Below are 72,089 nucleotides of genomic sequence, written 5' to 3'. Positions count from 1 at the left end.
AATGCACACGGTCAGATATGGCCCTAAGAACGACCGTTGGGGCTCTTGAGGGCAGGATCCTACACTAACACTATCCCTGAATAAGCAGCAGCACTTTCCCTATACTCTCCCAGTGTGTGTCTGAGGCGAGCCGCGGGTGGGACCGCTTTAAATACTCGGCGGTCACTTGATCTCGCCAGCCACTCACTGCAGGGGGGTGGGATAGGGCTGAAACGTCACAGGAGGAAGTGGTAATCCCTTCCTTGCATGTCTATTGGCTAGAAAATGGCGCTAAACATGCAGGGAAGGAAATGGAATTGACTCAAGTACCTCGTGGTGCTCGTCTCGAGTAACGAGCATCTCGAGTACCCTAATACTCGAACGAGCATCAGGCTCGGATGAGTATGCTTCCTCATCTCTACTATCTATCTGTCTATCAATTATGTAGATAATAGATAGAGATTATATCTGAATTATAGATTCTGTGCATATAGACTAAAGATAGATTTTAGAAATATATATGTATATATACATACACATACACACACACACACACACACATATAGCTGTATTATGTATATATGTAGATTCCATAGTGTATGTTGATTATATAATAGATCTATTGATTGATAGATAATGCATAGATCTATTATAAAATCAAAATAGATTTAGGAATCTACATATATATAAATAATCTAAAATCTATCATCTAGATATAATGTATGTCTATAATCTACATTATCTATCTATCTTTCTTATAATCCATGTGTGGCAGAGAATGCTAAGGCAGCTGAATCGCAGTACTAAACTGTTGCTGATGACTTGAACGTTGTGAGTTCCCCACTTGCTGCAGTTAGCTGGCTGGAGGTTAACTCAGCAGCCTTCCATGCTTCTGAGGTCGGTAAAGTGAGCACCCAGTCTTTTGAGGTGGGGGTAATAAATGAATGACTTGAAAGCACTGTAGAATAAGTTGCCGCTATACAAATAGCAAGATTTATTTCTATATATAATCTATAGTTATGTATGTATGTATAGCGGAGAAAAAAGGCCTGCTGTACATTTTAACTTCTTCAGATGACCATGCCGATCTATTATTATTCTTACTAGGGTCTATTAATGCCAATTTTCCTCATTTTAGGGAAAAAGTTTCCGTCCGTCCCCACTCGAAATGTGGCCAGCAAAAAGGGATCCCTCAAACCGACCGATGCACCTTCAGAGGCAAACTAGTGCTTGCTTCTAGTTTCATCGCCGGCTTAACCATCCTGCGTAGGGAGGTGACGAGTCCTGCAGGTTCTGCAAGCCTAGAATGCGTGAGCAAGGTGCAAGAGGAAGGACTGAGGATGTAAGGGGGAGGGGGAGGGTGCGGTTGAGAAGGCGGACGGGGCTATGCAAAGGTCCTATAACTCCCTCTATGCATTGTGGGAGCATCCAGAGTGCTGCCTGAGCGTGTTGCCTCAAGCCTTGGAAGTTGGATTTGGCAGGCCGGGCTGCAGGCGAAACCTGTTTCGGGTTATCGCTTGTTGGCCTTTTGGCTAAGACCAAGTGTACCTAGTAGAGGAAGTCTTAGCCAGAAGGTAACTCGGGTACCCCTCTCCTCTGCCCGGCGGGATCGCCCACCTCGGTGGGCTTCGCCCGCCTGCTGCTATTGGAAAGAGGGATTAGTCCCAGGGTAAACGGGTTGCCATCCCCCTGCCTCCTTGGTCTCCGGGCCAGAGGAGGGCACTTATTTATTGTTGTATCACAAAAGAGTTTTTTGTGAATTTATCTTCTAAAAATGGGCGAGGGCCCAAATGATATACCGGCTTATGCACGTATTAAGAACACTATACATGTCTCTTTTTTGGATAGTGCGGATACACGTGACCTGAAGTATGTGGTCGAGGACGTGCTTACAGGCGTTTTCAACGTGCAGAAACGAGAAATACTAGCGATACAAGATGACCCCAAGCGTCGGATCTATGACGTGACGTTAACCGAAAATGGCATATTTAGAGACCTGGTGGCAGCTATACCGGAGAAAAAAGATCCAAGGCTTGAGGGTGTCTTGCTGGTTGAGCACGTCCTTGACATCACTAAACTCGTAATGATTAGGATGTATTCTCCCTATACTGACGTGAAAGAGGTCGAGGCTTTCCTTTTACGATATTTTAAATCAGTCAGATGTATGGGAAAGATTTTGGTATTTGGACCTTAAAATGGCGTTTCCAGGCCACGTGTGTAAGTGACCCCAGTTGGCCGGAGGGTGTGAGAGTACCGCCAGCGTGTTTTAAATTGGGAAAAGTGAATGCCGACCTGTATTTTGAGGGAATACCCGACTTCTGCAGGATTTGTTTGAAATACAGTCAACAAAAAGAGTCCTGTGCAAGTACATGTAAGAAATGTGGGGGCACGGACCATGAGACGAGTCAATACAAGAAAGAAAAAGGGTGTTACTTTTAGGGCATTGTTGGTCACCTCTACACGAATTGTCCCCACAGAGCACAGAACACGGAGCAGCAAGGGCGACCCGGACCTGAGGAGTAGCCAGGGCAGTCAGAGAACCTAAAAGCATCCCCCCTCTGGGAGAGGAACCTGAGGAGAGGGAGGTTTCGGGTGGACCCCCCCACAAGGACGGTATGGAGCAGTGGAGTATCAAGAAGAGGGTGAGTGACCAGTGGACAGGCTCTCCCTCCCCGGAAACCGGTGGAGGTGGTAGAGCCAAGAAAGCTGGTCCAGGCACTCCCAAGATGCCCGCTCAAGTGGTGCCCAAGGCGGAGGACCCAGGGGGCACGGCGGCAGCGGCAACAAAAAGGAGGAAAGGCTCAGGCGGAAGGCTATACTCGGAGGTGGTGCAGGGGGGAGCCCCGGAGATCCCAACAGGGAAGGCGAGCCCGGAAAAAGTACCCCCTGCAATGGCAGCTCAGAAAACCCCTCCCCCTCCTTGCAAGGAGGGAGCACGGGGAGTCACCTCCGATAGTAGAGAGTACTCACCCCTGCAGAGGGGAATGAGATGGATACAGGAGCTGGCCTGCTAGCCCCCTTGAGAATTCCGAAAGCATTAGAAGCGGTATGGGACCTCATGCAGATCCCTGTCGCGGGCACCGTTGGGGGTCCACTAAGTAAGGTAGGTTCCTCTCCAGCATTCCCGTTCTCGATAGATTCGAATGCAAAGGGGGGTGTAAGAGTGCCAGCGAGGTCTTTGGCTTGCCCAGAGACTTCTGAGGAGAGTCATACGTTTGTTTCTAGTCTCTAATGGCTGCTTTTATCACTTTTTATAGAGAATGCAGACGAGTAAAGGATCCCAACATTCCCACCAGCGTGTGGTGGGAGAAGATGAAGCAAAATATCAAAACATTTTTTTATCAAGGTTGGGATCACCAAAGATAAAGAAAAGCATACCTTTTATGCTAATCTAAATACTCGTCTGCAGACCCTGTATAAGTTCCGAGAACACGATACAGTGGTGGACCACGAGATCATCGAGGTGAAGAAAGAGATCACCAGGTGCCTGGAGCAGAGGGGAAAGAGATAATATTCCGTTCCAAAGTGAAACACCTAGAAGAGAACGAGACCTGCTCCAGGTACTTCTTCCAGAAGATCAACGATAAGCGGACCGTCCTCGATTATCTTGGTGGCACCAAGGACATACAGGGTATTTTAAAGAAAGTGTATAGTTTTTATGCAGATCTTTTTAATAAAAAACCTGTTGACATTGATTTTATGAACGACTCGTTGAAGGAGATCACTGACGTTTTAGATCCTGGTTGTCGTGAGATTTTATTACGGGACATCACAGAACAGGAGATTTTAGAGCCTATTAAGAGTTTTAAACCAGGTAAGATGTCTGGCCCCGATGGTATACCCATTGAGTTTTATGTCACCTTTTTTGGTATTTTTAAGGAGGACCTTTTCTCCCTTTTTACTGAAGTTTTTATGTATAAAGCCCTCCCGGGGTCCTGGAAAAAGGGTGACGTGTCCCTTTTATACAAAAAGGGAGACAAAACCGATATTAAGAACTGGAGACCGATCACCCATCTGAACAGTGACTACAAAATAATGGCAAAAACATGTGCAAATAGACTGAAGACCGTGATAAGCAAAGTTGTACACCCCAACCAAGTCTGTTTAGGTGCCCAGGAGGGCTATATGGGAGAATCTTAACCTGATTAAAGATTGCATAAGTGACACAAAGAGAAGGAAAGGAACAATGGCTGTTTTAACGATCGATTTTGAAAAAGCGTTTGACTGAGTGTCACATTTTTTATCTTTTTAAGGTTTTAGAGAGAATGGGTATACCGGAAGGTTTTCTATTGTCTTTAAAAGCGTTTTATGAGAATTGCACGAGCAAAATTTTAGTAAATAGTTTTAAGACACAGGAAGTGCTTTTAAACTCCGGGGTGAAGCAGGGGTGTCCCTTGTCCCCACTACTTTTTATATGCGCACTGGAACCTCTTTTATGTACAATTAGACGGGACAAGCTGATCCGTGGGATCCCCCTGTCCGGTGGGGGGGGGGGAGGGGATCGAGGCCACAGTAGTGGGGTACATGGACGATGTGGCAATTCGCGGAAGGGACACCCTGTCGATCCAGAAGGCTGCTAGACAGATTGAATTTTATTGCTGTGTCTCGGGTTTTAAGGTCAAGCAGTATTTTAAATATTGGGGACCTGCCTTTGTCAGATGTCCTCATTCCTGTGTCTGACTCTGTGCAAATTTTAGGTGTCTCCTTCAACGAGGCGAACAAAGGTCTTAATAGTTGGGACTCGGTGGCACAAAAAATCAGCAAGAAACTATGTATGTGGAGCATGCGGCAGCTGACCATGGAGGGGAAAGTTTTAATCACAAAGATAGTGATTTTACTTATTTTATTGTATCTTAGCTTAGTGTTCCCCCCTCTTGGCAGAGTTTTTAATAAAATTGTTAAGGCATGCTTCACATTTTTATGGAACTCCAAGATGGAAAAACTCAGCAGGGAAATCGTAATGAAGCCAAAAGACATGGGAGGAAAAGATTTCCCTGATTTTAAAGCCTTTTTATATTGGTCTTATTTTATCCGGGCTATTTTATGAGGAGGAATGGATGGTTTAAGACAGTTTTAAATTCCCCTTATTCTTTTAATTTGTCCGGTGATTATAAGATTTTAGAGAAAATAGTGATTTTATATGATTTTACAGGTAAAAGTTCGCAAGTTTTAATGAACAGTAAAATCATTTTAAAGAATATTAACCCCTTAACGACCAATGACGTACCTGGTACGTCATGGAGCGGCGGGGTATGTATGAAGAGAGGTTGCGATGCAACCTCTCTTCATACAGTGCGGGCATCAGCTGTTTATAACAGCTGACATCCGCGGGCAATAGCCGCGAGCAGCCGCGCGGCCGATCGCGGCTATTAACCATTTAAATGCCGCTGTCAATTCTGACAGCGGCATTTAAATCCCCCGAACGATGTTCAGGGGTCCCGCACGGCTCCCCCGCGGTGAGATCGGGTGAGCCGTGCATGTGTCATGGCAGCCGGGGGCCTAATGAAAGGCCCCAGGGCTGCCTTAGCAGACTGCCTATCAAGCCGTCCCCGTGGGGTGGCTTCATAGGCTGCCTGTCAAAAAGCAATATGACGTAATGCTATAGCATTACGTCATACTGCAGGAGCGATCAAAGCATCGCATCTTAAAGTCCCCCAGGGGGACTTCAAAGTAAAGTAAAAAAAAAAATCAATAAAGTTTTTTTTTTAATTGAAAAAAAAAAAAGTTGTAAAAGTTTAAATCACCCCCCTTTTGCCATATCTATTATTAAAAAATCTAAATAATAAATTAAAAATATGTATTTGGTATCACCGCGTCCGTAAAAGTCCGAACTATCAAAGTACCACATAATTTTCCCCGCACGGTGAACGTCGTTCGAAAAAAGAAATGAAGAACGCCAGAAATGCATTTTTTTAGTTACCCTGTCTCCCAGAAAAAACGCAATAAAAAGCGATCAAAAAGTCATATGTATTCCAAAATGGTACTATCAGAAACTACAGGACATCCCGCAAAAAATGAAACCTTGCTCAACTACGTCGACGGAAAAATAAAAAAGTTATTGCGCGCACAAAATGACCGCAGAAAATAATTGAAAAAAATTTTATGTCTTTAAAAAAAAAGAAAGAGGAGTATAGTAAAAAAAAAACCTATACAAGTTTGGCATCGTAGTAATCGTACCGAGCCATAGAATAAAGTTATCATGTCGTTTTTGTTGCCATTTGTGCGCCATAGAAGCAAGACGCACTAAAAGATGGCAAAATGTCGTTTTTTTTTTTTCATTTTACTCCACTTAGAATTTTTTTTAAGTTTTTCAGTACATTATATGGTACTTTAAATAGCACCATTGAAAAATACAACTCGTCCCGCAAAAAACAAGCCCTCATACAGCGACGTGGATGGATAAATAAAGGAGTTATGATTTTTTTAAAGGGGGGAGGAAAAAACGAAAATGGAAAAAGAAAAATGCCCGCGTCATTAAGGGGTTAAAGAATAGAGATGAGCGAGCACACTCGTCCGAGTTTGATGCTCGCTCGAGTATTAGGGTGTTCGAGATGCTCGTTACTCTAGACGAGCACCCCGCGGTACTCGAGTCAATTACATTTCCTTCCATGCATGCTTAGCGCCATTTTCTGGCCAATAAACATGCAGGGAAGGCATTACAACTTCCACCTGTGACGTGGCAGCCCTATCCCACCCCCCTGCAGTGAGTGGCTGGCGAGATCAAGTGACCGCCGAGGATCTAAAGCGGTCCCGCCCGTGGCTCGCCTCAGACACACGCTTGCAGAGATTAGGGAGGGTGCTGCTGGTGCTATAGTGAGAGTGTTGGCATCCTCAAGAACCCAGCAGTCCTTCTTAGGGCCACATCTGACCGTGTGCATTACTGTTGTGGCTGGCTGGGAGCAGTTTTGCACAATTTTTCTTTTTGATCTGGGGCTGTGCAGGCTTTAGCGTTCTCAGTCTGCAGTCAATTATACAGAGTATAGGGGCAGTACTGGTGAGGCAGGGACAGTGGTAGTGTAGAAACCTGTCTATAAGAACCCCAACGGTCCTTATTAGGGCCACATCTGACCGTGTGCATTACTGTTGTGGCTGCTGGGAGCAGTTTTGCACCAAAAATTGTTTTTTTTCATCTCGGGCTGTGCAGGCTATAGCGTTCTCAGTTTGCAGTCAATTATCCTTCTTAGGGCCACATCTGACCGTGTGCATTACTGTTGTGGCTGGCTGGGAGCAGTTTTGCACAATTTTTCTTTTTGATCTGGGGCTGTGCAGGCTATAGCGTTCTCAGTCTGCAGTCAATTATACAGAGTATAGGGGCAGTACTGGTGAGGCAGGGACAGTGGTAGTATAAAATCCTGTCTACAGGAACCCCCAAAAAAGCTCTTTCTTAGGGCTACCTGTGACCGTGTGCATTTTACTGCTTGGCTGCTGGGAGTTGTAGTGCTTCACTATTATCCAGCTAGGCCTGTTTGCAGCCTTGCGTATAATTTTTTTTTGACTGCAGTTTGCGTTACATAACCGCTGTCAGCCTCCAACTGGATGCCAATATTTCCATAATTTTTTACACCGCTCTGTGTGTGCCGTCAACTTCACGCACAGCGTGCGGCGACAGCCCCTGATAGAGGGAAAGTCATATACATGCTATAAAGCCTGTATTCTTTTTCAAATTTTTTTTTTTAAAAAGCTCCTTCTTAGGGCTATCTGTGACCATGTGCATTTTACTGCCTGGCTGCTGGGAGATGTAGTGCCTCACTGTTACCCAGCTAGGCCTTTCTGCAGCCTTGCGTATAATTTTTTCTGACTGCAGTTTGCGCTACATAACCGCTGTCAGCCTCCAACTAGACGCCAATATTTTTTACACCGCTCTGTGTGCGTCATCAACTTTACACACAACGTGAGGCGGCAGCCCCTGATACAGGGAAAGTCATATACACGCTATATAGCCTGCATTCTTTTTCAAAAAAATTTAAATAAAGGCTCCCTCGTTGGGCTACCTGTGACCGTGTGCATTTTACTGCCTGGCTGCTGGGAGTTGTAGTGCCTCACTGTTACCCAGCTAGGCCTTTCTGCAGCCTTGCGTATAATTTTTTCTGACTGCAGTTTGCGTTACATAACCGCTGTCAGCCTGCAACTGGACGCCAATATTTCCATAATTTTTTACACCGCTCTGTGTGTACCATCAACTTCAAACACAGCGTACGGCGACAGCCCCTGATACAGGTAAAGTCATATACACGCTATATAGCCTGTATTCTTTTTCAAAAAAATTTTAATAAAAGCTCCTTCATTGGGCTACCTGTAACTGTGTGCATTTTACTACCTGGCTGCTGGGAGTTGTAGTGAATCACTATTGCACGGCTAGGCCTGTTTGCGGCCTTCCTTATTCTTTGTTTATGCCTGGAGTTAGCGTTACATAACCGCTTTCAGCGTGAAAGTGTACGCCAATAATTCTATAATTATTCACACCGCTCTGTGTCTGCCGTCAACTTCACGCACAGTGTACGACGACAGCCACTGATAGAGGGAAAGTCATATACACGCTATATAGCCTGTATTCTTCTTCAAAAACATTTTTTTAAAAACTCCTTGTTTGGGCTACCTGTGACCGTGTGCATTTTACTGCCTGGCTGCTGGGAGTTGTAGTGAATCACTACTGCATGGCTAGGCCTGTTTGCAGCCTTCCTTATTCTTTGTTTCTGCCAGGAGTTAGCGTTACATAACCGCTGTCAGCGTGAAAGTGTACACCAATAATTCCATAATTATTCACACCGCTCAGTGTTTGCTCTATTCGTAATACACAATGCTGAGGGGTAGCGGTAGGGCTAGAGGACGTGGACGTGGACGCTAGCAAGGGCGCGGAGGTCCAAGTGAGGGTGTGGGCACAGGCCGAGTTCCTGGTCCAGGTGAATCGCAGACGGCTGCTGTGGGATTAGGAGAGAGGCAAGTTTCTGGGGTCCCTAGCTTCATATCACAATTTTTGGCTCCACGTAGTAGACCTTTATTACAAACAGAGCAGTGTGAGCAGGTCCTGTCGTGGATGGTAGAAAATGCATCCAGCAATGTATCGACCACCCAGTCTTCTACGCCATCCACTGCTGCAACTCTGAATCCTCTCGCTGCTGCTCCTCCTTCCTCCCAGCCTCCTCACTCCCTGAAAATGACACATTCCGATCAGCAGACAGACTTCCAGGAACTGTTCTCGGGCCCCTGCCTTAATTGGGAAAAAATGGTTTCTCTCTCACCTGAAAAGTTTGTCGTGACCGATGCCCAACCTTTGGAAAGTTACCGGGGTCCGGGTGATGAGGCTGGGGACCTCCGGCAACTGTCTCAAGAGCTTTCAGTGGGTGAGGAGGATGATAATGATGAGACACAGTTGTCTATCTGTGAGGTATTAGTAAGGGCAGTAAGTCCGAGGGAGGAGCACACAGATGTTTTGGAGGAAGAGCCGCTGGACGATGAGGTGAATAACCCCACCTGGTTCGTTAAGCTAACTGAGGACAGGCCTTCAGAGGGGGGAGGCAAGTGCAGCAGCAGGACAGGATGGAAGAAGCTTTGGGTGGCCAGGGGTAGAGGCAGGGCCAGAGTGAAGAATCCCCCAACTGTTTCACAAAGCACCCTATCGCGCCAAGCCACCCTGCAGAGGCCTAGGTCTTCAAAGGTGTGGATGTTTTTCAGTGAGAGCGCGGACGACCGACGAACAGTGGTGTGCAACCTGTATTGCACCAAGATCAGCCAGGGAGCCACCAGTACCAGCCTCACCACCACCAGCATGCGCAGGCATATGATGGCCAAGCACCCCACAAGGTGAGACGAAGGCCTCTCCCCCTGTGCCCCAACCTGCCATTCAGATCCAACCCCCCTCCCAGGGCACAGGCACGAGCGCCTCCCGGCCTGCAACCACACTCTCACCTCTGCTGTCCTCGGCCCCATCCAGCAATGTCTCACAGCGCAGCGTCCAGCTGTTGCTAGCACAAGCGTTGGAGTGCAAGCGGAAATACGCCGCCACGCACCCGAACGCTCAAGCTTTAAACGTGCACATTGCAGAATTGATCAGCCTGGAGATGCTGCCGTACAGGCTTGTGGAAACGGAGGCTTTCAAAAACATGATGGCGGCGGCGGTCCCACGCTACTCGGTCCCCAGTCGCCACTATTTTTCCCGGTGTGCCGTCCCAGCCCTACACCAGCACGTCTCCCGCAACATCAATCGTGCCCTCGCCAACACAGTTACTGGGAAGGTCCACTTAACCACGGACACGTGGACAAGTACTGGCGGGCAGGGCCACTATATCTCCCTGACAGCACATTAGGTGAATTTGGTGGAGGCAAGGAACGAGTCAGAGCCTGGGACCGCGCACGTCCTACCCAACCCAGAATTGCAGGTCCTTCCTCGGTTCTGGTATCTGCAGCGGTCTATGCCACCTCCTCTAAACTCTCCCCCTCCTCCTCCTCCTACGCAAACTCTACCTCTCAATTAAGAAATGTGAGCAGCACGTCGCCAGCAGTCGGTGTGGCTCGGCAGCACAGCGTTGGGCAAGCGTCAGCAGGCCATGCTGAAACTAATCAGCCTAGGTGACAAGAGGCACAAGGCCCCCGAGCCGTTGCAGGGTCTGGCAGAGCAGACCGACCTCTGGCTTTCGCCGTTGAGCCTCCAACCGGGCATGGTCGTGTGTGACAACAGCCGTAACCTGGTGGCGGCTCTGCAGCTCGGCAGCCTCACACACGTGCCATGCCTGGCCCACGTCTTCAATCTGGTGGTTGAGCGGTTTCTGAAAAACGACCCGCACTTATCTGACCACCTCGGCAAGGTGCGCCGCCTCTGCGCACATTTCCGCAAATCCACCACGGACGCTGCCACCCTGAGGACCCTGCAACATCGGTTTAATCTGCCAGAGCAACGACTGCTGTGCGACGTGCCCAAACGGTGGAATTCTACGCTGCACATGTTGGCCAGGCTGTATGAGCAGCGTAGAGCAATAGTGGAATACCAACTCCAACATGGGCAGCGTAGTGGGAGTCAGCCTCCTCAATTCTTAACCGAGGAGTTGGCCTGGATGGCAGATATGTGCCAGGTCCTTGGAAACTTTGAGGAGTCCACCCTGATGGTGAGCGGCGATGCTGCAATCATTAGCGTCACCATTCCTCTGTTGTGCCTGCTGAGAAGTTCGCTGCAAAGCATAAAGGTTGACGCTTTGCGGTCGGAACAGGAGATGGGGGAAGAGAGTATGTCGCTTGATAGTCAGAGCACCCTTATGTCTATATCTCAGAGCATTTTGGAGGAGGAGGAGGAGGGGGATGAGCAGGAGGAGGAGGGGGAACAGACAGCTGGGCCTGCAGAGGGTACCCATGCTACTTGCCTCTCATCTGTTCAGTGTGTATGGCCTGTGGAGGAGGAGGAGGATCCTGAAAATGATCTTTCTAGTGAGGACAGCGATGTGTTGCGTACTGGTACCCTGGCACACATATCTGACTTCATGTTAGGCTGCCTTTCTCGTGACCCTCGCGTTAGACGCATTCTGGCCACTACGGATTACTGGGTGTACGCCCTTCTGGACCCACGGTATAAGGAGAACCTTTCCACTCTCATTCCTGAAGAGGAAAGGGGTATGAGAGTAATGCAATACCACAGGGCCCTCGTGGACAAAGTGATGCTAAACTTCCCATCTGACAGTGCTAGTGGCAGAAGGCGCAGTTCCGAGGGCCAAGTAGCAGGGGAGGCGCGGAGATCAGGCAGCATGTTCAGAGCAGGCAGGGGAACACTCTCCAAGGCCTTTGCCAGCTTTATGGCTCCCCAGCAAGACTGTGTCACCACTCCCCAGTCAAGGCTGAGTCGGAGGGAGCACTGTAAAAAGATGGTGAGGGAGTACGTAGCCGGTCGTACCACCTTCCTCCGTGATGCTTCTGCTCCATTCAACTATTGGGTGTCAAAGCTGAACACATGGCATGAACTTGCGCTGTATGCCCTGGAGGTGCTGGCTTGCCCTGCCGCTAGCGTCTTGTCAGAGAGGGTGTTTAGTGCAGCTGGGGGAATCATCACGGATAAGCGTACCCGCCTATCAACTGCCAGTGCCGACATTCTTACACTCATAAAGATGAACAAAGCCTGGATTTCCCCAGACTTCTCTTCTCCACCGGCAAAGAGCAGTGGAACCTGAAGATTCTTTTCGCTGCAACCGCAGATAAAAGCATTCTCTATCACCAGAAAAAAAGGGGCATTTTGCTTTGTCAATCTTTCTCTGATATTAGTCCACCTCCTCCTGAAACATCATGTTATCACGCTAACTACCAATTTTTCTGCAGCCCAAAAGGCTCATCTAACAATTTTTTTTCCAATTTTTCCAAGTTTCAAAAGTATTGATACTTTAACATGAACCAACTTTTTTTAACAGGGCTGCCTCCAGGCTGTGTTACAAATTAAGCAACAGCGAGCTGTATCTTTAAAAAAATATTTATGGGTTTCACCTGCCCTCTCGGTTGAGCAATTTTTCAGGGGTACATTTGTACTCTTGGTACACTAATTTTTCTGGCCCTCGCCTATACTCTTAACTAACTAATTTTTCCAGCCTTTGCCTACAGTCATGGTACCCTAATGTTTCAGGGGTTCGCCTATACTCTTGCCACAGAAATTTTACTGGGGTCTGACTATACTTCTGCTACAGAAATGTTACTGGGGTCTGCCTAAACTTCTGCTACATAAATGTTTCAGGTGTCTGCCTATACTTCTGCCACATAAATGTTACAGGGGTCTGCCTATACTTCTGCTACATAAATGTTACAGGGGTCTGCCTATGCTTCTGCTACACAAATGCTACTGGGGTCTGCCTATTTTTCTGCTACAGAAATGTTACAGGGGTCTGCCTATACGCCTGGCACATAAATGTTACAGGGGTCTGCCTATACTTCTGCTACAGAAATGTTAGTGGGGTCTGCCTATACTGTTACTACAGAAATGTTACTGGGGTCTGCCTATACTTCTGCTACATAAATGTTACAGGGGTCTGCCTATACTTCTGCTACAAAAATGTTACTGGGGTCTGCCTATACTTCTGCCACGTAAATGTTACAGGGGTCTGCCTATACTTCTGTGAGGGTATATATATATATTGCCATGTGTTTTTTATGCTTTTATACCTATATGCAAGTTTTATTCAATTCCAAATGAGAAAAAACGTTAATACTTCGCCTTACATCAGATATGCCAAGGCTTTGCAAGAGATGTCCTAGAAATTCAGAGAAAACCACCGAACCAGACGCAAGGACGCATGTACTTGGCTGTTTTCCCAGAAGCCCATATCAAGATGTTCAAATGTACATGACTGTTATATGATTTTCACTGTCTCAGTCCGCAAATCCGGACTTCCCATATATGGTTATGAGCCCATCACCCCGTAGTGGGGAGGGGACAAAGTGTATAAGATCTCATGTAATCTGTAATAAAGCACGTTGGCAGGTCGACGTCAGCCGAGAGCCATGTCCCGTGTGAGAAACTATACCAGACCTCTGTGTGGTGTCTCTTCTTGCGGCCGGCAACGGGGCAAGTGGGGTGGGCCGGATTGGTGTTGCACTTAGAATTTTAACCCTCATAAATGGCGCAACCAACTGGGGCGGTAAAATCGGAGCTTACAGCGCAATTCACCCGGATCCCCGCTACTGAGAAATTGTCCTGCCGCAAACCGAGCCTGATCAACTCACTTAGAACTCCAGGTAAGACTAACATATATTTATGTTGTGTTTTACGCTGAGAGTCTTGCAGCAGGACTGACTATCTGTGGTTTGTGACCGGACGGGTTGGGTTAAGAGTTCTACACGGTAACTCGTGTGGGCTCCGGGTTTGCCGTCATGGACCACTGACCGTGATATGCGCACCAATGGCTCACCCAGAAACTAGTCTGTAGTCTATTTGTTGTTGAAGTCCGTAGCGTTTTAGCGATAGTGGAGATTGTTTGTTGTATCTGCAGAATTTTTTTTCTCTTACTTTTCATTTGATCTCACAAGAGAAGGGACCCTCAGGTTAGTTTAGTTAGTTGTTAATGGTTTAGCAGAGAGGGATGCATTTTGTGAGATGTCTCATAGAAAGAAGGGACTCTCGGTCGGTTTGCCTTATATATGGGGCTAGCGATTTGATTTCAGAGAGATGCATTTTTATGGGACTGGTTCCATAAGGAGAAGGGACCCTCGGTTGTCTGCCGGTATATAAGGGGCTGACAATTTGAGAATTAAGAGGGATGCATTCTATGGAGCGTGTTATTATTTTTATTGTTGTTGTTGTTCTAATATGCGTAAGATCTTATTAAAGAAGATAGAGCCCCTCAAGGGCTGCCGCCGTGTGGATGAATCAGTAGAATGTAAGAAAAATCTAATGAAAATGTGTGACACCGACCCGCATGGTAGATTACAAAATGGTGTCTGGATGGAGGTCTTTAGGACCGAGAGGTGCCTTGGAAGACCAAGGTTTGCTAGACAGTGCTGGAGGAAGAGAGAGAGACAGTCAGTCAGAGAAAGTTAGGTATATACACATTATTTGTTTAAGAAAGTATCCGTAAGTGAAATGTTGAAAAGTACAGTAAGTGATCAAGAGGGTGTCAGGAGAGTGTCTATTGAAGGTTATATTGGCAGTTAGGTAGGGGAGAAAAGTGATGAAGTTACAGGCAAAGTCGATAAGTAAGTTACAATGCATATGATTTTTTTGGCAAAGAGATGGAAATGTGTATAATACAAGATAGATAATAGATAATATGTATAATCCATACTAGGTGGATATATATGTGTATATATATATACTGTAGTGCAAATAGTTAACAGCTTGCTCTTAGGGGAGAAGAGGTTGTTGACATATAGCTGCGAGTCTCTGTGTAGCCTTCCAAGGTCAGGAAGATAACAGCGAGAGAGAAAATACAATAACATCCTTGGTTAATATCTTGGCTTGCTTGCAATGAATTGAAATGAATTTAATTAGTTATACTGTCTTAGTAGGCAGGGAAATATAGTAATTTCTAATATATATTCTTACTTATACAGGGGTTGAAAATGAATGTTGCAAGGTCCCAGCATATGTGTTAATTATGATTTCAAAATGTTTTTTCAATACTTTAAGCTAAAACTGTGTTTCATATTCGCGGAGAGATAACAGTCAGGGTCACAAGGGGGGTTGAAAAATACCCAGAGATTCTAAAACACTTCAGCGTTTAGTACAGCATATAATAGCTTCAGTAGATAAGAAATATAGAATATTTCAGTCACTCAGCAAACTTTTTCACATAATTTGTCATAAATAGCGCTCATTCACAATCTCATCTCAATAGAATTATGTACTTTATAAAAATAATAGCACTCACCTCAATGTTTTTCAGCTGATGTATGTATGTTTGCCAAACTTTTTTTTGTCCGTGCATCTGTATGGACTGGTACACCTTCAAGGGGGGTGACGGAGCAAACTTGAGCGCATGGATGGATGAGAGTTGGTGACCCGTGTTCAAGCTGCGGTGAGTGATGGAATGTGTGATGTGGACGTGTGGACGGTGAAGCTGAAATGGTTCTGAGAAGACGGACGCAATGTGCCAATATCGAAGGGGTGGAGCTAGATGATGTAATAGTACGTAGTAATGTTTCATCCCTCCTGCACAAGGGAGGGGGGAGAATTTTGAGCAACTAGTTTTTTTGTTTTGTTTTTTTTTCTCCTGTCTGAAATTTGATAAAGATATTGCAGGCAGGATCAGACTAATAATGAATTCACTTAAAGGGATATCACATTTCAAATATTAGTAGAGGTTTTGTAGATTATTCTTCCCCGGTGTAACTCATGTTTCTGCTATTGGTGTTAACATTTTACAGGCCTTATCTGCATCCATCAAATCTTTTTACAATGTTATAATAACTTAAACCCGGCTACTATTCTTCCAATTGCGTACCCTGGTTTAAAGGGGGGGAGGAGAAGGCATAGGTGATCTAGGTATTGCAAGTCAGCCATTTTAGGTATTGCAAATCAGCCATTTTTAAATTTTTTTTGCAAGCCATTTTTACATTTTTAAATTTTTTTGCAACAAGGTTCTGATCTATTTGAAATAGAATACCAGCCTGATTGTCTAGCAGTGATGCAACAAGAAAATTTAAGTTTAAAAAAGTTACTGAAAGCCCTTGTTAATAATGCATATTTTGAGTTGTTTTTTATAGATGGTACCCAGGGTGATTGACGACTCCACACTGGATATACAGTGGTTACACAACAAGATGTCCTAAAAAGCAGAATGTCCCCGCATGTCGCAGTACAAGAAGCGGAATTAAAAGCACTCACGGAGGCATGTGGAGTGGCCACAGGTAAGACGGCAAACATTTACACTGACTCCCGGTATGCATCTGGCATAGCTCATGATTAAGGCCCAAAATGGAAGGCCAGACAGTTTTTTACCACAGCAGGACAGCCAATTAAGAATGATGCAATGGTGCAGAGTCTCATGGAGGCCCTATTTCTACCTGACAAAGTGGAAAGCTCACACCAATTCCTACACCGGAGAAGCAAGAGGCAATGCCATCACAGACCACACAGCAAAGGCAGCGGCCCTCAAGCCGTGGAAGAAAAGAAGAAAAGAAGAATTTGATAATTTTGGACTTTGACTACACTTGAACTTTGATAAAAATCTTGGACTTTGATAATAATTTTGGACTTTGATTTGAACTTGGACTTTGATAAAAACATTGAACTTTGATATGCTAAAGACTTTACAGTTAAGAAAAAGACAAATGGACTAAAAAGGGACGGCGTATGGTGAACAGTCAACAGAACTTGCTTACCATAGTCCCTGTGCCTCATGATGGCCCAGCTGACGCACGGAAAGACGCACCTCTCAAAGCAGCAATGATGTCGATGCTTGAACGAGGACAGGTGGCTCCTTGGTTTTCTGTAGCTGCTGCATCATTTGTCCAATTTTGCATGATCTTTGCCGTAAGCAACAGGGCAGAAGTAAATTTGCCACATCACCCTTGCCTAGACCACTCTACCCATTTCAGGGATTGCAAATTGGCTACATTCAGCTCCTACTTGTTGGGAAGCATGAATATGTGCTTGTTGTTGTTGATGTCTTTTCAGGTTGGAGACCTACCCTGTTACCAAAGTAAATAAGCAGGTAATCGCACAGAAGCTCATGAACGAGGTAATCTGCAGATATGGGGTACCGGAAGTGATTGAGTCAAACAAAGGTACACACTTCACAGGTGAAATAATGCAACACATCATGTCAGTTTTGGGTATATTCTAGGCTTTTCACACACCCTACCATCCGCGGAGTAGGGGAAAGTAGATACAAAAGGCAATGAAGGAAATGGGTAAATTTTGAATTGAGTGTCTTCTATTAGTTTTTCTTTTTCTCTGGAGGATACATGCCACAGTAGCTGAGTTTGGGGAATGATTTTCTTGTTAATTTTGCCATAGGTTTCTCCAAGGAATTGTTAGTAATGCATTCTGCAGTCTCTGCTTTTCTCTCAGGTCCGACAGATGAGTGTCACAATCTTAAACCAGGTGACAGGGTCTATGTGGAAAAGTTTGAGAGACAAACCCTGTTTAAAGGTCCTTACCAGATGTTGTTCACCATCCCAACTGCAGTCAAGCGCGAAGGAAAGCCCACTTGGACCCACACTTCGCACTGAAAAAACTAATGATCCTGTATATCCTTTACATGCTATAATTTGGTACAATTCCTCTAACACACACCTTTGACTACTGTACACTAGCCCCCTGTTTCAGAACAAATTAATATAATGAAATGTGCAATAAGCCTACACTGAGGGTGAGAATCCAACACCGCATCGTGCTAGGAGAGACATTGACACTCCAGGTGGTAACTTTGATCCACATGTACACATAGATACAATAGGAGTGCCAAGGGGGGTGCGAGATTAATTTAATTCTAGAGATCAGGTTAAAGCAGGTTTTGAGTCCTTATTTGCTATTGTCACTGTTAATAATAATGTAGATTGGATGAATTATATCTATTACAATCAGCAGAGGTTTGTAAACTACACCAGAGATGCTTTTGCAAGGGTTAATTGACCAGTTAGGGCCCACTGCATCCATGGCGTTCCAAAATAGAGTGGCCGTGGATATGATTTTCGCAGAAAGAGGTTGGGTATGTAATTTCCTGTATGTGTATTATCCCTTTGATCAAAAAGAGTATGAGTAAGGGACTGGGTAATGTGACACCAATGTTTCCCTTGTTTGAAAAAAGATGAAGAGCCAGTTCCGATAATGCCAACCAGATACGTTACCAGAAGAATGGAAATAAGGGAGATGGAATAAATCCTCCACAGTGCCACCTACTAAAAGGCAGCATTCCTTCGAGTCAAAGTGGGACTTTTTATACAAGTCTTGCTACAATGACTGGGAATCAAAAGCAAAGCCAGACCCCATGTACATACAGCTGTTTCCGGGTTATTGCCCATCATCAGTGTACAGTAGGAGTCTGGCTTTTGCTAGTGAGAGGCTGGTCCAAGTCCCACTTTGACTCGAAGGAATGCTGCCTTTTAGTAGGTGGCACTGTGGAGGATTTATTCCATCTCCCTTATTTGCATATTACCCAGAGGAGCGTGCGTGGCCATTTGAGTCTCCTCACTTATTTATAGTATATAGTTGCTCTCCCTAAGGAGAAAAGAGCGTTTCTGACCCCAGAAGAATGGAGAGATGGACTAGTACTGTGTCTGCCTCAGTCTCATAAGATGGACTGTCAGTGGACTTCCCATTTGCCTAGGGAAAGTGCAGAAGACCTTAGGTTCCGGCGAGGGCACACCCTGCGGGGTGTTAACTTGTACAGATAGAGGGTATGGAGGCCCGGAAATAAGCCCAGGGAATCCATGGCCTCCTTCTGAGGTGAGGTAGGGATCCCTCCCTTTTAGGAGTAGGGACTTACGGGCAGTGGAGAAACCCTGACGCAAGGGAGAGACGACCGAGGAAGAGTGCAAAGTCTGATGCTTGATCTCCATATTAAGTTTTTTTAGGGGGGTTTGTGAGGGTATATATATATATTGCCATGTGTTTTTTATGCTTTTATACCTATATGCAAGTTTTATTCAATTCCAAATGAGAAAAAACTTTAATACTTCGCCTTACATCAGATATGCCAAGGCTTTGCAAGAGATGTCCTAGAAATTCAGAGAAAACCACCGAACCAGACGCAAGGACGCATGTACTTGGCTGTTTTCCCAGAAGCCCATATCAAGATGTTCAAATGTACATGACTGTTATATGATTTTCACTGTCTCAGTCCGCAAATCCGGACTTCCCATATATGGTTATGAGCCCATCACCCCGTAGTGGGGAGGGGACAAAGTGTATAAGATCTCATGTAATCTGTAATAAAGCACGTTGGCAGGTCGACGTCAGCCGAGAGCCATGTCCCGTGTGAGAAACTATACCAGACCTCTGTGTGGTGTCTCTTCTTGCGGCCGGCAACGGGGCAAGTGGGGTGGGCCGGATTGGTGTTGCACTTAGAATTTTAACCCTCATACTTCTGCTACAGAAATGTTACTGGGGTCTGCCTAAACTTCTGCCACATAAATGTTACAGGGGTCTGTCTATACTGTTACTACAGAAATGTTACTGGGGTCTGCCTATACTGTTACTACAGAAATGTTACTGGGGTCTGCCTATACTGTTACTACAGAAATGTTACTGGGGTCTGCCTATACTTCTGCTACAGAAATGTTACAGGGGTCTGCCTATACTTCTGGCACATAAATATTACAGGGGTCTGCCTATACTGTTACTACAGAAATGTTACTATGGTCTGCCTATACTTCTGCTACAAAAATGTTACTGGGGTTTGCCTATACTTCTGCCACATAAATGTTACAAGGGTCTGCTTATACTTCTGCTACAGAAATGTTACTTGGGTCTGTCTATACTGTTACTACAGAAATGTTACTGGGGTCTGCCTAAACTTCTGCCACATAAATATTGCAGGGGTCTGCCTATAATTCTGCTACAGAAATGTTACTGGGGTCTGCCTATACTTCTGCCACATAAATGTTACAGGGGTCTGCCTATACTTCTGCTACAGAAATGTTACTGGGGTCTGCTTACACCTTTGCTACAGGAATTTTACAGGGGTCTGTCAATACTATGGGTGCACTAAGTCTTCCATCGCGGTGTTCTACCTATCTGGCACTAATACACTGACTGACTAGGGCATGAATTGTGGGCTGAGGCCAACATGTATTTTCTCTCGTGTTACCACAGTTATCCGCGGCCCTTGTTTGGGCCAAACAAGAGGAGCCATACTGCACAATTTAGACATTCACAGCTGCAGTAGCATTGGAGTCCGCTTCATGCCCACAATTGCTGAGGGTGTGGGCAGAGGCCTATGTCCCGGGGGAAATGCAACAGCGCCAGGTTGGGCCCGTGGAACTTCTTCCTGGTTAATGCAGTCTTTGGAGCGGTGAAACTAAATGTAACTGGTTTAATGAGACGTGCACAGGTGCACTAGCATTGGAGTCCACTCTATGCCTGCGATTGCTGAGGGTTTGAGCAGAGGCCTATGTTATCGGCGCAGTAAAAGTCTGCCATGTTTGGGTACTCTGGTTTCTTTATGGTTCATGTCTTGGGTTTCCTAGGACCCACCTATGCCATGGGTGCACACAGACTCTCTGACTGACTAGGGCATTAATTGTAGGCCAAGGCCAACATGTATTTTCTCTCGCGTTACCACAGTTGCCTAGGACCCACCTATGCTGTGGGTGCACACAGACTTCCCATAGCCGTGTTTTACCTGTCTGGCACAAAGTCACTGACTGACTTGGGTAGGGTGCAGAGTGCAGATGGCTTTCCCCTTGCATTGTCGATGAGGTATCCGGCACCCAAACAGAATGAGTAGTGTGTGGACACTTTGATTCCCCATTGCTATGTCACTCGCGGCACCTTGGGCCACACAAGGTGTTTGCTGGGACCAAGCCTGACTCAGGGCCCACTCACATACTTCCCACACAGAGTATTGCTGCATTGTGGAGATGTGTAGAAGTGCTGTGCTGGCACCTGAGTCCACTTTATGCCCACGTTTGCGGCTCCTGACAATTTAGTGAAAGAGGTGGCACGGGATTGGAATGATGATTGTACGTCAATTTATCATCAATTCTCAACAGCATTGTGGGCTATCGCCCCACCCACCCCCCCTTTCAAAGTGGGTCGCTGCCTGGCCCTGCCAACCCTCTGCAGTGTGTGCCTCAGGTTCCTCCTCATCGCAGACGCACTTAGAAATAGACATGAGGGTGGTGTAGCTATGAAGCTAGCGTGTGGCATGAGGGCAGCTGAACACTGTGCGGGGAAACTTTTGTGTTCGCTGTGGACGCAGGGTCGTGCAGGGGGTTGGGCAGCATGTAACCCAGGAGAAGAGGCAGCGGTGTGACCCGCAGGCAGTGATTGTCCTTGGTTGCAGGTAGTGTGGTGCTTAGCTAACGTGTGCCTTGCTAATGAGGGTTTGCCCAAAGTAAAAATTGTTAGCGGGGGGGCAGATTCTAGCCCCTATTGTGGCTTAATAGTGGGACCTGGGAACCTGAGATGCAGCCATGCATGCTGCCCCTGCCATTCCCTATCCGTTTCTGTGGTGTTTCCATGACTTTTGGATGTTTTCCCGAGTTTCACAAGTAAAGACCTATGAAGAGCATCGGTCATATGCAAAAATGCTTGAGTCGCCCATTGATTTCAATGGGGTTCGTTACTCGAAACGAGCTCTCGAGCATCGCGGAAAGTGCGACTCGAGCAACGAGCACCCGAGCATTTTGGTGCTTCCTCATCTCTAATAGATAGATACATTCACTTACATTTATACATACACACTGTATGCAAATGAGCCAGGTGTTTGGCAGGCTGATGTCACTGTAGTGTGATGTCATCAATTTAGAAGCATAAATGCCGGACTCGGCAGCCATTTCAGTCAGTCTCCGCTGCAGCTTGAAGATGGGAGATGGGGGACCCCCTATCTCCTCTGAGAAGCCACAGAACTGGATCATTTTTATTTTTAATGGAGCACATTTTTAATGCAGCCAACAAGGGGGAGACAGGGGCTTACCAAAATCTAATTGGCTGCTGCTGTGGCTTATTTTTTTTTTTTTTAAGTAGGTTTTGTTCTTCCATGGTAAGGAATGGGCATGTAGGTTCTGTTTTTGCCAGTTGGGGAATGCTTATAGGCAAGGCCTTATCCCTGGTGGTGCATGTAACGTTAGATCAAGTTTCAGACATGCAGCAGTGGTGGCAGCAGCAGCAGCATTCAGTCAGTCAGTGGCTCACAAACAAGCTCCATGCAAGTTTACATTAAACAGACACATTTCTTTCATTATTGTATTGACTGCGGTCTTTATCGAGCGGTTGAACTGTTTCTGTGTCCATGCATTGAATAAAGCAATACATCCTTTTAAAGTAGACATCTGTTAAGGGTTAATCTTGTTTCTAAAGTAACTCCTAATGCTGACATGACATAAGAAAAATAAGGAACTTAGAAGTTGCTCATTTTGTCCGGACCTTGCATTACGGACATTGTGATAAGACACAAGGAACTAAGTAGATAAGTTTCCTACTGACATTTCAAGGTTGTGGCCGGATACGCCCGAACTGCGCCCGAACTCAGCAGATGTGCTTTGTCAAGATAAGTTGTTTTTGCAAAAATGAAATGTGCTAATATTCTGTTTTTCAAACTAATCATCTGATTAAGTAATTCTTCAACGTCGCACCCTGAGCGGGCGATGGCCTATATAAGCTGTGTGTTTCTCCTAATAAAGCAGAATTCATTTTGGCCCACTATGTTGTGTGTGTAGTGGGTTCTCATGGTTCTTCGGGTACTCGTTATAACTTTCCTTTGAATTTGGACTCAGGCAACATCAGCACTGGTCTCCATTGAAGACCCCCTACAGTTACTTGACGCCCATTGTGGGGCGGGGACTCCTCTTCACCTGCAGCCAATACCTGATGACACCAACTGCCAACAACCCAGGACCAGGATCACGGGACCCCAGATCTACAAAACACTGGTGTAGGGTAAGCCTTTGACTTGCCATTTTCAGCTCTGGGCTCCCCTGATTTGTGTCTACTGTTGACAGAAGGTTAGTCGCTGCATGTGTTACTTTCAGGTTCCCCGCCTCTTTGTGTAGTTTGTTCATGAAACTGTATTAGACAGAAGAACTCACTACTGGGATATTTTCATGCCATGTTGCCTGTAGTAATTGTTGAAATCTGTACGTTGATAGTCTGTGTCATTTTAGGCATAATTTGCTTATACTGAATCTGTTATAATATCACCAAAAGTTCCCTTAGAGGAGAGGTCTGGTCTCCCCTGAACCCCCCTAATTAGTCTAAGTGATTGCTGTAGTAGTTCCATAAAACTATTCCAGGACTAGGGACTAAGTGTCTTTAGTGTACTGTGTAAAATAAGGTCCTGTATACTTAGTGATGAATAGTGGGAGTAGATTACCTTTGTGGTTTGGAAATGGGGTCTGAACAGTCTAAAGCTTACCTGACCCCTATAGAGATAATTAAGGAGAGGGAAGGGGGAGACATATGCAGACAAGCGTATAAGATATACAAACAAATAGGCCTTAAAAAGGAGGGAACATTTAACCCCTTAGTGACGAAGCCTGTTTGCGCCTTAGTGACGGAGCCAAATTTTGGAAATCTGACATGCGTCGTTCAACGTGGCATAACTCCGCAAAGGCTTTACATATCCCAGTGATTCTGACATTGTTTTTTCGCCACATGTTGTACTTCATTTAGATTGTAAAAAGAGACCGATATAATTTGTGTATATTTATTAAAAGTACCAATATTGGAAAAATTTTGAAAAAATTGTCATTTTTTCACATTTTCAACCGTAATATCTCAAATATGTCCAAACATACTGTACACATTTTTGATAAGATATGTATTTCCATCTGTTTACTTTATTCTGAATGCACACTTGAAAAACTTTTGTGTTTTTTTAACCATTTAGAGGACGTACAAATTTAACATTACTTTTCAGCATTTTGAGGAGCACTTTGTTTTCCTGCACCAAGCCAAGTTTGCAGAGGCTCCTAAGTGTCAGAATAATAGATACACCCACAAATGACCCCATTTTAAAAACTACACCCCTTAGTGTATTCACTGAGGGGTGTCATGAGTATTTTGACCCCACCAGTTCTTTTCAGGAATTAGTTCAATTTAGGGGACAAAAAATAAAATTTCATATTTTTGCAAATATGTCATTTTAAAGACATATTTTTTTCCTATAGAGCCCATGAAAATGAGGATTTACACACCAAAATGGATACCCCCGTTTCTCCCGTGTTCAGAAACATACCCATTGTGGCCCTAATCTTATGTCTGGATGCATAACGGGAGCCAAAATGAAAGGAGTAGTCGGTGTCTTTCAGAACATAAATTTTGCTTGAAGGCGTTTTAGGCCCCATAGCACTTTTGTAGAGCTCTTGAGTGGCCAAAACCAAAGAGAACCCCCACAAGTGACCCCATTTTGAAAACTAGACCCCTTAACGAATTTATCTAGGGGTGTACTGACCATTTTGACCCCACAGTTCTTGAATGAATTCAAGCCAAGCAAAAGGAAAAAATTGTGTTTTTAATTTTTTTGTCAATTCTGTCATTTTAAAAACAGCTTTTTTTGTACAGCACACGCATGAATGAAGCCTTTCATCCCAAAATGGATACCCCTGTTTCTCCCGTGTTCAGAGACATACCCATTGTGGCCCTAATCTTATGTCTGGATGCACAATGGGGCCCAAAACAAAAGGAATAGTCGGTGGCTTTAAGAACATAGATTTTCCTTGAAGGAGTTTTAGGCCCATAGCACTTTTGTAGAGCTCTTGAGCGGCCAAAATCAAAGAGAACCCCCACAAGTGACCCCATTTTGAAAACTAGACCCCTTAATGAATTTATCTAGGGGTGTACTGCCCATTTTGAGCCCACAGTTTTTGAATGAATTGAAGCAAAGCAAAAGGAAAAAATTGTGATTTTCGTTTTTTTGGCAATTCTGTCGTTTTAAAAACTGCTTTTTTGGTACAGCACACACATGAATGAAGACTTGCACCCCAAAGTGGATACCCCTGTTTGTCCCGTGTTCAGAGACATACCCATTGTAGCCCTAATCTTTTGTCTGGATGCACAACGGGGCCCAAAATGAAAGGAGTAGTCGGTGGCTTTCAGAACAGAAATTTAGTATGAAGGTGATTTAGACCCCATTGCACACTTGTAGAGCCCTTGAGCGGCCAAAACGACAGAGAACCCCCACAAATGATCCCATTTTGAAAACTAGACCCTTATCGAATTAATCTAGGGGTGTACTGTGTATTTTTACCCTACAATTTTTGAATAAATCTAAGCAAAGCAGTAGGAAAAAAAATACAATTTTCATTTTTTTTGGCAGTTGTATCAATTTAAAAACTGTTTTTTTTGTACAGCACACATAGGAATGAAGACTTTCACCCCAAAATGGATACCCCTGTTTGTCCCATGTTCAGAACCATACCCATTGTGGCCCTAATCTACTTAAAGGACGCATGGCTAGGCCTATAATGGAAGGAGCACCCGTTGGATTTTAGGGTACAACGGAATAAATTCCAGGCCCCATTGCCCACTTATAGAGTCATTGAGCGTCCAAAACTATAAAGACCCCCACAAATATCCCCATTTTAAAAACTAGACCCCTTAACGAATTCATCTAGGGGTGTACTGCGTATTTTGACCACACAGTATTTGAATAAATTTCAGCAAAGCAGAAGAAAAAAATTACAATTTTCATTTTTTTGGCAATTTTGTCAATTTAAAAACTTTTTTTTTTGTACAGTTTACATAGGAATGAAGACGTTCACCCCCAAATGGATACCCCCGTTTGTCCCGTGTTCAAAAACATACCCATTGTGGCCCTAATCTACTTACAGGAAACATGGCAAGGCCTGTAATGGAGGGAACACCAGTTGGATTGCAGGGCATAACTGAATAAATTCCAGGCCCCATTGCTCATTTGTACGGAATAAAAATTGACTCCCTAAAATCCCCCCCCCCCCCACGCCCTTTTCGGCGTTCCCCAAATCTTAGATAAAAGTAATAATGTGAACTGTGTAGTATTTCCAAAGACGGGTAATTATGGAGGCTGGTTGGGATGGGCACATGGGGCAATAAAACCGGGTATCCCCCCTCCTCTCATGCTTTTTGGGAGTCATTTTTTGACCTCAGCGGCGGGGATGGGGTGTAAAAAGTGGCGCTCTGTGAGTCTCCGTAAGCTTGATGAGGTGCGGCGGTCTCACACAGAAGGCGCTCAACAAGGTGCTCCTGGAACTGCATGAAGGTGGGCGTTCCCAGGGCTTCTTGTAAATTGCGTATTACAGGTAGCGGTCTGAATAACGCCGGGCTCACACAGCCGTAGACGGAATCTGCTTGCGGAGGCACGCAGCGGATCCCATCTGTGAGCCCGGCTGTGACCCTGCGTACGGCCACGTAATGTACTGCGCATAACTGCCTACTTCCACGGGCGGTCATGCGCAGTACACCTTTTTTGTTGTTTGTTTGTATTTCCCGCACCGTCGCTTAGCGATGACGCGGGTACCCGCAGCCTGTATACAACGTAGTTGCGTAGGGGCTGCGGGTATATCCATGACCATGGAGCACAATGGGCTCTATGTTGCGGATATCCGCTGTAAAATAGAACCTGCTGCGTTCTCTTTTCTGCGAGTGGATTACGCAATTCCAACCCGCTAATGTGAGCGGAATTGTGTAATTCAATGCGATTGATCTGCGTATTACCGCTAATCAAACGCATGCGGAATCCGTAATTCCTATCCGGTCATGTGAGACCGGCCAAAGGTAGATCGCTACCATTTTTTCACGTGACTGGGGATCGCTCAACGAGGCCACCCGTCACTGCTCCAGGCTCTCGGTGACCGTTGGTCGCCGAGAGCAAGGAGATATTAAGTTTCCTGGGCTCCCCGACTCCTGCGCATGTGTCCGGTGTTTTGCCAGCGGTCGCATGCGCAGAATACGGGAAAGTTCACGGAAGAAGATTGCGTCGGGGTGTAAATATGGAGACCTCCGGTAAAAATTTTTATCTCCTCTCACCGATCGCATCAGTGAGGGGAGATGAAGCTTCACCTTTTTTTAACTTTTACGTGATCGCCATTATTCTTTGGATAACGGCGAACACGTGATCAGGAACCGCTCACCGCGGCCCTCCGTGAAATCTCCAGGCTCTCGGCTAAGTTTTGTAGCCAGGAGCAGGGAGATTTTAAAAAACCACGGCTTTTGCGCATGCGCCTGCCACATTGGTGACGGGCGCGTGCGCAGAAGCTGGGGTGAGGTCCACGGATAAATCTGCAGGCCTTAGGTACGTCATTTCATCCTCCCTCACGGATATGATCCGTGGGGGGAGATGAAACGCAGCTTTTTTTAACTTTTTAAAACTTTTTTTTTACTTTTTGCACTTTTTTTTTTTACCTTTTACCCCTTTTTTTATTTATTTTTTTTAACTTTTTGCACTTTTTTTTTTACTTTACATGATCACTGTCATCCATTGGATGACAGTGATCATGTCCCTGGTGACATCCCTCTGCTCTTGGCTACACATGGCAGCCAGGAGCAGAGCAATTTTGAATTTCCCGGGGCTCGAGCCCCTCTGTGCACGCGCCCGATGTCAATCATCGGGCGCGCATGCGCAGACGGGGATTTCGGGTCCCGGGACATCGGGACATCGCAGAGGACCGGGGGTGAGTATCTTCACCTCCCCTCATGGATCCTATCCATGAGGGGAGGTGAAACTTTACTTTTGTTTTACTTTTTAAACTTTTTCGCGATCACCGCTATCGCAATGGATAGCAGTGATCGCGGGCCCGGGGACCGCTCACAGTGGTCCCCGGTAACACCTCCTGGTTCCCGGCTACCTTCAGGAACCGGGAGCCAGGAGATTTTAAATTTGCCGGGGACACCCGGGCTTTTGCGCGTGCGCGTGACGTCATCGTCAGGCGCGCATGCGCAGAAGGCCGCCGGCGGGTCCGGGAGGACCAGATCTCCGGGGGACACCGCCGACAAGCCGTGTGAGTATTTTCAGCTGCCGTGATGGATCCGATCCATCATAGCAGCTGAATTACTACTTTTTAACACTGTTTTCTTTACTTTTTTGCGATCGGCGCTATTCATTTTATAGCGCCGATCGCAATTCCGGGGGGGACTGCCCGCATCCTGGGATGACAGCTCCATGCTGTCGGCTACCTGCGGGCACTGACAGCATGGAGCTGTCACGTCCTCAGGCCAGTGGGCATCAATCCAAAGAGGATGCATAAAACTACGTCCTCTAGGATTAAGGCCCACTTTCTGAGGACGTAGTTTCCCGATGGGGCCGTCGTTAAGGGGTTAATTATCAATTTTGGTCTCAGTATCATGATAAAAATTGGAAGGAGATATCAGAGACGCCGGTTTAGAAAGAGGAACAGGTTTGCAGAAAGCGTCTAAAGGGGCAGTAGTGACCCCTGGAATACCCCTACTGACCTCTATACAGGTACAACTTTTAGGTTGCGAGAAGCCTGGGTAGAACAGGACTAACTTTAAATAGTAACTCCTGGGGAAATCTTCTTTTGTAGAAGAGGAAAAATAGAGTCAGGGAAGGGATAAGAGGGCTCTAAGAGTATGCCTATATGGAAATCAGCTAGAGAAATAGTAGAAGACAGAGAAGGCACGTTAGCTGTGGGAAAAAGAATGTAGTAAGGTGTTTAGAATTTTGGGAGAATAGAGTCTTAGACCAGAAGTTTGGGAAAGATTCAGAGATAGACAAAAGGTTGGATAAAAGTATGTTAAACAGATGGATTAAGGCAAGTGTAGTAGTGGGTTATCAGTCTGTCAGAATTTTATAGTCTATGTCCCCCTGTGACATGAAGTAAGTTCATGTAGAATCTGTGGATAATTATGTGACAAATAACCATTATTGTTTGTCTTGTATGTAATTATGTAATCTAATCTTTGTTGTATGTTTTAGTCTTCTTCATACAAGGGTAAGAAAGTTATACCCCACTCACATCTGTGGGGGCTTTTAAGAATACAAGGGTTAAAAATGCAGAAAATGTTGCACTGTTAGAAGCGCTTAGCATGTTTTCTTTTCTATGTGTTTAACTATCCCCTGCCGTCTGTGTTTCATATCCTCAGAGAAATATACCTCTTGTAATTACTAATGATTAATGTTGTTAAAGTCTGAATGTTCTGGCTACTTTTTAATATCTTAGCCATTGTTCTGTTTCATAGAGAGATAAAATTCAGGGTCATAGAAAGGAAGACAGACGCTGATGAAATAAGAAACTTGTAATAAATTACGTGAATTATGCGGTCTTAAAAATAGAAAACATAAGGATTTTAAGATATATATTTTTGCTTCTTGCGTAAATGTTAGTTCTGTGATTGGTTGGACATCTGTATCACTGCTAAATGCTGTTAGTATTGTACGGTCTCTGAGAGAATGTTCTGTAGGAGAGACATGCAAACGACCAGCATCGAAAGGGGGGAACTAGATGATGTAAAAGTACGTAATGTTTCATCCCTCTCTTCTCCGAAAGGGGGGGGGGGGGGGTGAGAAGCTTGGGCAGTTAGGAAAAGTTTTTTTCTTCTCAAATTTGATGAGACATTGCAGGCAGGATCAGATTAATAATGAATTTGCTTAAAGAATATAATATTCCAATGTGGAATATCATGTCTCTGTTATTTGTACTGATATCTTACAAGCCTTATCTGCATCCATCAAATTCTCACCAGATGGATCGGTACGGGTTGAGACCTCAGGTGACAGTTCAGAAGAGTTTTGTAAACTAACTGCTCTCTTGGTGGATCCAGCTTATGTGTTTGTATTGATAGCTACTGCAGAAACTCAGCTTTCCGCAGGTCCTGACAAATAGTAAGCCACCTGCAAGACAGACACAGGGAAATTGAATATACCCCCTATGATGGTAAATCTGAAGCCAGGATATGCACCCCTGGGTCAAACAGTATCCCTTTAGTTTCCCACAAGAAAAATGCTGATTGGGGAACAAGTGGGAGACTTGGTTCCAATGGGGGATTTGCGTGAGATACATTCTCCAGCAAACACCCCTCTTTTTCCTGTAAAGAAAAGACGCTAAAGGGTCACGATGCCTCACGCTCTTCTTTGTGCTGGAAAGTCCTGAAAGCATATTGAGAACCGACGTGATGGGACCCTTGGGATGTTGTATCAAACTTCACCCGTCCAGTGAGGCTTGTATACACCCCGGGTCTGAAAGTCACCTGACCTTCTGTCGGATGGCAGCAGACCTAGCGACAGCTCTCCCTGTCTTCACTCTTACGCACGCAGAGAAACAAGTTCTTAGTGTCATTCTTTCAAGCCTTTGGGCTACCAGTCAGACGGACCCCGACAGACTGTCAGTCCCACCGGTAATGGTTTACCTAAAAGAAGGAGAAAAAGCCCCCATGGTCCGTCAGTACCCCCTGGCACACGCCCAGGAAGATGCAATTGCAGACACCGTCTTTTCTTTATGACAACTTAAAGCCCTTAAGGAATATGTCTCCCCAGCCAATACCCCCTTTGTTCCCCCTTAAGAAAAAGGGTATAAAGGGCCAGCTAGACTGTCAGTATTTGTTTGCATTTTACTTTCAGAGGAAAGCAGTACTGTTGGACAGTGCTGCCACAAGGGGCTCAGAATAGCCCCAAACCAGTTCACCAGATGCATGAAGCTGGTATTAGACACCTGGCCAATTCCCGAGGGCACCGCCCTCTTGTAATATGTTGATGATTTACTTTTATGTGCTCTTGACCCAAATAGTTGCCTCAATGCATCACTAAGCCTTTTGTGTTTCTTCCATCAGAGTAGAATGGCTGCAAAGCCAGTAAAGACAAACATCAGTTACTGGACAAAAGTTCTGACGTTTTCTTAGATCACACCATGGTGATCTACACCCCACATGACGTACATGGAATCCTGACACAAGTAAGCCATAGACATCTGTCCCTTGCTAGACAGATCAAAAAGGAACTTGCAGTAAACTCTTCATCCAATGTTTCATTTCAACGTTGCACCACTTTGAATCCGGCCACCTTATTACCACTAGGTGACACTGATTCAAATGGGGGAGTAAGTACAGGGGACCAGCTTTTTGCAAATTCTCTGACTGATGATGAGGAGGAGGCCTTTGACGCAGAACACCAGCATGATTGTGCAGCGCTCATGGAGCAGGAGACAGCTGGGTTCACAAATGTCACTGACAAACCCCTCCTAAACCCCCACCTTGAAATGTTTGTAGATAGATCTAGATACCTGAATGATGAAGGAAGATTTGTAACAGGTTTTGAAGTAGTCACACTGAATGAGATGCTTGTACAAAAACCACTGCCGCCATACATGTCAGCGCAGGAGGCTGAGCTCCGTGCTCTAACTGAGGCCTGTACGATTGAAAAAGGTACCACTGCTAACATCTACACTGATTCCAGGTACGCCTTTGGTACTGCGCACGATTATGGACCCATCTGGTGGTCCAGGAGCTTTCTCACTGCACAAGGCAAGCCCATTAAGAATGGTGTATCAGTAGGTAGATTAATGCAGGCCATCATGTTGCCAGAACAGGTGGCCATAATAAAGGTTAAAGCACACACACAGGGGCAGTCGCCGAAGAGCAAGGGAAAAGATAGAGCGGATAGGGTGGTCAAGGCTGCAGCTCTCCTGGATAGGACGCAAGACCCCATGTGACGTAGGTGTTTACCAGCAGCTGCTCCAGGGTTCGACAGGTTGGCGAAGGCATGTGAAGTGTGCACCCTGCCCCCGGAAGTGCACACCCAGACCACTGTATCCTTTTCAGAGATTACAAATCAATTACATCCAGCTTCCCAAATCAGGCAGGTATGAGTACGTCCTTGTGTGCGTGGACCTGTTCAAAGCCACCACACAATGTACAGCGACTAAACTTGAGTCAGAACTTGTATGCAGATTTGGGGTACTAGAGACAATTGAGAGTGACATAGGTACACATTTTACAGGTGAAGTGATGCGAGAGGTGATGTTAGCCCTTGGGGTGGAACAAGCTTTTCACACCCCATACCACCCGCAGAGTTCAGACAAAGTTTAAAGACTAAAATGGTATGCTTAAGTTAAACGAAGTGTTGCTTGGCTCTATGCCAAGATTGGAGCTGTATCATCCACAGGCCCTACAGCAGGGCTATGACACAGTAGCCGGATATGTAAAGCACCTGTGTGACCAACTAAAAGTAACACAGAAACTAGACTGGGTGGTCACAAAAGACACTTAAGAAAGGCCTTGGAACCAAGGTTTGATGGACCATACCAAGTTCTGTTGACAACACCCACTTCAGTAAAAGTGGAAGGGAGAGCTACCTGGATACACGCCTCCCACTGCAAGAAAGTTCCCGAGCCAGAGGAAAAGTGATGGGTGGGATCCCGGCATTGTTTGGGGGGGGGGGGGGAGGTGAGGGAGGGTTGCTGGGCATTTTGACTTTGACATCTGCATTTTGTCTTATTGGACTGTCCTCTTATTGGGGAACACCACTACAAACGATCCACATTGAGAAGCGATGGACTGGATGGGCATATGTGGGAATACCTAGCAAAGGATGTATTGAACATTTCTCACATGTGTATGGCCAACCTCAGGAGTGGAGAGGACATTTTGCGGATTTGTCTATTACCCGTCCCCACTCCCGTAGAGACTCTTCGAGACATATACTTAATAGTACACAATAATAGTAATGTAGTAGATGACAATGTTGTTCAGGAAAACACCTTCCTTAATATATATGAATATTGTCCCCATTGCGATGCCGTTGAACATACACATTGAATGAATATGACTCGGTTTCAGGGGAGAAATGTTGCATTGGCTGAAGTGTGTTATAATTTTACTTGTGACCCTAATGAAATCGGGAAATGTCTAATATGACGATGATGATATTGATGTTGATAAATCTAAGATTACTGTATTGTAAACTTGATTGACTTGCAATATTTGATATTATGTCATTTCTTTAAATGTCTTGGTACCCTAGATGGACATAGAGTGCACCATTCCTACCTGGGGACCCGGCTGAAGCCGGCACCAACGGGTGACAGAACCAGGAGATAATGGTGGCTCTGATGTCCAAATGGGGGATTATGTTAAGGGTTAATCTTGTTTCTAAAGTAACTCCTAATGCTGACATGACATAAGAAAAATAAGGAACTTAGAAGTTGCTCATTTTGTCCGGACCTTGCATTACGGACATTGTGATAAGGCACAAGGAACTAAGTAGATATATTTCCTACTGACATTTCAAGGTTGTGGCCGGATACGCCCGAACTGCGCCCGAACTCAGCAGATGTGCTTTGTCAAGATAAGCTGTTTTTGCAAGAATGAAATGTGCTAATATTCTGTTCTTCAAACTAATCACCTGATTAAGTAATTCTTCAACGTCGCACCTTGAGCGGGCGACCGCCTATATAAGCTGTGTGTTTCTCCTAATAAAGCAGAATTCATTTTGACCCACTATGTTGTGTGTGTAGTGGGTTCTCATGGTTCTCCGGGTACTTGTTATAACTTTCCTTTGAATTTGGACTCAGGCAACATCAGCACTGGTCTCCATTGTAGACCCCCTACACGTCCATTGGAGTTCTTTGCTCCCCGAATGTTGCTCCATCTATAAGCGTTGGCCTGGATCTTCATGGATGAATACTGCACATCCCACGTGGAGCGTGTATCTCAGCCCACGTGGAGTGCTGCAGTCTAATAAGGTATTTCGTGCTGCGCACCAAGCCTCGGGCCTGTGTGCTTGGGGGTCAGCTGCTACCTGCTCTGAAGCAAGCATCAGGGGCCAGCCTGCTTGCCTGCCGCTTTTCAACTAGCAGCGACTGTGGGTCACTCACACAGGCTGTGTCAGGACAGTGTCCGGGATATGGGGGTCCCTGAGATATCCCGCAACCCCTGTCCCTGCCTACTTGCCCCCCTGGGCTAACCCCCAGGGCGACAACTGGGCGACGGTCCCTACCCTCACTAGGGAAGCGGGACACGGGAGACAAACAGACACTGAGACAAGCAACGGTAGAATGGTCAGACAATCCGGGTAGGCAACAAGAGGGTACGCAGTACGGAGGGGTCAGGCAAAAACGTAGTCAAGTCCAAAAGCAGGTGTCAGAAAAGCCGAGGTCACAAGAGCAGTCAGGATAAACGCGGGTGCAGCTGGAGAACCAAACTAACACTGGCAAGGCCTGAGAGGAAAACACACCTATTTAAATGCTGTCAGCGCTCCCGCCCCAGAAGCTGATTGGGGCGGGGAGCCTGACAGCAGCAGGGCTAATCAGGGCGGTGCTGGGGGCACGCCCCCAGTCTCACTGCACAGACAGTTACTAGGGAAGCCAGCCTGGTAGTCAAGCGACTAGAAGCACCAGCTGCCTCCCTAGCAACCCGGCGGCGACCAGTATTACAGCGGCCCGGGGAGATCACAAGAACCGGGGTACCTCTGCGCCGCGCTCCTGTACCCCGGGTGGCCGGACCGGTGGTGCGGGCACGGCGGCCCCGAGAGTTGCCGGTTCTGACAGTACCCCCCCTTCTACGGGGGTACACCGGACCCCCATGGCCAGGTGCGGGCTTAAGCGGGAAAGCCCTGTGGAATGCCTGGACTAGGCGTGGCGCATGAACGTCCCTGGCAGGGACCCACGTCCTATCCTCAGGGCCAAATCCTCTCCAGTGGACCAGGTACTGCAGCCCACCTCTAACCCGTCGGGCATCCACAAGCCTTTCTACTTCATACTCCAGTTCCCCCTGTACCAGAGAGGGAGGAGGCGGGTTCTGGGTGGGGAGAACTGGAGTCACATACTTCTTAAGCAAGTTCTTGTGAAAAACCTTGTGGACCTTCCAGGGGTCAGGAAGTGCCAACTTATATGACACCGGGTTGATAACCTGAGAAACCGTAAATGGGCCAATGAACCGAGGAGCAAGTTTCAGGGAGGGAACCTTAAGTCTCAGATTCTTAGATGATAATAAAACCTGCTCCCCGACCACAAAAGGTGCAGAGATAGTACGTCTTTTATTTGCGTATTTACGCAGTTTCTCTTGGGAACCCTGAAGGTTCTTACGAACCTGGGCCCAAACTGTGCACAGTTCTTCGGCGGATATGTCGGCGGCCGGATTGTTCGAGACCAAAGGAGTAGAAAGCGAGAACCGGGGATGGAACCCATAGTTACAAAAAAAAGGTGACAGTTGGGTCGACGAGTTACCATGGTTGTTAATAGCAAATTCGGCGAGAGGTAAGTAGTTGGCCCACTGATGCTGGTTATCAGAGACAAACAGTCGCAGATACTGGATAAGTTCTTGGTTCATCCGTTCCGTTTGTCCGTTACTCTCGGGATGGAAAGCGGAGGAAAAGGACAAATTAACGTTTAGATTTTTACAGAAGGCTCGCCAGAAGCGAGCGACGAACTGAACCCCTCTATCAGACACAATATCCTCGGGGATCCCATGTAACCGAACAATCTCCTTGATGAACATCTCAGACAAAAGTTTGGCGTTAGGCAACTTGCCAAGTGGAACAAAATGAGACATTTTGGAGAAACGGTCAACTATTACCCAAATGACCGTATTCCCCAGCGAGGATGGCAGATCAGTAATAAAATCCATGGACAAATGGGACCATGGACTGGACGGAATGAGCAAGGGCAGAAGAGGCCCCTCAGGACGTCTCCTGAGGTTCTTCCCCCTTGCGCAAACCGGGCACGCGGACACAAATACCCGTACATCCTTGGCCATGTGCGGCCACCAATAGAGTCTGGCCGCTAACTCCAGAGTACCCCTGATACCGGGGTGTCCAGCTAGGACTGAAGCATGTGTCTCCTCTAACACTTTCAATCTCAGTGACAACGGGACAAATAATTTGCCTTCCGGAAGGGCTTCAGGAGCAGATTGTTGAGCGGCGTGAATGAGAGGTGAAAGGTCGGAGGAGACAGCAGCGAGGACCACCCCAGGGGAGAGAATGCTCTCAGGCTCCGGCTCGGAAGGTTCCGGAGAACCAAAACTCCTAGACAGGGCATCAGCCTTGACATTCTTAGAACCGGGTCTATAGGTAACAACAAAATTGAACCGAGAGAAAAACAAGGCCCAGCGGGCTTGCCGAGCATTTAACCTCTTAGCGGAATCTAGATAAGTGAGGTTTTTATGGTCAGTGAGTACAGTAATCTGGTGATGGGCTCCTTCCAAAAAATGCCTCCACTCTTCGAAAGCCCACTTAATCGCCAGCAATTCCCGGTTGCCTATATCATAGTTCCGTTCGGTGGACGAAAACTTCCTAGAAAAATAGGCACACGGTCTAAGGTTGGTGAGAGTGGAGGGACCTTGGGACAGTACCGCTCCCACACCAAACTCAGAGGCATCTACCTCCACCACAAAAGGACTGGACAGATCCGGTTGTACTAGGACAGGTGCAGACGAGAACGCCGCCTTTAGGGTATTGAAGGCCCTCAGAGCCTCAGAAGACCAGGTCCTCACATCTGCCCCCTTTCTGGTGAGGTCCGTTAGAGGTTTAGCCACCACGGAGAAGTCTTTAATGAATTTGCGATAGTAGTTGGCGAAGCCGAGGAAGCGTTGAAGGGCTTTCAACGACCCTGGCTGGGCCCACTCCGTGATGGCCTTCACCTTTTCAGGATCCATCTGGAAGTCGCATGGCGTGATGATATACCCCAAAAATGATATCTTTTGTACCCCGAAAACACATTTCTCGAGTTTAGCAAACAGCTTGTTATGTCTGAGTCGAGCTAGCACAGTCTGAACGTGAGTATGGTGACTCGGCAAGTCGGAGGAAAAAATCAAAATGTCGTCTAGATATACAACCACGAACACCCCCATGATATCCTGAAACACTGAGTTCATGTACCCCTGAAAAATGGCGGGGGCGTTACACAATCCAAAAGGCATAACTAGGTATTCAAAATGCCCGAGGGGCGTATTGAAGGCGGTTTTCCACTCATCCCCCTCCCGAATGCGGATGAGGTTGTATGCTCCCCTGAGATCAAGTTTAGAAAACCATCGGGCACCAGCGACCTGGTTGAGGAGGTCAGGAATGAGTGGAAGAGCATACTGGTTTCGGACTGTGATTTTATTTAGCTCTCTATAGTCAATACAGGGCCGGAGACCCCCATCCTTCTTCTCAACGAAGAAAAACCCGGCACCCACCGGGGATTCTGAGGGCCGGATGTGCCCCTTGGCCAGGCTGTCCTGGATGTAGTCCCTCATGGATTCTCTCTCTGGAACCGTAACGTTATAAATGCGGCCCTTAGGAAGTTTGGCCCCAGGAATCAAGTCTATTTTACAGTCCCATTCCCTATGAGGGGGCAGAGCTTCAGATAATTGTTTGGAGAACACGTCAGAAAACTCGGAGAGGTATTCTGGTAGGGGGCTCCCCTCGCAGGTGGAGATTCCCACCTTCACCGCACAAAGGTGATTGGCACAGCGGGGACCCCACTTTACCAGTTCCAACGTGTCCCAATTTACTACCGGGTTGTGCTCCCGGAGCCAGGGGAGGCCTAGGACGACGTCCACAGACAAATCTCTCATCACTAGAAAGGTGCAGGTTTCCACGTGTAAGGCTCCTATAGTAAACCTTACTTCAGGGGTCACCAGATTAACCACCCCTGCTTGCAAAGGAGTGGAGTCCACTCCTGAAACCAGAATCGGAGTTTCTAAACGTAACAAAACCCCGGACAGTTGAGCAACGAAATTAAAGTTAACGAAATTAGCCGCAGCCCCCGAATCAACAAAGGCTTGCCCAGTACGGTGGAAAGCATGAAATTCTAGGGTGCAAGGCACTAACATTTTGGACAACACAGGGAGTACCTTGGCTCCTAGACAGTCCCCCCGACAACTGCCTAGGAGCGGGAGTTCTTCCTGCCGTGGCTTCTTAGCGCAGGTAGCAATGCGGTGACCCGGCTCCCCACAGTAGAAGCAGAGGTTCTTCTTCAGGCGGTGTTCCCGTCGTTGCTCGGGGTTCACGGCTCCCAGCTCTATGGCCTCGGTGGTGGGAGGGTAAAAGGTCGGGTCAGTCGAAGAAGTAGACGTGGGGAGTGGGGTGGTCCGAGCGGCGTGTCTGGCCCTCAAACGTCGGTCGGCTCGAATAGCCAGCGACATGGCTTGCTCCAGGGTTCTAGGCTCTGGGTGGGCCACAAGTAGGTCCTTGAGACCCTCAGACAGACCGGTCAAAAATAAGTCTTTTAGGGCGGCATCGTTCCACCGGGATTCCGTACAATGTTGACGGAATTGGGAACAGTAGTCCTCCGCCATCTTACAACCCTGGCGCAGGGCCAGAAGTTTGGAGACTGCGTAGCCCGCCCGGTCGGGTTCGTCATAAATTTGACCCAGGGCGGAAAAAAAGGCGTCAAGGGATAGTCGGGCTGGAGAGCCAGCTGGTAGCGAGAAAGCCCAATTTTGGGGCTCTCCCCTCAGGCGGGTAATTACGATTCCCACTTTCTGGTATTCAGTACCAGAGGAGTGGGGGCGGAGATCAAAGTAGAGCTTGCAGCTCTCTCTAAATGCAAAAAACTGATCTCTCTCTCCGGAGAAGCAATCCGGAAGCGTGGCTCGAGGTTCTGACATCGTTCCTGGAGCGGACGAGGGCTGCATGGGACCTGCAGCTGCCACTTGTTCCCGTGGCTGCAAGCGGGCTGTTAGGTCCTGGGCAAGGGTCGTAAGGACCTGGACCTGGTTCGCTACAGCCGCCACGGCCTCCATCGAGGGGCTCAAAGTTGCCGGGCGGATGCAAGGGTCTGACCTTAGTTCGGCCAGTGTTACTGTCAGGACAGTGTCCGGGATATGGGGGTCCCTGAGATATCCCGCAACCCCTGTCCCTGCCTACTTGCCCCCCTGGGCTAACCCCCAGGGCGACAACTGGGCGACGGTCCCTACCCTCACTAGGGAAGCGGGACACGGGAGACAAACAGACACTGAGACAAGCAACGGTAGAATGGTCAGACAATCCGGGTAGGCAACAAGAGGGTACGCAGTACGGAGGGGTCAGGCAAAAACGTAGTCAAGTCCAAAAGCAGGTGTCAGAAAAGCCGAGGTCACAAGAGCAGTCAGGATAAACGCGGGTGCAGCTGGAGAACCAAACTAACACTGGCAAGGCCTGAGAGGAAAACACACCTATTTAAATGCTGTCAGCGCTCCCGCCCCAGAAGCTGATTGGGGCGGGGAGCCTGACAGCAGCAGGGCTAATCAGGGCGGTGCTGGGGGCACGCCCCCAGTCTCACTGCACAGACAGTTACTAGGGAAGCCAGCCTGGTAGTCAAGCGACTAGAAGCACCAGCTGCCTCCCTAGCAACCCGGCGGCGACCAGTATTACAGCGGCCCGGGGAGATCACAAGAACCGGGGTACCTCTGCGCCGCGCTCCTGTACCCCGGGTGGCCGGACCGGTGGTGCGGGCACGGCGGCCCCGAGAGTTGCCGGTTCTGACAGGCTGGTTGGAATGGCCTAGCATTATCCTGATCCGGAGGTGTAACTTGAAGCTGTGGGCCCCAGTACAAAGTCTGGAACTGGGCCCCCAACTATAAAGCTTCATTGATAGCATTGGTTTACAATGTGGGGAAGAGAGACTTTATGGGCCCCCTAGGGCTCCGGGCCCCAGGTGCAACCGCACCCCCTGCACATACACCCATTACCCGAATACGTGGAGCATACAGACGCAGGCTGCCAGGATACGCGGTGCCTGCCCGATGTTTCCAACTTGGCTATTAGCGCAGCGGTAGGTACGAACTATAGAGTGTGGCTGGCATATGAACTGGTGTGTGTTTGTGTGTGTGTTGTTTTGCTTCCAGTTGTACCTGTGCTGTGCACACTCTGGCAGACACAGCTGCTCAGTGGATACAATGTTGCGAGCTCCAGGCACAGCAGACGGGCTGAGTGTCAATCAAAGTGCTTGGGTAGCAGCAGCCACAGCTGCGCTGCACCTCTTGCTCGTCGTTTCTGTTTTTGAATACTGAAATAAGAAATGGGGTGCAGCGGTCCTGGAGGTACTGCAATACCAGGTCAATGCGCGGCGTGGACAGAGCAAGCTCTTTTTCCAGCTCCCTGTTCTAAAAATCCATTTAAAGGGGTTGTCCCGCGATAGCAAGTGGGGTTATACACTTCTGTATGGCCATATTAATGCACTTTGTAATGTACATCGTGCATTAATTATGAGCCATACAGAAGTTATTCACTTACCTGCTCCGTTGCTAGCGTCCCCGACGCCATGGTGCCATCTAATTTCAGCGTCTAATCGCCCGATTAGACGCGCTTGCGCAGTCCGGTCTTCTCCCCGGTGAATGGGGCCGCTCGTGCCGGAGAGCTGGTCCTCGTAGCTCCGCCCCGTCACATGTGCCGATTCCAGCCAATCAGGAGGCTGGAATCGGCAATGGACCGCACAGAGCCCACGGTGCACCATGGGAGAAGACCCGCGGTGCATCGTGGGTGAAGATCCCGGCAGCCATCTTGGTAAGGTAAGTAAGAAGTCGCCGCAGCACGGGAATTCGGGTGAGTAAGTAAGAAGTCGCCGCAGCGCGGGAATTCGGGTGAGTATTGAATAAAAAAAAAACCCGTTTCGGCGCGGGACAACCCCTTTAATATATGGTCCCCAGATAGGGGACGTATCAGATATTAAACTGATAAGAACAGATTTTTTTTTAAGTTAACATCCCCAACTAGTGGGGTGACTTTATTTAAGCAAAAAGAGTTTTACAATCATATCAGAAATAAACCACTGAGAACATTTTAAATTGTAAAATGCTCTAAAAACAGAAAAAACTCTTTTTAAAAATACAAATACATACATATAAAATGGGCACTTGGTGGCATCATATTATGGAACTCCACTCACTTAAAAGCCATTTTCTGGATAAAATTGGAAAGTTTTTCTTATCTATTATAAAATAATCATACATCTCGCTAAGACAAATAGATAAAACATCCTGCACCGATAAAATCTCATGTTTAAATAATAAAATATTTCGGGCCTTCCATAGAGCCGCCTTCACGCAGTTTATGGTCTTCCATGCCATCATCTTCTCGGTCCGTGTGGGGCACTCCAGACATCCGTACAGCACGGTCTCCATCTTTAGCTCTTTAATCCGGGTGATTTTATATAGAAGAGGGCTTATTTTAGTCTATATAAGTTGGGCGAAGTAGCAGGTCCACATCAGGTGTTGTGTCGTCTCGTCATCTCGGCATCCTGGTCTTGGGCAAGCGGCAGAGGTGGTCAGATTTCTTCGATGCTGGAATGCCCGGCATGGAAGACACTCGTGAACGCAGCTCCAGGCAAGGTATTTCTGGAAATTAAAAAGAGAATTATCATTTACCATTCTCCAAATTTGTTTAGTTTTTTTCTTCATTAAAATTCCCTGCAGGTGCCATAAAACTACTTTCCTTTATATCCTTGTAGGCTTTTTTACTATTTAAAAGATATTGTATGGTCTTACCACTAAGATCATATAAAATCACAGTTTTTGCTAAAATCTTATACTCGTCTGTCAGGTTAAAAGAATAGGGGGAATTTAAAACTGTGGAAAACCAAAATACTGAATTTGCCTCAAAGTTATCTGGATTGAGAGGGTGTCCCTGCAAAGCACAGCGACATCATCCATGTACCCCACTACTTTAGCCTCGACACCCCCCCACCTGGTAGGGGATTCCACGGACTTGCTTGTCTTTTCTTAAGGCACATAAAAGAGGCTCTATTGCACAGATAAAAAGTAGTGGGGACAAGGGACACCCCTGCTTCACCCCGGATTTTAAAAGGACATCCTGCGTCTTAAAACCGTTTACTAAAATCTTACTAGTGCAGTCTTCATAAAAAGCTCTTAGAGACAGTAAAAAGCCTTCTGGTATACCCATTTTCACTAAAACCTTAAAAAGATAAAAATGTGACACTCTGTCGAAGGCCTTCTCGAAGTCTATGGATAAAATGGCCATTTTTCCATGCCTTGACTTCGTGTCGCTGATGCAGTCTTTTAAAAGGTTGAGATTTTCGTGTATCGCCCTCCCAGGGACGCCACAGACTTGATTTGTATGTATAATTTTAAGTATGATTTCTGTAAGTCTATTAGCGCATATTTTAGCCATGATCTTATAATCGGCGTTAACCCCTTCCCGCTCCTGGACGTACCTGGTACGTCATGGTAGCGGGATACTTCCCGCAACATGACGTACCTGGTACGTCATGTCATTAAAGTGTCGCCGCGGTGACAATCGCGGCGACACAGCAGTGATGTCTGCTGACATAGTCAGCAGACAAGTGCTGCGTCCGGGCTGGGGACCAATCAGAGCGGTCCCTCCCCCACAATCGCTGTGATTGGTCAGGGAAAAACTCCCTGACCAATCACAGCGCAGCAGCGGACTTCGCGCTGTTTACAGTAGGGGCTCCATGTGCAAGCACCGCAGTGTGTTTCCGGTGCTTGTAGATAGAGCACCTACTGTGTAATCTGTGTGATAAAAAGAGCGATTAGTGTGTAGATTAGGCAGGGAGTGCGTGATCAGTGTAGTGTAGTGTAGTGTAGTGGAGTGGAGTTAGTGATCAGTGTAGTGGAGAGGAGTTAGTCATCAGTGTGGTGTAGTGGAGTGAGTGTTAGTGATCAGTGTGGTGTAGTGTAGTGAGTGTAGTGAGTGATTGATCAGGCAGTGTAGTGTAGTGAGTGATTGATCAGGCAGTGTAGTGTAGCAGAGTGGAGTGAGTGATCAGAAGTGCAGTGTAGTGTAGTGAGTGAGGGATCTGTAGTGTGTGATCAGAAGTGTAGTGAGTGAGCTGTAGCGTGCGATCAGCAGTGTAGTGTAGCGCAGCGTGTAGTCAGTGTATCCCTTGGTGTAAAAAAAAAAAAAGTCCCTGTTGTTCCCATTTCGTTACCTGTCTCGTCACCTGTTATTAGTTAGTGTAGCGTTTAGTTAGTCCGTCTAGTGTGTAGCGTGTCGTTAGTCCGTGTACTGTCAGTGTATTCGTCTGTGTAAAAAAAAAAAGTTCCTGTTGTTCCCATTTCGTTACCTGTCCCGTCACCCGTTATTAGTTAGTGTAGCGTTTAGTTAGTCCGTCTAGTGTGTAGCGTGTCGTTAGTCCGTGTACTGTCAGTGTATTCGTCTGTGTAAAAAAAAAAAAAAAAAAAGTTCCTGTTGTTCCCATTTCGTTACCTGTCCCGTCACCCGTTATTAGTTAGTGTAGCGTTTAGTTAGTTCGTCTAGTGTGTAGCGTGTCGTTAGTCCGTGTACTGTCAGTGTATTCGTCTGTGTAAAAAAAAAAAAAAAGAAAAAAAAAAAAAACACTTACGTGAATACACCACATAAGTTTCCGCGTTCTTTCCGACCCCCGTCCCGTGGTCACCCCATCCCGCAGTGTCCCATCTAATAAAACTTTTTCCCCGTGTGCCCCATTTTATATAAATATGGCCCGCAGGAGGTACACTTCAGAGGAACTGTATGCAATCATTGCATCAGACTCGGACTCAGGTACTGGTGATGACGACCACACTTTTTTGGCATTCTCCGACTCCTCATCCTCATCCTCATCCAGCTCCCTGCACCCCCGAGAAGGCGTCCAAGGACCGCCACTGACCCCAATGCATCAGATGCTCACTGGAGTACCCCGGAAGATTACAGACCCCAGATCCCTGATTTTATTGGGAACCCAGGGATTCAATTTGACACGGAAGGGCTCAGAGGGAAGGACTTCTTCAAGTTTTTTTTTTCTGAAGCGTTCATTGCCCATATTGTTACCCAGACGAATTTGTACGCCCAGAATTTTATAGAAGAAAATCCCACCTCCAGCTATGCCAGACCCGATAAGTGGACCCCTGTGGATGCACCAGAGATAAAAAAATTTTGGGGGCTTATACTAACCATGGGGCTAATAAAGAAGCCAACAATCAGGGCGTACTGGTCTACCGATATTTTGTACCACACCCCAATGTTCCGCATGGCGATGTCGAGGATGCGCTTTGAGTGTATTTTAAAATTTCTGCACTACAATGACAACCAGCTGTGCCCCCCCAGCGATCACCCCAATTACGATCGGTTGTATAAGATCAGGCCCGTAATAGACCATTTTAACGCCAAGTTTGCCCAGGCGTATGCCCCACAGATAAACATTGCAGTAGACGAGTCCCTGGTACACTTCAAGGGGAGGCTAAAATTCCGCCAGTACCTGCCCAGTAAGCGGGCACGGTATGGTGTGAAGTTGTACAAGCTGTGCGAAAGTACATCAGGGTACACCCACAAGTTCCGTATTTACGAGGGGAAGGACACTAAAATTAGGCCCCAGAATGCCCCCCCGTGCTGGGAGTAACAGGGAAAATAGTGTGGGAACTGGTGCACCCACTACTAGACCAGGGTTACCATCTGTACCTGGATAACTTTTATACCAGTGTCCCCCTGTTTCAGTGCCTCGCTTCCAGAGGAACAGTGGCATGTGGCACTGTTCGGAAAAATCAAAAAAGCCTCCCTAAGACGCTGCTTGTGCAACTGCTCAGAAGGGGTGAGAGCCGGGCCCAATGCAGCGACAATGTATTGTGCGTTAAATATAAGGACAAGAGGGATGTCCTTATGTTGACGACAATACACGGCCACAGCAGTACCCCCTGCCCAGTACGAGGTACCAGTGCAGAGACCCCCAAACCAGACTGCGTCCTCGACTATAATAAGTACATGGGAGGGGTCGATCTATCAGACCAGGTACTGGAGCCCTATAGAGCCATGCGGAAAACACGGGTGTGGTACAAAAAACTGGCCGTGCACCTCGTACAGATGGCACTGTATAATGCTTACGTGCTGTTCCGAGGTGCAGGCCACAGGGGGACATTCCTTGAATTTCAAGAGGAAGTTATATCAAGGACCTAATATTTGGGGACCAGGAGGTGGGGGAGAGGCCCAGTACTTCTGGAAGCGAGGCCACAAGAATTGTACCAGGGCAGCATTTTCTCAGTGAAATTCCCTCCACTGCGACGAAGGGAAGGACCCAAAAGAGGTGCAGAGTGTGCTACAAACAGGGGATAAAAAAAGACACCATATACCAGTGTGAAACGTGCCCCACACAACCCGGCCTCTGTATAAATGAGTGTTTTAAGATCTACCACACGTCCCTGAAATTTTAATTTTTTTATTGCCCTGACGTTTTACCCTGATGTACTTCGCACAGCTTGTACATAAAGCCACATGCTAAGTCCTTCCCTTCTGAGCCCTGTGCCCTAAAGACAGTTTAGATTCACATATGGGGCATTTCCCTGTTGGGTAACATCATGGGTTACGTTTTCTCCTTCTGCCCCTGGTAAAAAATAAAAATCTGGGCCTAAACTGAGCATTATTGGAAAAATGTGAATTTTTCGTTCTCAACTCAAATTGTTAAAAAAAATTCCTCAAATACCTGTGGGTTCAAACCGCTCACTACACCCCTTAAAAATTCCCTGAGGGGTGTAGTTTCCAAAATGGGGTCAGTTGTTGGGGGTCTCAAATGCACTGGTACCTCAGGGGCACTGCAAACACTACACGGTGTCTGAAAATTATTCCAGCAAAATCTGCATTCAAAAAAAGCGCTCCTTTCTTTCTGAGCCCTGCCATGTGCCCAAACAACAGTTTACATACACATATGGGGCATTTCCGTGCTCGAGAGTAATTGGGTAATGCATTATGGACTATGTTTTCTCCTTCTGCCCCTGGTGAAAAATGAAAATCTGGGCCTAAAGCTGAACATTATTGGAAAAATGTGAATTTTTCGTTCTCAACTCAAATTGTTAAAAAAAATTCCTCAAATACCTGTGGGTTCAAACCGCTCACTACACCCCTTAAAAAATTCCCTGAGGGGTGTAGTTTCCAAAATGGGGTCAGTTGTTGGGGGTTTCAAATGCACTGGTACCTCAGGGGCACTGTAAACACTACATGGGGTCTGAAAATTATTCCAGCAAAATCTGCATTCAAAAAGCCAAGAAGCGCTCCTATCCTTCTGAGTCCTGCCATGTGCCCATACAACAGGCTACGTCCACATATGGGGCATTTCCGTGTTCGAGAGCAACTGGGTAACGCATCATAGGGTACGTTTTTCCTTCTGCCACTGGTAAAAAATATAAATCTGGGCCTAAAGCTGAACATTATGTGAAAAATGTGATTTTTTTGTATTGAACTCAAATTGTTAAAAAAATTCCTCAAATACCTGTGGGTTCAAACCGTTCACTACACCCCTTAAACAATTCACTGAGGGGTGTAGTTTCCAAAATAGGGTCAGTTGTTGGGGGTTTCAAATGCACTGGTACCTCAGGGGCACTGCAAACACTACATGGGGTCTGAAAATTATTCTAGCAAAACCTGCATTCAAAAAGCCAAGAAGCGCTCCTATCCTTCTGAGTCCTGCCATGTGCCCATACAACAGGCTACGTCCACATATGGGGCATTTCCGTGTTCGAGAGCAACTGGGTAACTAGAGATGAGCGAACGTGTCCGTAACGGACACATCCGCACCCGGACACCGGCTGTCGCGAACACTGGAGTGTTCGCGCGTAAGTGTCCGGGTGCCGCCGGGGGGCGGGGAGATGCGCGGCGGCGCGGGCGGCAGTAGCGGGGAACAGGGGGGAGCCCTCTCTCTCTCCCTCTCCCCCCCGCTCCCCGCCGCACCCCCCCGCGCTGCCACGGCGGCCCCCGAACTTTTTCGCCCGAACACCGAGGTGTTCGCAAAGTTCGGTGTTCGGGCGAAAAAGGGGCGGGGCCGAACGTGTTCGCTCATCTCTATGGGTAACGCATCATGGGGTACGTTTTTTCCTTCTGCCACTGGTAAAAAATATAAATCTGGGCCTAAAGCTAAACATTATGTGAAAAATGTGATTTTTTTGTATTGAACTCAAATTGTTAAAAAAATTCCTCAAATACCTGTGGGTTCAAACCGTTCACTACACCCCTTAAAAAAATTCACTGAGGGGTGTAGTTTCCAAAATGGGGTCAGTTGTTGGGGGTTTCAAATGCACTGGTACCTCAGGGGCACTGCAAACACTACATGGGGTCTGAAAATTATTCTAGCAAAACCTGCATTCAAAAAGCCAAGAAGCGCTCCTATCCTTCTGAGTCCTGCCATGTGCCCATACAACAGGCTACGTCCACATATGGGGCATTTCCGTGTTCGAGAGCAACTGGGTAACGCATCATGGGGTACGTTTTTCCTTCTGCCACTGGTGAAAAATGAAAATCTGGGCCTAAAGCTAAACATTATGTGAAAAATTGGATTTTTTCGTATTGAACTCAAACTGTTAAAAAAAATTCCTCAAACATCTGTGGGTTCAAACCGCTCACTACACCCCTCAATAAATTCCCTGAGGGGTATAGTTTCCAAAATGGGGTCAGTTATTGGGGGTTTCTAATGTACTGCTACCTCAGGGGCACTGCAAACACTACATGGGGTCTGAAAATTATTCCTGCCAAATCTGCATTCAAAAAGACAAGAAGCGCTCCTTTCCTTCTGAGACCTACCATGTGCCCATACAACAGGCTACGTCCACATATGGGGCATTTCTAAAAACTGCGGAATCTGGGTAATACATTCCAAGTTTTGTTTCTTTGCTAACTCCTACTGTTTTATATAAAAAACAGGTTTTATATTGAAAATCAGTAGAAAAAAGGAACTGTTCTAATTTTTGATGCACTTTCCTTTAATTCCTGTAAAACATCTAAAGGGTTAATAAACTTTCTAAATGCCATTTTGAATACTTTGAAGGGTGCTGATTTTAAAATGGGGCAATTCATGGGGGATTCTGATATACAGGCTCGGCAAAACTATGTCTGAACTGCATTGGTCCTTAAAAAATTTAGATTTTGAAATTTGCTAGTAAATGTGAAAAATTACTGCTAAATTTATATACTTTGTGGAGTCTGCAAAAAGTAAAATAACACTTAAAAATGATTGCTGTGTAAAGTAGGCCTATGGGAAATGTTAATTAATAACTATGTTGTGGTGTTTGACTTTCTATCTTACAAAGAAAACAATTCAAAGTTTGAAAATTGTGAATTTTTCCAAATTTTCAGTAAATTTGGATTTTTTTTCCTAGTAAGGACAAAATTTATTGATGAAATTTTTACACTAACATAAAGTACAATATGTCACGAAAAAACTATCTCAGAATCACCTTGATAAGTAAAAGCATTCAAAAGTTATTAGCACAGAAAGTGACAGATGTCAGATTTGAAAAATAAGGCTTGGTCCTTAAGCTCAAAATAGGCCATGTCATTAAGGGGTTAAGAAGGGTGATGGGTCTCCAGTTTTTTATATTGGTCTTATCCCCTTTTTTGTATAACAGAGACACCTCACCCTTCCGTCATGACCCTGGGAGGCTCTTGGAATTAAAAATTTCGCTAAAAAGAGAATAAAAATCCTCTTTTAAAATTCCATAAAACGTAACATAAAACTCAATGGGTATACCGTCCGGGCCAGGCACCTTGCCTGGTTTAAAACTACGGATGGTGTCTAAAATTTCCTGCTCCGAGATATCACGCAATAAAAGGTTCTGTGAGACAGGATCTAAAAAAATCGGTGATCTCCTTTAATGAGTCTTCCATAAAATTTATATCCACACTTTTAGTGTTAAAAAGATCCGCATAAAAACCATGTACTTTTCCTAAAATACCCTGTACATCAGTTACTCCATCGAGTTCATTTAAAATGCATTTTCTCTGTAACTTTCTTAAAAAAATACCTGGAGCAGGTCTCATTCTCTTCGAGGTGCTTGACTCTAGAACGGAATATTATCTCTTTACCTCTCTGCTCCAGGCATTTGGCGATATATTTCTTAACATCAATTACTTCTTTAGTTACCTTTATACCGTGCTCTTTCATCTTGTACAGGGTCTGCAGACGAGTATTTAGATTGGAATAAAAAGCCCGTTTCTCTTTGGCTTTGGAGATCCCAACCCTGATAAAATAATCCTTAATCTTGATTTTCATCTTTTTCCACCACTGGCTAGTGGGAATGTTGGGATCTCTTACCCGTCTGCATTCTTTAAAAAAAGTAATAAAATCAGATAAAACCTGCAAATTTTGTAGAAGGGACACGTTCATCTTCCAGGCATTACTGGTTCTCCTTCTTTCTCCAAGGTTTGCTTTAAATAATAAAACCTTGTGGTCAGAGAGGGTATTAATAAAAACATCACATCTAAAAGGTTGTACCTGATGAGAGCAGAAGATAAAATCGATCCTGGAGCTGCAGGTGGTGTTGCTCCAGGTCACGCCGGCCTCTTCTGGTAAAAGCGGGTTACAGGTCTTAAAAACATCCGTAAGCAGGTGATCTGTGATGAGGTTCTTCAACATATTGGCAGTTTTATCGTAATTCCTGCTTACGGAGTTAGAGAACCGGCGTTCCCCCCTTAAAACACAATTAAAATCGCCAGCTAAAACCAGGGAATAAGAGGTATTAATAAAAAGGGGTAAAATCTCCAGCATTTCTGCTCTCACCTTCTTTTCCGGAGAACCGTAAAAATTTAAAAACTGCCATTTAGTACCGTTGATAAAAGCTCTGACCAATAAAATTCTGCCTGGTAACATTTCATAAAAATTTTCAATAAAAACGTTCCCTTTAAAAAGATTGGCGACCCCTGCTGATCTGGACTCGTTAGATCCTGACCAGACTGATGGCCCATGTACCCAATCCTTCTCGTACTTTTTGTATTGGGATTTGTGCGGTATGCACATTCCTGCAGGAAGAATACGGAAGCAGCAAAAATGGTAAGGTAGTTGAACAGGGCAGCCCGTCTCACTTTACTCTCGAGGCTTCTTACATTGAAAGTGAGACATGAAAGGTCTGCCATCATTGAGTGTGTGCATAGATGTCTTGGAATACGCTCACGATGTTCAACCTAAAACCCACACTCTCTGGCTACGCCAGAGACCCCGCTGGAGCTCTCATACCCCCCCCCCCGCATCCGAATCTACTGTGAACAAGGACGATGCGGGAGAGGAACTCCCATCACTCAGCTGCCCCCCCCAGGACACCCGAGGCAGGAATGTCAGACAGGTCCCATATCGATGACATTGGTAATGTGCTTACCCCAGGGGTCGACATATCGGCCTCCTGCCGTCCACTTTTCCCCTCTGCAGGGGTGGGTACTCAGCTCTCCGCCACCATCTCGGAGGTTGCCCCCAAGTCCCCCACCTGGCAAGGAGGGGGAGGGGCACTGGTGGTTGGCACCTTAGGGGGACCGTCCAGTTTCGCTGCGTTAGCAAGTACTTCCTTAGGTCCCCCCTGTACCACCTCCGAGTACAGGGTGGCCTTCGAGCCTTTCCGCCTTTTTGTTGCTGCTGCGTCACCCCCGGGGTCTTCTGCCTTGGGTACCCTCGCAGCCAGCGTCTCCTGCGGGCTAGGACCAGCTTCATCGGACTTCCCCTCTGACCCAGATTTCTGGGAGGGAATGTCCATCGGCCGATCCGCAGCCCTCCTCTTGCTACGCCGCTGCTCTTTGGATGTTCATTCCTCATTTTGGGGGGGTCTGCTGGCAGTGTCCATGTCCTCCTGTTCCTCTCCTTGGGGGGGGGTGCGGTTTGGTCTGCTGGCTTCCTTGGCTGCCCTCGCTGCTCCGTATTTCGTGTCCTATGGGGACAAGCAAAAAAGAGATGACCAACTCTGCCGCATAGATGACATTTTTTCGCCATAGGACACTGATTGGTCTCGTGATCTGAGCCTTCACAATTCCTGCAGGTGACGCCGCAACTGTCTTTGTCATGGCCGTATTTTTTACAGTTGCGGCAAAAATCTGGCATTCCCGCAAAATAGAGGTCGCCACTCACGTCACCCAGTTTAAAACGAGCGGGCGGTAGTTTCAGACCCCTTGGGCGCCCAGGGTCCTTAATACACATGACCTGGAACCTCCATTTAGATGTCCAAATACCAAGCTCGTTCATAATCTTTCCCATACACTTGACCGATTTGAAATAGCCATGTAGGAAAGCTTCCACTTCTTTTTAGTCAGCGTAGGGAGAATACATCTTAATCACCACAAGCTTGGTCACATCTAGGACGTGCTCAATCAACTGGACCCCCTCAAGCCGTGGATCTTGTTTAGTAGGAATCGCATTGATTAAATCACTAAAAATACCTTTCTGGGTAAAGGTAACATCATAAGTCCTACGCTTGGGGTAGTCCTGTATCGCCAATATTTCCCGCTTCTGGATGTTGAAAATGCCCATGAGCACATCCTCTACCACATATCGCAGGCCACGTGTACCCGCCGCTTCATCGGTAAAAACTACACGGATGGTATTCTGTATCCGGGCATACGCCGGTATAGAGTCAGGGTCCGCACCCATGACTTTTTTCAAAACGCCTTACAACTCCGCAGTTGTAAATATATCCGCACTTGGCACAGGGCCAAGCGGGCAAGGGGGATCGCAACTCGTTTACTCGAGGACTAGTCCCTCTCCCCAATAGCAGCAGGCGGGTTTAGCCCACCGAAGTGGGCGATCCCATCAGTCTGAGGAGAGGAGTGCCTGAGATACCTTCCGGCTAAGACCTCCTGTACAAAGTACACTTGGTCTTAGCCAAAAGGCCGAGAAGCGATAACCCGAAACAGGTTTCGCCTGCAGCCCGGCCCGCCAAACCCAACTTCCAAGGCTTGAGGCAACACGCTCAGCCAGCACTCCGGGCGCACCCACAATGCACCGAGGGAGCTGGAAGAACTTTGCATAGCCCTGCCCTACGTCTTCTCAACCGTGCCCTCCCCCCTCACACCCTCAGTCCTTCCTCTTGCACCGTGCTCACGCATCCTAGGCTTGCAGAGCCTGCTGCAGGACTCGTCACCTCCCTACACAGGATGGTTAAGCCGGCGATGACACTAGAAGCAAGCACTAGTTTGTCTCTGAAGGTGCATCGGCCGGTCGGTTGGAGGGATCTCTTCGTCTGGCCGCATTTCGAGTGGGGACGGACGGAAACTTTTAACCTAAAATGAGGAATTGGCTTCGGCCCCATAGGGCTTTATTGCCTTCCCCTGGGCTGGCATTAGTAGACCCTAGTAAGGAGAATAATAGAGCGGCATGGTCATCCGAAGAACTTAAAAAACATACAGCAGGCCTTTTTTTCCCGCCATACATACATAACTACAGATTTTATATTTATTTACATATATATATATATATATATATATATATATATATATATATATATATATAAACAATCTTAAATCTATCTTTAATCTATATCTACAAAATCTATAATTCAGAAATAATCTATATCTATATTCTACATAGTTAATAAATATAGATAGATAGATGGATAGATAGATAGATAGATAGATAGATAGATAGATAGATAGATAGATAGATAGATAGATAGATAGATAGAATAGACTCACATACATACATACATACATACATACATACATACTGTATGCAAATGAGCCAGGTGTTTGGCAGGCTGATGTCACTCCCTTGTGATGTCATGCGCCAGGTGTTTGGAAGGCTGATGTCACTCCCTTGTGATGTCATGAGCCAGGTGTTTGGAAGGCTGATGTCACTCCCTTGTGATGTCATGAGCCAGGTGTTTGGCAGGCTGATGTCACTCCATTGTGATGTCATCAATTTAGAAGCATAAATACCGGGCTTGACAGCCATGTTAGTCAGTCTCCGCTGCAGCTGGGAGACGGGAGATGGTCCTATCTCCTCCAGGAAGCCGCAGAACTGCATCATTTTTATTTTATTCAATGCTAGCGTACCCGTCGCGCGTTGCTGCGAAGACAGACATACATACATACTTCGTTTTTATATATCTAGATGACGGCAGCAGCGACCACTGAGGTTTTGTAGGCCGCTGCTTCCCCCTTGCAGGCTGAATAAAATAGCCGTTGTGTGAGAATCGCTGGGGGGGGGGGGGGGGGGGACATTCTTACTGCTGGGAGAATTGCTGGGGGGGGAGGGGGAGACATTCTTACTGCTGGGAGAATTGCTGGGGGGGGATGGGAGACATTCTGACTGCTGGGAGAATCGCTGGGGGGGATGGGAGACATTCTGACTGCTGGGAGAATCGCTGGGGGGGGGGGGGTGGGAGACATTCTGACTGCTGGGAGAATCGCTGGGGGGGGATCGGAGACATTCTGACTGCTGGGAGAATCGCTGGGGGGGGATCGGAGACATTCTGACTGCTGGGAGAATCGCTGGGGGGGGGGTGGGAGACATTCTGACTGCTGGGAGAATCGCTGGGGGGGGGATGGGAGACATTCTGACTGCTGGGAGAATCGCTGGGGGGGGGATGGGAGACATTCTGACTGCTGGGAGAATCGCTGGCGGGGGAGCGGAGGCATGACTGCTGGGAGAGGAGTGTCACTATTATTACTGCTGTGGGATGTCACTATTATCGCTGGGGTGAAGGTGTCACTATTACCGCTGGGGTATGTGTACATGTGGCAGAAATGGGCAGGGCTCTTTCAGAATAGACCGGGTGCAGATTTTGAATGCTTTTTAGATGCGGAAATGCTGCAGAATTTTCCACAGAAATCTCCGCTGAGGACATTCTGCAGTATTTCCGCGTCCAAAAAGCAGTCAGAATCTGCACCCGGTCTATTCTGAAACAGCCTTGTCCTTTTTAGAACGACGGGGGTAAAATCATACGTTGTGATAAGCCCCGCCCCCTGACGTGTTGGCACTTTGCGATACATAAGTGGGTTTTGGGTTGTAGTTTGGGCACTCGGTCCCTAAAAGGTTCGCCATCACTGGCCTAGTACATGTTTGCCCACTTCCAACTCCAATGGAGACTGACTGTAAATGGCTGGCGTGCTCTAGTATTTATGGTTTCAAGCTGTACGTGTCATTGCATACAGTCTATCTATCTATCTATCTATCTATCTATCTATCTATCTATCTATCTATCAGGGTTATTGCATACAGTCTGTCTATCTATCTATCTATCTATCTATCTATCTATCTATCTATGACATCAGGAAATGAGAGAATTAGATTTTGTAGGCCGCTGCTTCCCCCTTGCGGGCTGAATAAAATAGCCGTTGGGTGGAACATACAATTTATCCGGCTGCTGTGGCTTCTTAGGAAGATATCCTAGTACTTGTTTACCCACTTCCAACTCCAATGGTAATTGGCTGGCGTGCTCTAGTGGTTCCAAGCTGTACGTGTCATAATAGAGCCTTAATGACATCACAATGCAGCTTTATAGAACATGTTGGGGCATGTTCAAGGGCGTCCGATGTTGATGACATCAGTGATGACATCACAATAGCAGGTGGCTTACTTATTCGATCTACGTGGGGGGGGGGCGTAACTTTCGACGACGCTCGCGCGCCATTTATCGTAGGATATTTGTATTATGCCTATAATCTTCCCAGGAGTGTACTTAACAACTTCCCAAAGTTTCATGGCGATCGGATGAATGGTGTAGTAGCGCATAAAGGACAAACAGACAGACACGCAGACAGACAGACACGCACGCACACAGACATACATTCAATTTTATATATATAGATAGATTTTTTGTTTTGCCTTATCTCAAAGCAATGGAAAAAAAACTTTGAAAATGAAACTTAATAAATTTTGAGTTGAACTATGTAATTTTTGTCTATGATATTTTATAAGGTCTACAAACAGGGGAATGAGGGGAGGGTAAGAGGGGAAGCGGTAAGAGAGGGTAGGTATCTATGACACGGCAGAAAGAGACAATAAAACAAAAAGGGGGGGGGAAGGGTCGGACGGGGGCTCCAGGATTGTTGTTTCTCTTTACGATTGTGGTTTAAACGTGTTACTCACATGTTCCTGTCTGTAACCACCTAGTAAATAGGGGTGAGCTCCGGGCATCTATCCATATCGCCCAGGTGTGATACAATTTATCATAGCCTGACGGGTCATCTCCAAACCTCATTCTCTCCATACGCTCTATTTCGTGGATCATTGTTATTTTTAGCGGAGTGCATTTTTAATGCAGCACACAGGGGGGAGACAGCGGCCTACCAAAATCTAGTTGGCTGCTGCTGTGGCTTTCTTTTCTTTCTTTTTTTTAAAAAAGGTAGGTTCTGCTCTTCCATGGTGAGGAATAGGCAGGGAGGTTCCGTTTTTGCCAGCTGGGGAATGCTTATAGGCAAGGCCTTATCCCTGGTGGTGCATGTAACATCAGACCACGTTTCAGACACGCAGCAGCGGCAGCAGCAGCATTCAGTCAGTCAGTGGCTCACAAACGAGCTCCATGCAAGTTTACATTAAACAGACACATTTCTTTCTTTACTGTATTTACTGCGGTCTTTATCGAGCGGTTGAACTGTTTCTGTGTCCATGCATTGAATAAAGCAATATATCCTTTTAAAGTAGACGTCCGTTCGCTGGAGTTCTTTGCTCCCCGAGTGTTGCTCCATCTGTAAGCGTTGGCCTGGATCTTCATGGACGAATACTGCCCATCCCACGTGGAGCGTGTATCTCAGCCCGCGTGGAGTGCTGCAGTCCAATGAGGTATTGCGTGCTGCATAGTAAGCCTCGGGCCTGTGTGATTGGGGGTCAGCTGCTGTCTGTCCACTCTGAAGCGCGCATCCGGGGACGACCGGGCGGCCGCTTTTCCACTACCAGCAACTGCGGGTCACTCACACAGCCTAGTTGGAATGGCCTAGCATTATCCTGATCCAGAGGTGTAACTTGAAGCTGCAGGGCCGCAGTACAAAGTCTGGAACTGGGCCCCCAAACTATAAAGCTTCATTGATAGCATTGGTTTACAATGTGGGGAAGAGAGACTTTATGGGCCCCCTAGGGCTCCGGGCCCCAGGTGCGACCGCACCCCCTGCATATACACCCATGACCCGAATACGTGGAGCATACAGACGCAGGCTGCCAGGATACGCTGTGCCTGCCCGATGTTTCCAACTTGGCTATTAGCGCAGCGGTAGGTACGAACTATAGAGTGCGGCTGGCCTATTAACTGCTGTGTGTGTGTGTGGTGTTTTGCTTCCAGATGTACCTGTGCTGTGCACACTCTAGCCGCCTGCAGACGAGCGGGTCGGATCCGGCAGCGAGAAATCTCGTCGCGCGATCCGACCCCAGAGCCTGCAGGGACGAGCGCGTACTCACCCGCGCCTGGCGGCCCCGGCTCTTTGATGTGCTGGCTGCCGCGCAGCCGGCGCATGCGCAGACCGGAGCCGGCGGCCAGGTGAGTGCGTGCCACGCAGAAAATTAGAATATGCCGCGGTTTGTTTGCCGCGCGAGATTTCGCGCGGCCAAACCGCGGCCGTCTGCATAGGAGTGCGTATTGTAATGCACTCGTATGCAGACTTTCAGCGGCGGAAATCCCGCGGGAAATCCCGCGGCGGGATTTCCGCTCGTCTGCAGGCGGCCTCTGGCAGACACAGCTGCTCAGTGGATACAATGTTGCGAGCTCCACGGCACAGCAGACAGGCTGAGTGTCAATCAAAGTGCTTGTTTGTTAGCAGCAGCAGCAACCACAGCTGCGCTGCACCTCTTGCTCGTGATTTTTTCTGCTTTTGGAAACTGCTGTAGGAAAGGGGGTGCATCGGTCCTGGAGGTACAGCAATACCAGGTCAATGCGCGGAGTGGACAGAGCAAGCTCTTTTTCCAGCTCCCTGTTCTAAAAATCCATTTAATATATGGTCCCCAGATAGGGGACGTATCAGATATTAAACTGATAAGAACAGATTTTTTACGTTTACATTTATTAAACTTAGGCCGCCTGCACACGGGCGGAAATCCCGCGGCGGTATTTCCCGCGGGATTGCCGCCACTGAGAGTTTGCATAGGAGTGCATTACAATATGCACTCCTATGCAGACGGCCGCGGTTTGGCCGCACGAAATGTCGCGTGGCAAACAAACTGCGGCATGTCCTATTTTTGTGCGGGGCTCGCACTCACCCGGCCGCCGACTCCGGTCTGCGCATGCGCAGGCTGCGCGGCAGCCGGCACATGAAATAGCCGGGGCTGCCAGGCGCGGGTGAGTACGCGCTCGTCGCTGCAGGCTCTCGGGTCGGGTCCCGCGGCGAGAATTCTCGCTGCCGGATTCGACCCGCTCGTCTGCAGGCGGCCTTAGTCATAGAAAAACAAGCATAAATAGAAAATTTTCAAACCAACATATTGCACAAATGAAAATTCCACATACTAAGAGCTTTGCTTTTCCCTAACATCTTCTTACCAAGCAAATAATATACATGCAATTCACTTATCACCATTTTATGACAGTCTTTTCCACTTATGCAGTCTCTTTTAAACAGCAAGATGTTCCTTACTTTCCATAAGGCGTTCTTGACACAGTTTAAGGTGCACCATAAGACTCTTTCTTTTTCTTTTGTAAGATTTGGTAAAATTCCATAAAAAACAACTTCATGGTTCAAGAAATCAAGGCCAGCTAAAAACTTTAAAAATTGGCTGCATTCTCTCCAAACCTCTTGAGCAAAGTGACAGTTCCACATGACATGTAAAGTGGTCTCATCATCACCGCAATGCTGCCTAGGACAAGTTGAAGTGTTGCTGAATCTTCTTCGGTGTTGGAAGTCTCTCGTAGGCAGGCACTCGTGTACGATCATCCAAGCAATGTCCTTGTGTTCATTTGTCAGGTAAGGTGCATGTACTCTTTTCCAGATAGAAGCGCATCTGTTGTACGAGAAATTCAATATAGGAGACATTGTCTCTGCTTTCTTGACCTCTAGCAGCAGCTTTTTAGCATCTTTTAGATTTTCTATCTCAAAGGAATCCAGATTGTACAGTCTTATAATTTTCTCCAGGATGACATATTGCTTGGGGGAAAAAAATAGGACTGGAGCGGTCAAAGAAAAGGACACCCACTTGTGCTTTCTGAAAATGTGCCCAGCGGCATATCTAAAAAAATAAGACCAGGTATTCTCCAAGAAGATTGTTCTGAGACAGAGGCTGAAAAATTTAGACTACAGAAATAACTTGACATTTGGCACATTCTTACCTCCTAGATGGTGAGATTTATGCATGGTTTGCCTGTTAAGCTTCTCATACTTGGAGCTCCATATGAACTGGAACAGCATTCTCTGCAGTCTTTTAACCGTGATGGCATTGGGAGGGAACACACAACTTAAATACAACATCATTGGAAGCAGGAGGGCTTTGATGATCAGGATCTTACCTTCCAAGGTGAGTCTTCTGCGTCTCCAGAAGTCAAGCTTCCTTTCCAGTTTTCCTTTTACAGCTTCCCAACTCTGAGTTCCTTCATTTTGCTTGTCGAAGGTTACTCCTAGAATCTTTATTGCGTCGGACTGCATTTTGTGGTTTGGGATTGTCACGTCTGACCAGTTCCTGATAGTGAAGCAGCTGCTTTTGTTCAGGTTTAGCTTAGAGGCCGAAGCCTCACAGAAGAATTCAGTCAATCTTATTGCCCTTCTTAGTGCTGCAGGTGAGGTGCAAAAGATGGATATGTCGTCCATGTAGCCCAGGACCTTCACTTCTCTGCCTTAACCACCGGGGATAGGAACGCCTCTCGCGACTTTGTCTTTCCTGAGCATTGACAGCAAGGGCTCTATTGTGCAGATAAACAAGATTGGCGACAGAGGACAGCCTTGTTTTACTCCTGAGTGCAGGAAAATTTCTTTAGTCAGAGAACCATTTATTGAAATTTTACTAAATGAGTCTTTGTATAAAACCGCAATTTGCCTAATAAAATCTTTTGGAAAGTGCATTTTACTTAAAACAGACCATAAAAACTTGTGGGATACACGATCAAAGGCGTTTTGGAAGTCAAGGGATAAAATTGCCAGATTCTGCTGTCTCTCTTGCTGATACCAAATTATGTCACGGATGGTGTTAAGATGTTCTTGCACTCCTCTTCCAGGGACACCGCATACTTGATCAGCATTTATCACTTTTTTTAAAACTCCTTTAAAACGGTTCACCAGGGTTTTGGACATTATTTTGTAGTCTACATTTAGCAATGTAATGGGCCTCCAGTTTTCCCGGTGAGACCTATCCCCCTTCTTAAAAATCATGGAAACAAGTCTGCTCCTCCAAGAAAGAGGTAAAACATCACATTTAAAAGCTTCTTTAAAAACACTTAAAATATCCCAAAATGTTCTGTAAAACTCCACGGGGTGGCCATCCCCTCCAGGGGTTTTGCCGTAGGAGAGGCTTTTGGTAGCAGCATCTAGTTCTTGTAAAGTGATATCAGTACATAGCAGCTCTTGATCAGATCTCTCTAGTTGTCAATCTAAAGTGTTTAGTGCATCTTCAGCAAAGGACCAATTCATGGACTTGTCACTAAAGAGCTCTTGATAGTATTCTTGGGCTTTAGCCAGGATGCCATCTGATGAGGTTTCGCCTTCAAGCTCTTTAATTAATTCCTTTGACGCCACAACTTTTTTTTTTTTTTTTTGTAAATCCGTTTTTATTGGTTTTCCAAACTTACAAGGTAATCAGAAGCATTAAATCAGTAATTTATGCCTTAATAAACATTAACAACTTTCTCAGGCTGTTTCCTCACCAAGGTTTCTGCGCAACAAAGCGCCTGGTGCATCAGCCGTCTACGTAGAGACCTCTGCTAGGTTGTATCGAGTTGATGGCTATTTATGTGCACCGCCACCAGTGAGGTGGTAGCGGTCTGGTGCGGTGAGGCACAGTCCGAGGCTACAAACATGAATCTTGAACTTTATAACTTTACTATAGAGACATAGGGGGGGGGTGAGAGGGGGGGGGGGGCTAAGGTGAGAGGGGTAGGGGGGAGACGGGGAGGGTAAGGGAGAGAGGTGGGGCAGCTGGTGTGAGAAAATATATTTAAAGCTGACCTTAAATTCTCGTACCTCCTATCCTCCTGCCGTGTCCCCTCCCGGCTGCGCCTGCGTCTTAGCCAAGTTAAGTCCTCCAGCTCAGTGCGTTGCTTGTTGTCTCTATTTAAACAGAGGCTGCAACGGTTGACGTCCTATGTACTTGGGATTCACCGTCCGGGGTCTATCCAGGTGGGGTTTTTGATGAGGGGGGTGATGCGACCTGATATTGGGTGAGCATGTACTGCGTGATCCAGGGCTCGCATCTTATCTTAATTAAGCTTAGTTTAGCTGCCTCCAAGGGGACCAAATCTCCAGGAAACTGTCATGTGTTCCTTTGTTCCAGTTAGATAATTCTTCCATAGTGCAAAGTGAGTCCACTTTAGCTTTCCACTGTGCCAAGGTGGGGGGAAATCTTTGTAGCCAGAGAGTTGGGATGAGAGCCTTTGCCGCGTCTATCATAAATGCAATTAATTTGTCTTTTAGTGGGTGGAAGTGAGAAGAGGGTTTCCATAGGAATATGATTTCCTCTGAAAGGGTACACCCCGGTTTGAGTTTCTGTATTACTATCTCTACCTCCTTCCAGAATGTTACGATATCAGCGCAATCCCACCAAATATGTTTAAAGGAGCCTATCCCTGTGTTGCACCTCCAGCATCTGTCATGTGGAGCGAGTTTGTACGCGTGCAGCCATTGTGGTGTTTTATACCACCTTACAAGAAGTTTGTAGTGGCTTTCTTGTAGTAGTATACAAGGTGATAGGCCGAAGGCGGTTTGTAGAATCAGCTTGACATCCGAATTGGAAAGAGAGATATTTAACTCCCTTTCCCAAGAGTCCAAGAAGGTTGGTTTATAAAGCTCCGGGGGAGAAATAACTCTTTTTCGGAGGTGGGCAATTATTTTAATTTTGCTTTTTTTGGGATCTTGGTTAATGAGTTTTTCGAAAGGGGTTTCTGGGCGTGTAGATCTAAATTTTTCCTTAAATTCCTCTATTACATTAGTTATGTGAGCCTTTTGCAGAAAGGACATTATTGTCTTGGGCGCTAGATTAGCTACTATATCCCTGGTGTTTTTGTGTATTTGTGTTTGAAGGTCCTTTATTTTTACATGGGACAGGGCCCTGCAGAAGTTTCTCGTCTGGGCGTCTGTGGGTCTTCCCAGGAGGTTATTTATAGTACTCAGGGGGCAAAGAGGGAAAGGGTCCGGGGCCAGAGATTTTTTGAGACCATCCCATATCTCGCATGGTCCTCTAATCAGTGGGCTAAATTGTTTTTTCCTGTATTTGCTCTTTTGTGGGAACCATAGGTCTTCTATCAAGGTGTCCCCATGTGAGCCCACTGCCAATAGGTGGAGTATTTCGTCTTTCGTGGGGGAGTTAAGTACAAGCCAGTAGTTTAGCTGTATCACCCGGTAAAAGTCCTGAACACACAGTAGTCCAATTCCTCCCTCTTCCTTTCTCTTGATCATGAGGCTATATGCCAAGTGTGGCCTTCTCTGCCTCCATGTGTAGCTAGTGAAAGCCGCGCGTAGGCTTTTGAAAAAAGCCTGGGGGAGAGCTATTGGTAGCAGTCTGAGCTTATATAAGATTTTTGGCAGGACATATGAGTTTATCACATTCTTCCTGCCGAACCAGGTGATAAACTGTAAATCGTATGTGTGCAGAAGATGTTTTACCTGTGACAAGAGTGGTAAGAAATTGTATAAAAGCCTTCATTTTTTTCTGGTGATTGAGATCCCCAGATACTCCACTGATGTGTTTGACCACTCGAAGGGTGAGCCGGAGCTGAGGGAGTTGAATCTTGCTGGTGGTAATGAAATGTTTAATATGGTGGACTTGGGGAAATTAATTTTAAAATTAGAGACGGAGCCAAAGGACTCGAGCAATGACGTCAGGCTCGGAATGCTCCTATCAGGTTCAGTTAAAACAAACATAATGTCGTCTGTGTATGCTGCTGCGTTTAGGACTCTAGTAGAGATGAGCGAACGTACTCGTCCGAGCTTGATTCTCGTTCGAGTATTAGCGTGTTCGAGATGCTCGTTACTCGTAACGAGTACCACGCGATGTTCGGGTTACTTTCACTTTCATCTCTGAGACGTTAGCGCGCTTTTCTGGCCAATTGAAAGACAGGGAAGGCATTACAACTTCCCCCTGCGACGTTCAAGCCCTATACCACCCCCCTGCAGTGAGTGGCTGGCGAGATCAGGTGTCACCCGAGTATAAAAATCGGCCCCTCCCGCGGCTCGCCTCACATGCGTTGTGAGATAGCTGAGGGACAGTGGTATCGTGTTGGAGCTGCTGTAGGGAGAGTGTTAGGAGTTAGTGTAGGCTTCAAGAACCCCAACGGTCCTTCTTAGGGCCACATCTAACCGTGTGCAGTAGTGTGGAGGCTGCTTTTAGCAGTGTTGCACTTTTTTTTTTTTTGGTATATCGGCCGTGCAGAGCATTGCGCCCTGCAGTAATAGTCCAGGGACAGAAGTGTGGAGGCAGGAAGAGCGTTAGGAGTTAGTGTAGGCTTCAAGAACCCCAACGGTCCTTCTTAGGGCCACATCTAACCGTGTGCAGTAGTGTGGAGGCTGCTTTTAGCAGTGTTGCACTTTTTTTTTTTTTTGGTATATCGGCCGTGCAGAGCATTGCGCCCTGCAGTAATACTCCAGGGACAGAATTGTGTAGGCAGGGCCAGAAGACATATTATAGATTGAATATACGCAGTGGTCCTTTTGAAAAAAATCTTGAAAAAAAATCTATTTGGCCTGCCTGTCACTGTGCTCAGTGTTCTGGGTCCGTGTCTGCTGGGGGTAGTAGTTCTCTAAATAAATACGCAGCCAGCTAAGTGTTACAGCAGGCTTGCGCCAAATTATTTCCTGGCTCTGAAATCACCGGTCTGTTGCAGTTAATAACAGTGCAACACTGCAGTTCCGTGACACAGTCCAGGGACAGAATTGTGTAGGCAGGGACAGAAGACATATATTATAGATTGAATATACGCAGTGGTCCTTTTAAAAAAAATCTTGAAAAAAAATCTATTTGGCCTGCCTGTCACTGTGCTCAGTGTTCTGGGTCTGTGTCTGCTGGGGGTAGTAGTTCTCCAAATTCATACGCAGCCAGCTAAGTGTTACAGCAGGCTTGCGCCAAATAATTTTCTGGCGTTCTGTAACCGAACTCAGCCTCCAACCACAGGCCAATAAGCGGCACATTTAATTACAGCGTTGTGTTTGTGCATTCCTGGTAATACAGCATGCTGAGGGGTAGGAGTAGGCCTAGTCCGGGTGTGGGCACAGGCCGAGCTCCTGATCCAGGTGTATCGCAGCCGACTGCTGCGGGATTAGGAGAGAGGCACGTTTCTGGCGTCCCCACATTCATAGCACATTTAATGGGTCCACGCGGTAGACCTTTATTAGAAAATGAGCAGTGTGAGCAGGTCCTGTCGTGGATGGCAGAAAGTGCTTCCAGCAACCTATCGTCCAACCAGAGTTCTGCGCCGTCCACTGCTGCAACTCAGAATCCTCTGGGTGCTGCTCCTCCTTCCTCCCAGCCTCCTCACTCCATGAAAATGAGACATTCTGAGGAGCGGGCAGACTCCCAGGAACTGTTCTCGGGCCCCTGCTCAGATTGGGCAGCAGTGGTTCCTCTCCCACCAGAGGAGTTTATCGTGACTGATGCCCAACCATTGGAAAGTTCCCGGGGTCCGGGGGATGAGGCTGGGGACATCCGACAACTGTCTCAAGATCTTTCAGTGGGTGAGGAGGCCGATGACGATGAGACACAGTTGTCTATCAGTGAGGTAGTAGTAAGGGCATTAAGTCCGAGGGAGGAGCGCACCGAGGATTCTGAGGAAGAGCAGCAGGACAATGAGGTGACTGACCCCACCTGGTTTGCTATGCCTACTGAGGACAGGTCTTCAGAGGGGGAGGCAAGGCCAGCAGCAGGGCAGGTTGGAAGAGGCAGTGCGGTGGCCAGGGCTAGAGGCAGGGCCAGACCGAATAATCCACCAACTGTTTCCCAAAGCGCCCCCTCGCGCCATGCCACCCTGCAGAGGCCGAGGTGCTCAAAGGTCTGGCAGTTTTTCACTGAGAGTGCAGACGACCGACGAACAGTGGTATGCAACCTTTGTCGCGCCAAAATCAGCCGGGGAGCCACCACCACCAGCCTCACCACCACCAGCATGCGCAGACATATGATGGCCAAGCACCCCACAAGGTGGGACGAAGGCCGTTCACCGCCTCCGGTTTGCACCGCTGCCTCTCCCCCTGTGCCCCAACCTGCCACTGAGATCCAACCCCGCTCTGAGGACACAGACACTACCGTCTCCTGGCCTGCACCCACACCCTCACCTCCGCTGTCCTCGGCCCCATCCACCAATGTCTCTCAGCGCAGCGTCCAGCCGTCGCTAGCGCAAGTGTTTGAGCGCAAGCGTAAGTACGCCGCCACGCACCCGCACGCTCAAGCGTTAAACTTGCACGTAGCCAAATTTATCAGCCTGGAGATGCTGCCATATAGGGTTGTGGAAACGGAGTCCTTCAAAAGTATGATGGCGGCGGCGGCCCCGCGCTACTCAGTTTCCAGTCGCCACTACTTTGCAGCCATGGTTTAGCGTGCACCTATACATTTCTATTGGGATATATTTCCAATGGGTAGTGCTGACCCCCCCCCCCCTTTTTTCTCTGCCACTACTTTTCCCGACGTGCCGTCCCAGCCCTGCACGACCACGTCTCCCGCAACATTGTACGTGCCCTCACCAACGCGGTTACTGCCAAGGTCCACCTAACAACGGACACGTGGACAAGCACAGGCGGGCAGGGCCACTATATCTCCCTGACGGCACATTGGGCCGGCTCTGCGCACATTTCCGCAAGTCCCACACGGACGCTGCCACCCTGCGCACCCTGCAACATCGATTTAATCTGCCAGTGCACCGACTGCTGTGCGACGTGCCCACACGGTGGAACTCTACGCTCCACATGTTGGCCAGGCTCTATGAGCAGCGTAGAGCTATAGTGGAATACCAACTCCAACATGGGCGGCGCAGTGGGAGTCAGCCTCCTCAATTATTTTCAGAAGAGTGGGCCTGGTTGGCAGACATCTGCCAGGTCCTTGGAAACTTTGAGGAGTCTACCCAGGTGGTGAGCGGCGATGCTGCAATCATTAGCGTCACCATTCCTCTGCTATGCCTCTTGAGAAGTTCCCTGCAAAGCATAAAGGCAGACGCTTTGCACTCGGAAACAGAGCCGGGGGAAGACAGTATGTCGCTGGATAGTCAGAGCACCCTCCTGTCTATATCTCAGCGCGGTGAGGAGGAGGAGGAGGAGGAGGAGGGGGAAGACGCAGCTTGGCCCACTGGTGAGGGTACACATGCTTCTGGCCTGTCATCCTTTCAGCGTGTATGGCCTGAGGAGGAGGAGGAGGAGGAGGAGGATCCTGAAAGTCATCTTCCTAGTGAGGACAGCCATGTGTTGCGTACAGGTACCCTGGCACACATGGCTGACTTCATGTTAGGATGCCTTTCTCGTGACCCTCGTGTTACATGCATTCTGGCCACTACGGATTACTGGGTGTACACACTGCTCGACCCACGGTATAAGGAGAACCTTTCCACTCTCATACCCGAATAGGAAAGGGGTTCGAGAGTGTTGCTATACCAGAGGACCCTGGCGGACAAACTGATGGTAAAATTCCCATACAACAGCGCTAGTGGCCGAAGGCGCAGTTCCGAGGGCCAGGTAGCAGGGGAGGCGCAGAGATCAGGCAGCATGTACAGCAAAGGCAGGGCAACACTCTTTAAGGCCCTTGACAGCTTTATGGCTCCCCAGCAAGACTGTGTCACCGCTCCCCAGTCACGGCTGAGTCGGCGGGAGCACTCTAAAAGGATGGTGAGGGAGTACGTAGCCGATCGCACGACCGTCCTCCGTGACGCCTCTGCCCCCTACAACTACTGGGTGTCGACGCTGGACACGTGGCCTGAACTCGCGCTGTATGCCCTGGAGGTGCTTGCTTGTCCTGCGGCTAGCGTCTTGTCAGAGAGGGTGTTTAGTGCGGCTGGGGGAATCATCACAGATAAGCGTACCCGCCTGTCAACCGACAGTGCCGACAGGCTAACACTCATCAAGATGAACAAAGCCTGGATTTCCCCAGACTTCTCTTCTCCACCAGCGGACAGCAGCGATACCTATGCGAAATACGTAGGCTGCACCCGCGGATGGAAGCATCGTTCTGTATCCCCATCAAAAACGGGGACCTTTTTGCTTCATCAATCTGTGTATAATATTCCTCCTCCTCCTCCTGCTCCTCCTCCTGAAACCTCACATAATCACGCCGAACGGGCAATTTTTCTTAGGCCCACAAGGCTCAGTCATATAATTTTTCTAAACAATTTTTATACGTTTCAATGCTCATTAAAGCGTTGAAACTTTCACCTCAACCAATTTTTATTTTAACTGGGCTGCCTCCTGGCCTAGTTACCATTTAAGCCACATTAACCAAAGCGATTAATGGGTTTCACCTGCCCTCTTGGTTGGCCATGGCCAATTTTTCTGATGTACATTAGTACTGTTGATACAGCAATTTTTGTGGGCCCTCGCCTACAGTGTAATCAAATTAATTTTTAGCCCACCTGCATTACAGCTGACATTACATCAGCTGTGTTGGGCACTGCAATGGGATATTTTTATGTACCGCCGGTGGCTTCCTGGCACCCACCCATGCTGTGGGTCCACAGGGAGTTGTAAATGCATCTGTTTCCAATTCTAAAGAACCCAAGTCTGACTGGGGCATGCAGTGTGGGCCGAAGCCCACCTGCATTAAGCACGACATTACCTCAGCTGTGATGGGTAATGCAATGGGATATATTTATGTACCGCCGGTGGGTTCCAGGGAGCCACCCATGCTGTGGGTGCACACGGAATTCCCATTGCGGAGTTGTACCTGCCTGTGACTATATATAAAAAAACGCGGTCTGACTGGGGCATGCAGACACCTTGACAGAATGACTAGTGTGTGGCACATAGGTTCCCCATTGCTATGCCCACGTGTGCAGCTGCAGATGGAGGTGGCACAGGATTGGATTTCTCATTGCTTCTGTACAGCATTGTGGGCTATCGCCCCGCCCCTTTTAAAGAGGGTCGCTGCCTAGCCGTGCCAACCCTCTGCAGTGTATGCCTGCTTTTCCTGTGGCAGACGCACTTATAAATAGACATGAGGGTGGCGTGGCATGAGGGCAGCTGAAGGCTGGGCAGGGACAGTTTGGTGTGCGCTGTGGACACTGGGTCGTGGGGGGGGGGGGTTGGCAGCATGTAACCCAGGAGAAGTGGCAGCAGAGTGTCATGCAGGCAGTGATTGTGCTTTGTTGGAGGTAGTGTGGTGCTTAGCTAAGGTATGCATTGCTAATGAGGGCTTTTCAGATGTAAAAGTTGTTGGGAGGGGGGGGGGCACTCTTGCCGCTATTGTGGCTTAATAGTGGGACTTGGGAACTTGAGATGCAGCCCAACATGTAGCCCCTCGCCTGCCCTATCCGTTGCTGTGTCGTTCCCATCACTTTCTTGAATTGCCCCGATTTTCACAAATGAAAACCTTAGCGAGCATCGGCGATATACAAAAATGCTCGAGTCGCCCATTGACTTCAATGGGGTTCGTTACTCGAAACGAACCCTCGAGCATCGCGAAAAATTCGTCTCGAGTAACGAGCACCCGAGCATTCTGGTGCTCGCTCATCTCTATTAATAACACAACATATAGGCTCGGACCTTTAAGATACAGCAGATGCACCTGGGAGTCGCATGCACAACATATAGTGACAAGCGTAGCCAGTCACCTAGGCAACGGACGAAGCGTCCGAGTTGGAGTCCGGAGGTTTGCATTGTATGCGCATGCGCAAAATGCACGCCTTCGGCCGATCAGCCCCTGTCCTCCAGTCTCGCATTATCTCGTTCAAAATGAGGCGTGGACTCCTGCACTTGCGCACAGGGGAGTAAGGAGATAACCCCACCCCCCCTCCGTACTGCGAACATGATGTGAGAGCGGAGTACACCTCCACACTGACGTGAATTAAAGGGGACGACGCAGCGCTGAATCAGGACATGATGAGGAGCGGCTGACATTCCAATCTATCCTGTCCGGTCCGTCCATTCACTGGGTCTGTTTCATGTTTGTTGGTGTTTTTAATATATTCATGTCTATGTTGGGTGTTTGTATTGGTCAAGGGGAGTGGTTTGTCTATATAGAAGTATGTGTCTGTGCATTGTGTCATTTGAACTTGACAAAGACCATATCATGGTTGAAATGTTGTTTTATGCTGGATGAATTAAAGCGTTGAGATAATATCCGTGGATGCTGCTTAGACTCCAGGGTTGAAGCGCCCTGCAGCACATGGGAAGAGAGGGAGCCTCCCTCCCACAATTGCCTGATACCGCGGGAGCAGTGCTGAAGAGATTGATGCTGCAGCGAAGAAGCCGGTACATGCCGCTGGGATGTTCATACATGACCTCTTTTCCGGGACGCGTTTAAGTTAAATCCCTTGCCAGGGTGTGGGTGATGGACTCATGGGGCCTGTGAGTTATGGTGCCATAGGTAGAGGTTAAAGAAAGGCCTTGTGTAAAGGGTTAATATGTTGGGAATGTAAAGCGTAATATATTATGTAAAGTGTTACGACGTGTATGCATATGATGAGTCTGACGCAGTAGATAGATTGGCGCAGTGAGGCACAGGACATACAGTTGCTGTACGGATTCCAGTAAGGTGTGACGCGGGGCTTGAACTGCCATTAATGATGTGACAACCTCCGGATAAGTAAATGAGGTCTATGACATGTATAGACGCTGCTCCCTACGGGGCTTCTGAGCTCGGGGCCTACGGCCATAAAGCATGATGATGCATCTAGCGGTAACGCCGCAGACAAGTTGCAGTAGACGCTGATAGTTGTGCAGTCTGGTGCCTCACTGCTGCCGAGAGATAAGAGATGCACAAGTCGGGGAGGGACGCTGTTTGATGTGCAGTGCATTGTGAGTCCCAGAACATATATAGAGTACTGTCACTTTAAGAGCATTTATGCCACAAGTTTATCACATAACGTTATACCGGACATATGTACATGCCCATATACCGCAGACACATATACATGCCCATATACCGCAGACACATATACATGCCCATATACCGCAGACACATGTACATGCCCATATAGCAGACACATGTACATGCCCATATAGCAGACACATGTACATGCCCATATACCGCAGAGACATATAAATGCCCATATACCGCAGACACATATACATGCCCATATAGCAGACACATATACATGCCCATATACAGCAGACACATGTACATGCCCATATACCGCAGACAAATATACATGCCCATATACCGCAGACACATATACTGCAGAAGCATATACATGCCCATATACCGTGCACACATAAATGCCCATGTACCATGGGCACATATACAAGCCCATTTACCATGGGCGCATATACATGCATGTATACATGCCCATATCCTGCAGACACATATACATGCCCATGTACCGTGCGCACATATACCGCAGACACAAACATGCTCATTTACATGCATGTATACATGCCCATGTACTGTGAACACACATACATGCCCATATCCTGCAGACACAAATACATGTCCATATACCGCGGACACATATACATGCCCAGCGATGTGGGGACACGGACTGTAGGGGATGGAACTGGAGCCGCTTACACGAGCCATTCTGGTAAATCATGTAATAAGTGAAGAAGAGATCCATAACAGACATGACATCATGTAATCATATAGGGGACAGGACCGTATAGAAAGCACCAAATACCACAAATAACAGAGCGAGCCGATGATCCCATACAAGAGGAAGAGAGGGGAGCAGATGACTGATAAGCCCCTCCGTAGATCAGTTACCGGCCATCAGATTATTCACACGTCCGTATATACGCCGATATTTAGCCGCGGGGGGCGTGGTTTGGATGGATAATAAGGGGTATATCTCCCATACGTGGCCCCCTATAGCCCCCCCCACACACCAGGCAGCCCACTGGGGGGAGCACTCCGGAGATACAAGGTCACCAGGATCATCGCCGACTACTTGTAGGCTAGAAGCCGCGGCCTCCATTTACAGGCCACCACCGATTACAGTGATACATGGGCCAGTGTACAGGAGGCCCCGGAGCTCAGCAGGAGGTAGAGGGGGTCTCTGGCCCCCTATCCCGGCGATCAGAGCACCGGAGTCCCCGTGCCAAGAGCCTCCACCTTCCCCAGCGGAATGCCCCACTACACTGAGAGACCTCCCAGAGGAGGGGGCCGAGCTATACTCACCGATCCCTGAGGTGACAGCCAGGGGGTGCTGAGGTGGTGAGTGGAGCCCCGGAGAGTGCAGTGAGCAGGACCGCCGCGACGGTGAACGGGGCGCTGCGGCATCAGTGCAAAACTTCAGCTGCCGGCAATATAGTAAGCACTCTGTCCCCATCTAGTGGCCGGACCTGGTATTACAACCACTCTACACTCAGACCTCAATACTATTGATAGTAAATGCAATCTATATGCGACCTGCTATCCTCCTCCTATATATAAAATATATACATAAAGATGAAAGCCCTCACTGACTGACTGACTCTCTAATGCTGGGTTACGACGGGGCAGCTTCACCGCGGAAATCTTGCGGTTTTGTCGCAGCGACAAACTGCGAGATTTCCGTGGCATAAGCGCAGCTCTAAAACCTGCAGCACTTAGCCGCAGGCTTTGGAGCGACTTCGCCGCATGCTTTTCCGCTGCGACCGGCTCTCCCATAGAGAGGAGCGAGGCCGCAACAGAAAAAAAAAAGAATGGATATGCTACATCCCGGGAATCTGTGCCGCAGTACCGACTTTGCAGCAATGGTTTGTCCGCCCCGTGTGGACGAGATTTTTGACAAATCTCATCCACATGGCTGGCTAACCCCGGGATTAGCGCCCGCAGGCGGATTTGCTGCAGGGAAATTCCATGACAAATCTGCCCTGTGTGAACCCAGCCTAAGGGCTTCTGCAAGCGGCAGAGCTGGACTCCGCATCTGGAATCCCGAAGCAGAATCCGGCTCTTGGAACTGCGGTATCTGCGCATAACTCCTTACTTTAATTTTTACCCGTACCGCGGATGGTCAGCACAGCTCGCCGTCGGACATGTGCAGTAAAGATTTTTTTTAAACTCCTGCTTTTCCCGTGTCATCGCCTAGGGAAGACGCAGAATCCGTGACCTTTCCGCAATGTAATTGCGGAAGGACCGCAAATCAGACGGCTTCCATTTTCCTCCGCATGCGGAAACCGCAATTGGTTTCCACAAGTGTGCAAAGAGAATCGATTTCTCATAGTATGCTATGGGCGTCATTTGCTGCGGATCTGCGGCGCAAACGATGACCATGGATTCCACAGCAAATACCCAGCCATGAGCGGGAGCCCTTACTTCCCGCTGTCGTACAAACATGAAATTTTGCACAACTATTCTTTAGGTCCTAAATAGGAAAAGTAAAGGGGTCACAACTTCAATATTCAATTCTAAGCGTCAAAATATCCACAATACATCATATAGCTCATTACACAGAAACCATAAAGCCTAGGGAAATGATTTGTATTTGAGGAGAATCTACCTCACCTTTACGTGTATATGCTGAGGAGAATCTACCTCACCTCTGTTTGTATATACTGAGGAGAATCTACCTCACCTCTATGTGTATATACTGAGGAGAATCTACCTCACCTCTGTGTGTATATACTGAGGAGAATCTACCTCACCTCTGTGCGTATATACTGAGGAGAATCTACCTCACCTCTATGTCTATATACTGAGTAGAATCTACCTCACCTATGTGTGTATATACTGAGGAGAATCATCTCACCTCTTTGTGTATTGTGAGGGTTATGAACATATTAATTTATATATGTATGTATCTTTATACGTTTCCGGAGGCTGTAGGCCTAAATTGTACACTCTATTCTGTGTCCTATAAAAAGCTCTGCTAAAATGCTTGTACATTTAGGCTAGTACTTAATTACTTTATGTAGAGGTGTAATCTTAAGTGTCCATCATGTCTCCAAAGATCCTGTTTATCTCGTTACACTGATCAAAAGGTTGTATGGAATGCTTTGTTTCTTACTGCTGTCTAGGTAGGGCATGTGATAAGAATGTAGAGTGTGATGATAATCAGGGTACCAGACACGATGTCTACAAACAAACAAATAAAGCATTGTTTATAGAGAAGACAAAATTATGTACCAGTAAAACAGGTCAACCTCTGTAACACTAACCTACTGATACGCCTACTATTTTCTGTATAAGACTAAGTCAATTTACACAATAAACTCAGATTGCTCTAAGACACGACCGTGATGCCTGTGTCTATTGCTTTCTCATGGTGGCCGGCATAACCAGCTCTGATTTGGAGCCCCACAGCATATTAACGTAACATGGATTTTATC

The 72,089-nt window shown here is 47.2% G+C and overlaps 3 pseudogenes; all 3 read right to left on the bottom strand.

Annotated features, from left to right (window-relative positions):
* Positions 1 to 39,951: 39,951 nt before the first annotated feature.
* Positions 39,952 to 40,155, bottom strand: LOC136574184 (U2 spliceosomal RNA; annotated as a pseudogene).
* A 416-nt stretch (positions 40,156 to 40,571) lies between these two features.
* LOC136574192 (U2 spliceosomal RNA) lies at positions 40,572 to 40,618 on the bottom strand (annotated as a pseudogene).
* A 15,800-nt stretch (positions 40,619 to 56,418) lies between these two features.
* LOC136574119 (U2 spliceosomal RNA) lies at positions 56,419 to 56,591 on the bottom strand (annotated as a pseudogene).
* Positions 56,592 to 72,089: the final 15,498 nt, after the last annotated feature.

This window comes from Eleutherodactylus coqui, chromosome 7, assembly GCF_035609145.1.
Source record: "Eleutherodactylus coqui strain aEleCoq1 chromosome 7, aEleCoq1.hap1, whole genome shotgun sequence".
NCBI lineage: Eukaryota > Metazoa > Chordata > Amphibia > Anura > Eleutherodactylidae > Eleutherodactylus > Eleutherodactylus coqui.
Note: the sequence above shows the minus strand (reverse complement) of the source record. Positions and strands in the feature narration are given on the sequence as shown.